This window comes from Primulina eburnea, chromosome 18, assembly GCF_022965805.1.
Source record: "Primulina eburnea isolate SZY01 chromosome 18, ASM2296580v1, whole genome shotgun sequence".
NCBI lineage: Eukaryota > Viridiplantae > Streptophyta > Magnoliopsida > Lamiales > Gesneriaceae > Primulina > Primulina eburnea.
Window position 1 is genome coordinate 22,485,189 of NC_133118.1, and position 72,089 is coordinate 22,557,277.

The following is a 72,089-nucleotide window of genomic DNA, read 5'->3' on the forward strand; positions in this document are numbered from 1 at the left end:
TAAACATCGTAAACCAAAACGTGAAATAAAATTATTTTGAGCATTTCGTGAAAACTTCAAAACATGGGCGGTCCTCGGGTTTAGCCTCCCACTCAGTCCAAGCCATCTCACTAGTCCCCACCTCTCGCCTCCTCAAATTCATCCTCACCTGCATCAATCAATTCTAGTGAGTCTAAAGACTCAACTTGTAAAGACTGAGAGTAACAAGTAATACGTAATAAAATCACAAGCAACTTTAAAATAAAACGTACATATCGAAACTTGAACTTGCATACCAAAAGCTTGAACATACGTGCATACATATGTAGACATGTCATCAACATAAAACTTTTCTTAAACATGCTTGCATACTTGTACATACTTGAACATATATAAACTTCATCATTTTTGCGTAGTCATGTTTCAAAGAAAGTGACCCATACATAAATATGCCTGAACAGACTAAACCACAGTACTTGGCTGACAGGGAAAATCCACCGCCACATACATGAGATCCTCGTTCATGCTTTGACGAGTGGATTGGTCTCTGGTCATGAATTACCGCTTTCCAATCCTGATCTAAACCCGTTCATGATTTAACGGGGTGGATTGGTCCCTGGTCATGCTTTACCGCTTTCCAATATCATACATAAATTTGGTCACAAGACATTTAGCATGCCTCAAAAACTTAAAAGTATTTTCTTGCATACCGAACATACTTACTTGGCGTTGAGGGATTCGTTGGATCTCACTTGGGGCCACTGCTGCACATACTAACACATAGATGTATTTTAGCTTAGAGTTGATAATAAATTATTTAATCAAAGTTTACTTTTGTTCGTTTTTTATAAAAATTGAGATATAGATAATGTATCTTAGGTCTATATCTATAATATTTATCGACTTAATCAATACTTTAATTGGAAATAATAATTTTCATGAGTTGGGTCAGATCAGATATTTTTCAAAACTCATGTGAGAACGTTTTATAGATCGCTTTTGTGAACAGATCTACTATTCGACTCGACCTATGAAATATTATTCTAAAATCAAAATAGACTTTTAATTGCTATATCAAAAGTTCGACCATCCTCATAAATTTTTATATGTGACACTGTCTCTATCGAAATCTAATAGATGATATTACAAATTTAAACTCAAACAACAATTTTAGTTTTCACCTAATTAGGGAATAACAAACAATGATAATAATAATAATAAATTAAAAATGTCAATTTGTTAATTAAACAGGTAAAAATATCTTCCAGAGGGTTAATAAATGATCCATTTTAAATTTAATTAAATAAAAAAGATTTTGACTTTTTAAAATCAAGAAAAGGTAGTTGATTGTTGTTACTTAGGTGTTAGTTAAGTGAGGTCAATTATTAGCTCATTACTTAATTAGTTAGATTTTATTTTTTTAAAAATATTTTTTAATTTAAATCATTCCCTCTTCTACGAAAGGTTTCATTTAGTTAATTTTGTATTCTTCACAAGCAAAATAATCAAAAATCATTTGAAAATTTGAAGATCTGTAAGAGAAGTAAATATACTTGAATGCTACCTTGTAGTAACTAGATTTCTTTCAGTTTAGTTATGGTTGTTTTTTTTAGAATTTTTGTGGGTAGAGTTACTGTGTACAGTCGAACAACGTAACATGAGTTGATTGTGTGGGTCGAGCAGATGGATGGAGTGTTGTGATGTGGGTCGAGCATGATGGCGTGTGTTGGGTCTGGGTCATGTGTTGGTCGAGCATGTGTGGGTTGAGCTTTCCCATCTCTCGGCCCACTCTTCCTGCACCTCGACCCAGGTGTGAAGAATGGGTCGAGCTCGACCCACTCTTCACACCTCGTGTGTGGGTCGAGGTGCAAGGCTCGACCCACTCGACCAAGGTGTGAAAAGTGGGTCGAGCTCTTCACACCTCGTGTGTGTGAGTCGAGTGATGTGTTGGTGGAGTGATGTGTGGGTCGAGCATGGTCGAGGTTGCAAATGTGTTGAATGAGCTTGCAATTCATGGGTCGAGTAATGTGTATATGTTGCTGGGTCGAGGGTTGTGATCTTAGTGTTGCAGCGCTAATACATATAGCGCCTAGGCGCTTGATCTTCGCAAATTCAGGCGCTACTGCTCCAGTTTGTAGCGCCTCAACACTCATTTCTTTCACCTAACATATTCTTTTAAATAAATAATGTTGTGTATAATATAATATTCTTATCAATATTTTGTAGGTTATGCCAACCGTTATTTTCTTTGAGTACAACAGCAAATGAGAAATTAAAGTAGATAATATATTTAGATGGCGTTTATGGCCGAGTGATAAGTGGGCAGCGATTCCTTTGTATAATGATATTTGTACTATGGAATATATAGAAAGTGAGATATACATAATTATGAAACTAGTTGGCACAGAAAAATTGAAATTAAGTTATCTTCCTGATGTGAAGCATTTCAATATTCGTCCAATTTATATTGAGGATGACAATGATTTGAAAGCATACTTATATTTTGGATGTGCAAAAGAAAGACATATACTTCATGTTGAATCTGAACTCAGTGTTGTTTCTCTTGATATTGTTGCAAGTGAAAATATCATGTCACCGAATTTAAATGTGACTCATTTGGATGATGAGTGTGTCGACGTTGAAACAAATCTGTATGATCATTATTTTGATAGAACTTATGTCTCAAATGACCATTGTATCAATAATAATGTATTGGAAGATATAAATATTTCAACTGAAAATATGGAAGAGAATGATGTGAGAAGCACAGAAAATGATGTGGAGGATATATATGTAGTTCAGGTGGATGATAATGATGTCAACATCCACCACATCAGTGTAGCTCATGATACTGAGACTCATGTTCAACCTAACAATGATGCATATCATTTACCGATGGTTCCAACTTTTTTATTGGTCAAAGATTTTCAAGAAAGACTGAAGTGAAGAAAGTGTATCAAAAATTGCTATGAACTCGTCTTTTGAGTTTGAAAGTTTCAAATCTTCTCGAAATATCTATTCGATTCGTTGTGTGACTAAACATTGCAGCTGGAGAATTTGGACTTCAAAACATGAGAACTCAACAGATTTTGTAATTCGTACATACTGAAACACACACAATTGTGACTTGACAGAAATGCGTAAAAGGCATCGGCAAGCCAGCTCATCTGTCATTTGTGATATGTTGGTAGAGAGCTTTCGGGGACAACAGAAAACACTTCAACCAAATTCTATTATGACAATGATGCGGAATAAGCGGGTTGATATTACCTATTACAAAGCCTTGAAAGGGAAACAACTTGCTCATGATATCTTCAGATGTGATCTTGAAAGAAGTTTTGCTCTTCTATCTTCATATTTGAAAATGATCGAGAGAATGAACCCTGGTAGTATAATAAATTTATTAGTAGATGAACATAATAGATTCAAGTATTTGTTTTTTTTAGCATATGGCGCATGTGCAAGAGGATATAGATGCATGAGAAAAGTCGTATCTATTGATGGTACATGGTTGAATGGAAAATACGACAGTACTTTACTTGTGGCCTCATCACAAGATGGAGATTTTCATCAATAACCTTTGGCTTGGGCTGTTGTTGATGTAGAATCCATTGCTTCATGGATTTGGTTTTTGACGAAACTCTTGGAAGTAGTGGTTGATGAAGAAGAGTTGGTGATTATCTCAAACAGACATTCAGACATCATTGATGCAGTTGTCGACATTTACAAAAATGCTTATCATGGTCATTGTATATGATAATTGTCACAAAATATGAAAATTCGTTGCAAAAAGAAGGGTTGTACCGAAATGTTTATGTGGTTAGCAAAAATTTATAATCAAACCGACTTTGACTTGGAGTACGAAAAGTTTAAGAAAATATATCCCCATGCTGCAAAGTTTTTGGATGAAAGTGATTCCTTGGATCAATGGACTCGAGCATACAACCCAAGATTTCGGTATAAATTTATGACAACGAATGGTGTTGAATCAATAAATGAAAGATTGCGTGAAGAAAGACAATTTCCAATCACTGCACTACTGAATTCTTTGGAGACATTGACTACATCTTGATTTTCAAGGTATCGAAATGCATTTGTTGCATCAACAAAAAATTCCACTCCAACTGTTGAGTCGATTCTGCGTGAAATGTTTAATATTGGTCGGGGATATCAAGTTTATGACCTGGGCCGTCTTGAGTTCGATGTTCGAAGTGCTACAAACAGTGACATTGTGGATTTGGAATCAAAGAGATGTACCTGTAGAGAATTTGATATTGACAAGATTCCATGTTCTCATTCAATTGTAGCGAGTTACTTTTGTGATGTTAATTTTTATTTCTTGTGCTTAGAATAATATTCTGTTATGATATGGTCCTTAGCCTATTCTGAGCCAATTTATCCTGTTTTGAATCAGAACAAGTGGCCACTTAATGATGTGTTAGTATTGCCACATATGATCAAGAGAAGACATGGAAGAAAAAAACAAAACAGATTTATATCTGTTGGAGAATTTAGTAGAAGATAGGGTTGAATGATATGTAATTTGTTGAATTTATAGAGAATCGATTTGATTTTAATAATATGTAATGTGTTTGTGGTGAATTTTTAACTTTGGGTCGAGTGGGTGGTGAGTGGGTCGAGTGGACAAGATTGTAACGTGTGTGCGGTCCATTTTTAAGTTTGAGTCGAGTGGGTGATAAGTGGTTTGTTTTTGGGGTCGAGTGGGTCGAGCGGGCCAAGTGTTGGTGTTTGGGGTTTGGTTTATGGTTTTGTTTAGGGTTTGGGTAATTTCAGGTCGAGTGGTGGTGTTTGGGGTTTGGTTTAGGATTTGGGTCACTTTGGGTCCAATAGGTAGAAGAATTTTGAGTTTTGATCATATTATAATACATAATTCACTTTTTATATAATTAGAATGTAAATATATATATAAAATTTATTTTTGTAAACATTATAATATGAGTTATATATTATAATTTAAGTATACTAGTTAAAAAATGCATAACAATAGTAGAAGAATTATCTCTCATTCTTCTAAAATGTGAGTTGAATTTCTACTCGACTAAAATTCTTAACAAATTTTATAAGTTCACTAAAATTCTTAACAAATTTCATAACAATAGAACCTAAAAAATTCATACCAAATTTCATTTTATGTTCACGTGATAAATGTATCTCGAAGCATATGAACTGAATGTTTATTACTCATACACCGAACATGAGTCGAGCCTTCATGACGGTCTCCACCCACAAAGGCTCGACCCACTCGACCCTTGGCTCGACCCAATGAATTGGTTTCATTGTTTAAATTACATGACCTCGTACTCGACCCAATGTATTGTTTGAAATAGATGGAGTGTACTGAAACTACAAAACTACAAAACTCTAATCAAATCAAAACTTCTTAAATGGATCACATAAATTAACTAAAACTATTCATAAAGTATCATATAATTGTTTTAATCGAGTGACCATAATTTATCCCCAAATACAACAACAATAATGCATAAATTCCTCAATATTCTCATCGTTCAGTTGATAGGAATTTTCTCTGAAGATGGTATAAGTTGTTGTCACTAAACAATAAACTTCATATTCACCGCTGCAATAAAAAAATAAACATAAAATGTACATTGATATACACTTAACAATAATGAAATAATAATTTTTAACATAAAAAGATTTAACCTGATTTTTTGAGTGAGAAAATTATATGCCTAACTATACTCCATCTTTCGGAAACATCAGTGACACCCAACAAATGTGGAAGCATAAGCGACAAAGGGTTAAGAAGTTTAAGCAATGTCCTGCCTGACCTATCTACGATGCGGTCTGAATCCATGATTGTGAATTTCTTGATGTTAGGAAAAACTTTTAACAAAACCCAATGTCCGAGAAGATGAAAGGGTATCAAAATTATTTGGCTTTGTTCCATGGAATAGGAGGCCACTCACCAATTTCTGCTCTCACATAGGGCATCAAACATTTTATATTATTTTTTCCGCCCTCATTGAAAGCACTCGAAACCTGCTGATGAAAATCGACGTCCATCAATGACACTTCTTGTGACATTAAATGTGAGTACGTCCTTTGTAATTGGAGTAACCCTCGACAACATTTTTGAATATGCTGAAAGTGATAAAGTGAAATATGTTAATTACTAACTCAATGTAATAAACAAAAAAGAAAATTTTAAAAAAACTTACTGTCTCATTCAACCAACAAGCAGGCGTCCCCAAATCAAAAAACCACGTTCTATCGAGGACAAGTACAACCTAGATATCCTCGTATTTTCCATGCAAGAATTAATTTCAGCACTTACTCGAGTCCACGATCTATTAGTGAACATTCTAGCTCTCTTCTCAAAGACATAGACATCAAATCATTCATAAGAAGACGATGCAGTTCCTCATCTGTCAACGACTCTTCCTCCACTGTGAACAATCTTAACTTATGGCCCGAAGTTTTCTCGAAAGCACGAGTCAAAGACGGATCGCTTACAAGTTGTGTATTTGGATCCACCTCATCTGTTCACATAAATGAAGTTTCTTCGTGTGTTCGCATTGATGTCTCGCCATAATATGAGACAATAATACAAAAAATTTTGTCATTTTAAATATTAACAATTAAAAATCATATAAATATCGATAAAACTTACCAACATTGGCACTCACGGGAGGTGTAATGCCTAGAAATTATAAAAGATGATAAGACAATATTATAAGGTGTTACAAGAATTGAAAATTAGAATTTTGAAGATTTGCAAGACCGCACCCGCGGTGCCAGACATGATCGCACCCGCGGTGCATGGACAGAAAGTTGGGCAGTTTTCCAGTAGCCACACCGCACCCGCGGCAGAAAACAGAGCGCACCCGCGGTCCATGCTTTCGAGAAATATAATGTGATAAACATGCATGACCGCACCCGCGGTGCAGCAAGGACCGCACCCGCGGTGCGACGTGCCGTGCAAGAACTATGCCACGTTTTCAATTATGCATGTAGTATATATATAGGTGTCAAACGAATTCTCCTTCATTCTGCAGAGGGAAATCGAGAGTTGGGAGAGAACTTTGGACTCTTGAGCTTAGAATTTAAGTTACAAAGAATCCGTGTATCAGAATTCGAATCTGAACGCAGTATCGTGTTCCTCTCGACACGAGCTACACAAAGACGTAAGTTTTATTACGTTTTGAGATGTTTTGAAATTATGATGTTGTCAGAACTGAATATGATTCAGATATGGTGTTTCTACTACCGTATATATTGTATAATCGAAGTCAGATTAAAGAACAGACTGTTTCTGTAATTGTTATGATTTTCGAAAGATATTGACTGAGATTTTGATACCAGAATTGTATATTATTGATTTTAAATATATCGATATTGAGATTATGAGTTCTGTTATTATATCTGGGATGTTCAGATTGACGGGGTTATTCAGATTGTGTTGTTATGCCGTCGAAACATCAGTATTGATTTAGATTGATCAGATATGATATTGATTGAGATTCATTGTTATATTATATATTTGGATCAGATTGTATACCGAGTTGAGTATTGATCATAACAGATTCTGAACTGAGATATATACTGATATTGTATTTGTGTGATTTGTCATTATCAGATTGATATGGACAGATTTGACTTCGAGACTTCGTCTTCGTCAGACCGGGACGAAAAAGTATAATTCATGTGATATTTGGGAAGATATAACTCAAATCAGATCATATTTGAGTTTCCCAACTAAATCACATACTAGACTTATTGTTTATCTTTTGATATGATTATGATTTGTTTATAGAATTGTATTCGAATCTTTTAAGATAATTATGCATTGTTTACAGATGGTTATGCATTGCATTTGAGATAGGAAAGTTTGACAGATAGTCAGACTTCTAGACGTTCGGTGTATCGTTACATAGGAGCAGACACCCTCCTATTGTAGATTATTCTATACAGATATGACCGAAGTCTAGGAATAAGACGTACGTCACCCCGATTGGGAGGGTAGGTGACAGACAGTGACGTCTTATTCACCCCGGGATCCCTAGAGTTATAGTTGAGTCGAGTCTAGACATGATTTGACTAGAACTGCATGCGTTTATGGATGTGGTTTCATAGACTATGAAACCCATTGTTATTGCTTTCAGTCGTGATAGCATGTTTTTATGATTTGATTTGAGTAGCATGTTTAATTGATTTTGTGTTGCATGCTTATTTTGAGTTGATTTCATAGATTATGAAATCTATTGTTTGTAAGTTTATTCATTATAGAATATTTCATGATTTACTTTATGTATATGCATGTTTACCATGTTTTATACTGGGATTTATTCTCACCGGAGTTATCCGGCTGTTGTATTGTTTTGTATGTGTGCATGACAACAGGTGGGGCTGGATCGGGGTCAAGAAGATGAAGAGAAAAGACGAGTTAGCGTGGTGATTCCGGACTTATTGTAGACTTGGTTTTATTACTTGAATTTAGTAACTGAACCTTAGACCTAGTTTGTTCAATATTGTACTTTTATACTGAAATGTAGTTTTTATACAGAGATGTATATTATTTAGATTCCATTACCTTCCGCAGATACATTTTAAAAAGAAAAATTTTTAGACCATGTTTATCAGAACTGATAATTAAATCCCAAAAGAAGATTAATAAAAAGATCAGCGTCCGGGTCCCCACAACAGGTGGTATCAGAGCGATAGATCCTTTAGGATGAGATAATCAGAGCGATAGATCCTTTAGATTGAGATAGTCAGAACTGATAGATCCTTTAGAATGAGATAGTAGAGAATGAGCGGGGTAGATTGAATTGTCTTCCTTGCATGTGATTGCTAGCATGAGATTTATGTTAATGTTGACTTACATTATGTGTACTAGCATGATTTATTGCTTTCCCTATTACATGTTGTTTGTTATCTGAGTTGATTGCAACATGTAATTGTTAAGCCTGAATCAGAACCGAGTCTGGATCAGAGGTATATGATCAGAGGAGGGCTGAGACAGATTGTATAGATTGTGTACTAATTTGTTTGATATTCAGATATACCGCCTCGAAGATTTTCAGAAAAGGGTAGTATTTCGTCTGAACAGATGGATGCATCAGAAACTCAGCTAGAAGGAAAGATGAAAGAATTTCAGTTATTACAGCCGCCGATTCCGAGTGGTTCCGAGACATCAGAAGATTGTCAGAACTGGTTTGATGATATAGAAATACTGTTCAATTTACTTGATTGTACAGATGAACAGAGAGTTAAAATGGTACCTTATCAGTTACGAGAAGCCGCCAGGAGTTTTTGGATTACCAGTAGAAGAATGTGGGAACAGAGAGGTATAGTGATTTCGTGGGAAATATTCAGAACTGAATTTTATCGAAGGTTTTTCTCAGCCTCGTACCGAGAGGACAAGAAAGCAGAGTTTGAGAATTTGAGCCAAGGTCAATTGAATATTGAAGAATATGTGGCTAAATTCTCTACTCTAGTGCGCTTTGCTCCTCATTTGATTGGGAATGATGAAGCTGTAGCGAATAAGTTCATCAGAGGGTTGAATTCGGAGGTAGTTGCATTTATGAATCTGCAGCGACCTTACCATTTTGCTGATATTTTGAGTAGAGCAAAGAGAGCTGAGGCGAGTCTGATTAGACAGCTAGGGAGGTTGTGTGTGAAGCAACCCCAGACACAGCAATCCCCTCTCCGATATGATCACGGCAGCACGAGTGGAAAGCAAGATTTGCTGAAAGCTCAGAAGAAGCCATTCAAGAAGCTAGGAAGCGGTTCATCTAGCTCCAGCGTTTCTGGTCCAAGCCATACTGGAGTGTATTGCAGGAGTTGCGGAGGGAGACATCCCACCGAGCAATGCCAGGGAGTGACCGGTAGATGCAATATTTGTGGATAGCCGGAACACTTTGCTAAAGTTTGTCCCCAGAAGCGTTCCCGAAGATTGTAGGGAACAGAGTTCAATTGAAAACACAGATCCAGAATTCACAACAGGTACTATTCTTTATGATTCTATTGCATATGTATTGATATATACTAATGCATTTGTTAAGAATATCTTTGACTGAGTTGCATGGAAATATGCTGTATCTGTTGGGTTTGTATGTACTGTAATATTGATGTCCTTGCTTGTTGAGGAAATGTTGATATCAGAGATTTCTGTATATATTGTATACTACAGTAAGATGAGAATGAAATAGAGATAGATTATGATGTACTTGTGCTTTCTGATTTGAGCGCATTATTGATATGTATATGCTGAACAAGTACATACATATTGTAGAATTTTTCCTTTGAGATCTGTATTGTATATGACTCGATTAATACAGAAAGGAGCAGATTGCATCCTTATGTATTCAGTAGATCCACTGAAATCGAGCCTAGCATTGGCAGATTTGCCAGTGATATATGAGTTGGCCGATGTTTGCCCAGATAAGATTTCAGATTTATATGATCTCAAAAAGATAGACTTCAGAAATTGAATGTAGATCAGGTATTTTTTGTATGTTAGATTCAGTACAGAATGATACTGAATATACAGAATAATACATACCGAATTGAAAGAATTGAATATTTGAAGATTGTAGTGAATATTCTGAGAATTAGGATTATTGTATACAGAAACTATTCAGATAAGAATTCCGCTTGAAACAGATTGTATTCAGAGTAAGTGATATCTGAAATTAGTATACAAATTGACCTTGACACAGATGAGATTGTGATCAGTGACTGATGAGATATTGATATCAGAGAGACCAGAAATTTCAGAAATATCAGAAATGTCAGAAATTATTGTGTCTGATTTGACAGATTATCTCATTCAACTGTTTTTTTGTATCTGCTTGTGTATTGTTATTGTTCTAAATCAGTATTTGTGATATCTTATATTGGTTGGGAACATATTTGATTTGCAGATGAGATATAACAGTTGATCAGAATGGCATGAAGATATTCACCAGAAATCATTGTTTTATGAGTTCACTGAACTCACTAGATCTGCATAGGATATCGATATTTTGTCTCTGATTTGATATTACTGTTGTTTTGAATCCGTATATGCTATTGTGAACCGTGGAGATTATATACAGTTCCAACCGAATCAGAGCTGAATTCGAGAATTACAGCAGTTCAAAAATGTGATCAGAATATTCAGAACTTGAATGTGATAATCATAACAGAACGTCGAGCAGAATAGCAGATATGTGATTTGTACCGTATAAGAATGATTATCTTGTGATATCAGAATGTTTCAGTATTGTATAACAGAATTGATATTGATAGTCAGAGCCGAATACCAGGTAGGTATTTCTTCTTTAATTTTTATTATTAACTAATTGTTATGCCGAATAGTTCGAAGTTGAAATCACAGATAGTGTCAGAAATGCGCTGTAGTGACTTCAGTTGTCATGTTTGTGACTGAGAATGTATGATATTCGAACAGACAGTTTTGATATAGACAGATTAAGTCAGTTGTGACAGAATTTATACTGAAATACGAACATAATTGGTACCGATATGTCTAAACTGCCAATAGATGAAGACAGAAATCAGAAGATTATTGCATATGTGTATGTTTCTGAATAGAAATGGGAGTGCATTTCTATGGCTTTCGTAATGAAATTACCGCCATTTTCTCCAGATTGAAATATGATATGATTGTGATTGACAGATTGTTCAATCTATATCTATCAGTTTGTACAAGATGACATACAAACATGAGAAAATGACACAGATTGATGTCAAAGAAATGGTCAGATTGCACAGAATGTTGCAATAAAATGTATCAGATTGTGATTGTGATTTATTTTGCACACATGGCAGATTATACCATACGTTATTTCGCAGATTTTTCACCGATTGACGGATATCCAGAGTGTACTATCCAGATATGGAAGATATCCAGAGAGCGGTAGTGCTGGATGCTAGCACTAGTTGACATGAGGTATTGTTACTTTATGGGTGATTGTGTAGTGATAACTATCAAAAGAGTACTGAGATAGTTACAGACGACACATTGTACAGTGAGTACTACAGAGTCCTTATAAAGAAGATTCAGAACGGAATAAAGATAGCTCAGAAATGACAGATTTGATAAACCAACATCGGATGATTATGCTTGGTATTTGGAGTGGAAGATTGAATATATCCTTGATCGGGATAAACAGAATTTGTAACCGTCGATAGTATTGATTTACTATGAACTGTAGATTGACATATACAGATGTTGTATAGCCAGTACTGCGAGATTAATTCTGTCAAAAGAATTTGGGAAGTATTCTGATGTTATACTTAGTGAATTCTTATTCCAGATTGGAATCGGAGATTTGAGTTTTGATTTAAATTTTATGATACATTCCTTCTAGTATATCTGAACCGATTACTTATGAGTTCGAGGACGAACTCAGATCTAAGAGGGGGAGAAATGTAATGCCCAGAAATTATAAGAGATGATAAAACAAGATTATAAGGTGTTACAAGAATCGAAAATTAGAATTTTGAAGATTTGCAAGACCGCACCCGCGGTGCCAGACATGATCGCACCCGCGGTGCATAGACAGAAAGTTGGGCAGTTTTCCAGTAGCCACACCGCACCCGCGGCAGAAAACAGAGCGCACCCTCGGTCCATGCTTTCGAGAAATATAATGTGATAAACATGCATGACCGCACCCGCGGTGCAGCAAGGACCGCACCCACGGTGCGACGTGCCGTGCAAGAACTATGCCACGTTTTCAATTATGCATGTAGTATATATATAGGTGTCAAACGAATTCTCCTTCATTCTGCAGAGGGAAATCGAGAGTTGGGAGAGAACTTTGGACTCTTGAGCTTAGAATTTAAGTTACAAAGAATCCGTGTATCAGAATTCGAATCTGAACGCAGTATCGTGTTTCTCTCGACACGAGCTACACAAAGACGTAAGTTTTATTACGTTTTGAGATGTTTTGAAATTATGATGTTGTCAGAACTGAATATGATTCAGATATGGTGTTTCTACTACCGTATATATTGTATAATCGAAGTCAGATTAAAGAACAGACTGTTTCTGTAATTGTTATGATTTTCGAAAGATATTGACTGAGATTTTGATACCAGAATTGTATATTATTGATTTTAAATATATCGATATTGAGATTATGAGTTCTGTTATTATATCTGGGATGTTCAGATTGACGGGGTTATTCAGATTGTATTGTTATGCCGTCGAAACATCAGTATTGATTTAGATTGATCAGATATGATATTGATTGAGATTCATTGTTATATTATTGACTTGGATCAGATTGTATACCGAGTTGAGTATTGATCAGAACAGATTCTGAACTGAGATATATACTGATATTGTATTTGTGTGATTTGTCATTATCAGATTGATATGGACAGATTTGACTTCGAGACTTCGTCTTCGTCAGACCGGGACGAAAAAGTATAATTCATGTGATATTTGGGAAGATATAACTCAAATCAGATCTTATTTGAGTTTCCCAACTAAATCACATACTACACTTATTGTTTATCTTTTGATATGATTATGATTTGTTTATAGAATTGTATTCGAATCTTTTGAGATAATTATGCATTGTTTACAGATGGTTATGCATTGCATTTGAGATAGGAAAGTTTGACAGATAGTCAGACTTCTAGACGTTCGGTGTATCGTTACATAGGAGCAGACACCCTCCTATTGTAGATTATTCTATACAGATATGACCGAAGTCTAGGAATAAGACGTACATCACCCCGATTGGGAGGGTAGGTGACAGACAGTGACGTCTTATTCACCCCGGGATCCCTAGAGTTATAGTTGAGTCGAGTCTAGACATGATTTGACTAGAACTGCATGCGTTTATGGATGTGGTTTCATAGACTATGAAACCCATTGTTATTGCTTTCAGTCGTGATAGCATGTTTTTATGATTTGATTTGAGTAGCATGTTTAATTGATTTTGTGTTGCATGCTTATTTTGAGTTGATTTCATAGATTATGAAATCTATTGTTTGTAAGTTTATTCATTATAGAATATTTCATGATTTACTTTATGTATATCCATGTTTACCATGTTTTATACTGGGATTTATTCTCACCGGAGTTATCCGGCTGTTGTATTGTTTTGTATGTGTGCATGACAACAGGTGGGGCTGGATCGGGGTCAAGAAGATGAAGAGAAAAGACGAGTTAGCGTGGTGATTCCGGACTTATTGTAGACTTGGTTTTATTACTTGAATTTAGTAACTGAACCTTAGACCTAGTTTGTTCAATATTGTACTTTTATACTGAAATGTAGTTTTTATACAGAGATGTATATTATTTAGATTTCATTACCTTCCGCAGATACATTTTAAAAAGAAAAATTTTTAGACCATGTTTATCAGAACTGATAATTAAATCCCAAAAGAAGATTAATAAAAAGATCAGCGTCCGGGTCCCCACAACAGGTGGTATCAGAGCGATAGATCCTTTAGGATGAGATAATCAGAGCGATAGATCCTTTAGATTGAGATAGTCAGAACTGATAGATCCTTTAGAATGAGATAGTAGAGAATGAGCGGGGTAGATTGAATTGTCTTCCTTGCATGTGATTGCTAGCATGAGATTTATGTTAATGTTGACTTACATTATGTGTGCTAGCATGATTTATTGCTTTCCCTATTACATGTTGTTTGTTATCTGAGTTGATTGCAACATGTAATTGTTAAGCCTGAATCAGAACCGAGTCTGGATCAGAGGTATATGATCAGAGGAGGGCTGAGACAGATTGTATAGATTGTGTACTAATTTGTTTGATATTCAGATATACCGCCTCGAAGATTTTCAGAAAAGGGTAGTATTTCGTCTGAACAGATGGATGCATCAGAAACTCAGCTAGAAGGAAAGATGAAAGAATTTCAGTTATTACAGCCGCCGATTCCGAGTGGTTCCGAGACATCAGAAGATTGTCAGAACTGGTTTGATGATATAGAAATACTGTTCAATTTACTTGATTGTACAGATGAACAGAGAGTTAAAATGGTACCTTATCAGTTACGAGAAGCCGCCAGGAGTTTTTGGATTACCAGTAGAAGAATGTGGGAACAGAGAGGTATAGTGATTTCGTGGGAAATATTCAGAACTGAATTTTATCGAAGGTTTTTCTCAGCCTCGTACCGAGAGGACAAGAAAGCAGAGTTTGAGAATTTGAGCCAAGGTCAATTGAATATTGAAGAATATGTGGCTAAATTCTCTACTCTACTGCGCTTTGCTCCTCATTTGATTGGGAATGATGAAGCTGTAGCGAATCAGTTCATCAGAGGGTTGAATTCGGAGGTAGTTGCATTTATGAATCTGCAGCGACCTTACCATTTTCCTGATATTTTGAGTAGAGCAAAGAGAGCTGAGGCGAGTCTGATTAGACAGCTAGGGAGGTTGTGTGTGAAGCAACCACAGACACAGCAATCCCCTCTCCGATATGATCACGGCAGCACGAGTGGAAAGCAAGATTTGCTGAAAGCTCAGAAGAAGCCATTCAAGAAGCTAGGAAGCGGTTCATCTAGCTCCAGCGTTTCTGGTCCAAGCCATACTGGAGTGTATTGCAGGAGTTGCGGAGGGAGACATCCCACCGAGCAATGCCAGGGAGTGACTGGTAGATGCAATATTTGTGGATAGCCGGGACACTTTGCTAAAGTTTGTCCCCAGAAGCGTTCCCGAAGATTGTAGGGAACAGAGTTCAATTGAAAACACAGATCCAGAATTCACAACAGGTACTATTCTTTATGATTCTATTGCATATGTATTGATATATACTAATGTATTTGTTAAGAATATCTTTGACTGAGTTGCATGGAAATATGCTGTGTCTGTTGGGTTTGTATGTACTGTAGTATTGATGTCCTTGCTTGTTGAGGAAATGTTGATATCAGAGATTTCTGTATATATTGTATACTACAGTAAGATGAGAATGAAATAGAGATAGATTATGATGTACTTGTGCTTTTCTGATTTGAGCGCATTATTGATATGTATATGCTGAACAAGTACATACATATTGTAGAATTTTTCCAGAAATGATAAAAGTCAGACCAGAGATGACTGATCAGTGGAAATACCACGATAAGGATTCTAGATTTAGAATTCCTTTGAGATCTGTATTGTATATGACTCGATTAATACAGAAAGGAGCAGATTGCATCCTTATGTATTCAGTAGATCCACTGAAATCGAGCCTAGCATTGGCAGATTTGCCAGTGATATATGAGTTGGCCGATGTTTGCCCAGATAAGATTTCAGATTTATATGATCTCAAAAAGATAGACTTCAGAAATTGAATGTAGATCAGGTATTTTTTGTATGTTAGATTCAGTACAGAATGATACTGAATATACAGAATAATACATACCGAATTGAAAGAATTGAATATTTGAAGATTGTAGTGAATATTCTGAGAATTAGGATTATTGTATACAGAAACTATTCAGATAAGAATTCCGCTTGAAACAGATTGTATTCAGAGGAAGTGATATCTGAAATTAGTATACAAATTGACCTTGACACAGATGAGATTGTGATCAGTGACTGATGAGATATTGATATCAGAGAGACCAGAAATTTCAGAAATATCAGAAATGTCAGAAATTATTGTGTCTGATTTGACAGATTATCTCATTCAACTGTTTTTTTGTATCTGCTTGTGTATTGTTATTGTTCTAAATCAGTATTTGTGATATCTTATATTGATTGGGAGCATATTTGATTTGCAGATGAGATATAACAGTTGATCAGAATGGCATGAAGATATTCACCAGAAATCATTGTTTTATGAGTTCACTAAACTCACTAGATCTGCATAGGATATCGATATTTTGTCTCTGATTTGATATTACTGTTGTTTTGAATCCGTATATGCTACAGATTATTGTGAACCGTGGAGAGTATATACAGTTCCAACCGAATCAGAGCTGAATTCGACAATTACAGCAGTTCAAAAATGTGATCAGAATATTCAGAACTTGAATGTGATAATCATAACAGAACGTCGAGCAGAATAGCAGATATGTGATTTGTACCGTATAAGAATGATTATCTTGTGATATGAGAATGTTTCAGTATTGTATAACAGAATTGATATTGATAGTCAGAGCCGAATACCAGGTAGGTATTTCTTCTTTAATTTTTATTATTAACTAATTGTTATGCCGAATAGTTCGAAGTTGAAATCACAGATAGTGTCAGAAATGCGCTGTAGTGACTTCAGTTGTCATGTTTGTGACTGAGAATGTATGATATTCGAACAGACAGTTTTGATATAGACAGATTAAGTCAGTTGTGACAGAATTTATACTGAAATACGAACATAATTGGTACCGATATGTCTAAACTGCCAATAGATGAAGACAGAAATCAGAAGATTATTGCATATGTGTATGTTTCTGAATAGAAATGGGAGTGCATTTCTATGGCTTTCGTAATGAAATTACCGCCATTTTCTCCAGATTGAAATATGATATGATTGTGATTGACAGATTGTTCAATCTATATCTATCAGTTTGTACAAGATGACATACAAACATGAGAAAATGACACAGATTGATGTCAAAGAAATGGTCAGATTGCACAGAATGTTGCAATAAAATGTATCAGATTGTGATTGTGATTTATTTTGCACACATGGCAGAGTATACCATACGTTATTTCGCAGATTTTTCACCGATTGACGGATATCCAGAGTGTACTATCCAGATATGGAAGATATCCAGAGAGCGGTAGTGCTGGATGCTAGCACTAGTTGACATGAGGTATTGTTACTTTATGGGTGATTGTGTAGTGATAACTATCAAAAGAGTACTGAGATAGTTACAGACGACACATTGTACAGTGAGTACTACAGAGTCCTTATAAAGAAGATTCAGAACGGAATAAAGATAGCTCAGAAATGACAGATTTGATAAACCAACATCGGATGATTATGCTTGGTATTTGGAGTGGAAGATTGAATATATCCTTGATCGGGATAAACAGAATTTGTAACCGTCGATAGTATTGATTTACTATGAACTGTAGATTGACATATACAGATGTTGTATAGCCAGTACTGCGAGATTAATTCTGTCAAAAGAATTTGGGAAGTATTATGATGTTATACTTAGTGAATTCTTATTCCAGATTGGAATCAGAGATTTGAGTTTTGATTTAAATTTTATGATACATTCCTTCTAGTATATCTGAACCGATTACTTATGAGTTCGAGGACGAACTCAGATCTAAGAGGGGGAGAAATGTAATGCCCAGAAATTATAAGAGATGATAAAACAAGATTATAAGGTGTTACAAGAATCGAAAATTAGAATTTTGAAGATTTGCAAGACCGCACCCGCGGTGCCAGACATGATCGCACCCGCGGTGCATAGACAGAAAGTTGGGCAGTTTTCCAGTAGCCACACCGCACCCGCGGCAGAAAACAGAGCGCACCCTCGGTCCATGCTTTCGAGAAATATAATGTGATAAACATGCATGACCGCACCCGCGGTGCAGCAAGGACCGCACCCACGGTGCGACGTGCCGTGCAAGAACTATGCCACGTTTTCAATTATGCATGTAGTATATATAGGTGTCAAACGAATTCTCCTTCATTCCGCAGAGGGAAATCGAGAGTTGGGAGAGAACTTTGGACTCTTGAGCTTAGAATTTAAGTTACAAAGAATCCGTGTATCAGAATTCGAATCTGAACGCAGTATCGTGTTCCTCTCGACACGAGCTACACAAAGACGTAAGTTTTATTACGTTTTGAGATGTTTTGAAATTATGATGTTGTCAGAACTGAATATGATTCAGATATGGTGTTTCTACTACCGTATATATTGTATAATCGAAGTCAGATTAAAGAACAGACTGTTTCTGTAATTGTTATGATTTTCGAAAGATATTGACTGAGATTTTGATACCAGAATTGTATATTATTGATTTTAAATATATCGATATTGAGATTATGAGTTCTGATATTATATCTGGGATGTTCAGATTGACGGGGTTATTCAGATTGTGTTGTTATGCCGTCGAAACATCAGTATTGATTTAGATTGATCAGATATGATATTGATTGAGATTCATTGTTATATTATTGACTTGGATCAGATTGTATACCGAGTTGAGTATTGATCAGAACAGATTCTGAACTGAGATATATACTGATATTGTATTTGTGTGATTTGTCATTATCAGATTGATATGGACAGATTTGACTTCGAGACTTCGTCTTCGTCAGACCGGGACGACAAAGGTATAATTCATGTGATATTTGGGAAGATATAACTCAAATCAGATCTTATTTGAGTTTCCCAACTAAATCACATACTAGACTTATTGTTTATCTTTTGATATGATTATGATTTGTTTATAAAATTGTATTCGAATCTTTTGAAATAATTATGCATTGTTTACAGATGGTTATGCATTGCATTTGAGATAGGAAAGTTTGACAGATAGTCAGACTTCTAGACGTTCGGTGTATCGTTACATAGGAGCAGACACCCTCCTATTGTAGATTATTCGATACAGATATGATCGAAGTCTAGGAATAAGACGTATGTCACCCCGATTGGGAGGGTAGGTGACAGACAGTGACGTCTTATTCACCCCGGGATCCCTAGAGTTATAGTTGAGTCGAGTCTAGACATTATTTGACTAGAACTGCATGCGTTTATGAATGTGGTTTCATAGACTATGAAACCCATTATTATTGCTTTCAGTCGTGATAGCATGTTTTTATGATTTGATTTGAGTAGCATGTTTAATTGATTTTGTGTTGCAAGCTTATTTTGAGTTGATTTCATAGATTATGAAATCTATTGTTTGTAAGTTTATTCATGATAGAATATTTCATGATTTACTTTATGTATATGCATGTTTATCATGTTTTATACTAGGATTTATTCTCACCGGAGTTATCCGGCTGTTGTCTTGTTTTGTATGTGTGCATGACAACAGGTGGGGCTGGATCGGGGTCAAGAAGATGAGGAGAAAAGACGAGTTAGCGTGGTGATTCCGGACTTATTGTAGACTTGGTTTTATTACTTGAATTTAGTAACTGAACCTTAGACCTAGTTTGTACAATATTGTACTTTTATACTGAAATGTAGTTTTTATACAGAGATGTATATTATTTAGATTCCATTACCTTCCGTAGATACATTTTAAAAAGAAAAATTTTTAGACCCTGTTTATCAGAACTAATAATTAAATCCCAAAAGAAGATTAAGAAAAAGATCAGCGTCCGGGTCCCCACAGGAGGAAATTTCCCAAACATATCATTCATACTCGAGATATCAGTCTGTATATATTTCAATAGATTCATGATTTCTGCTTGGCCTTCTTGCATCATCGCAACTTTATCCTCCAAACTTGTCAAACGAACGTCATATATATCTGCATCTCTATGATCTCTATGCATAGATGTATGTCTCATGTCAGTCAATGGAGAAGACGGTGGATTCATGTGTGAAGGACCATCAGATGGCCGAGAAGATTTTCAAACTTTATCTCGAGATGATCATGAGTATGAATATGTGAATGGCCGGGGACACTGTTGATCCTCAGTCTGTACACCCACTTCATCCTCTACGTCGCTCAATGGATCTTGACTGCACACTACTTTAAACCCTGGCTAATCAACTCCGTAATGCGATTGATTAGCACATTATTAGAATCAACAAAATCGTCAGTCAAATAATGCACAGACAACACAACAGCTCCTCTGTGATAGGAATGATGATCCCCAAAATGTCCTCTATTAATCATTAACATTAAATATGAAAATTAGTTAACAATTAACAAAAAATGTATTAGATAATACAGAAAGTAAATAAAATGAATTTTTTTTATTTACCTTAACATATACATTTTTAAATGCTTTGTTCACGTCATCCATAGAAGGGGAATGATTCTTACTCCATTTCCTAGTCCCAATGACACATCCGAGGTATCGGTATATATTGGGACCATCCCGACGTCTAGCGAACACTTTAGCAATTGCTGGAAAATATTCATAGGCCAAAATCTAGCACAAAAAAATAAATACATTTATTATTATGATATAAAAGTATAAGGATATTTTATATAATAAACAATATTTAGTTACCTGTAATGGATGAATAAATTCATTTATATGGAAGCTACCGCACCCACTGAAATCTGGATCATACCACAGCGTGCTACAAAACTTTCATAGCTTCTGAATTTACTTTCAAGATCTTTTCTAAATCGATAAAGTATTTTTTCGAAAGCTATTCTACCCTAGGGATAGTTAATAAAACAATCAAAGTTATTAACTAATCTAATTCATTCTAAATCGATTGTATCATTTTTTTTTCTTTGTCTGCCCAAAACACCAGCTACGAACAAAAAATATATCAATTTCAATTTCTCAATGTCTATCTTTTCTATTAAATCATTCTCGTATTTGTCTAACCCAAATCAATAATAAAAAATTAATTTGTAAACAAATTTAAAAAAATAAAAAAAAAAAAGTAAATTACAGTCAATACCCTTTTTTAATAAACACTTCTGTCAATCCCGTTTTCCTCATTTTGCTGCCCTGATAAAACCCTAGTTGTGGGTTAAAAGAATCTACCCCCGGTGGAATCTCTTAAATTCACTCGCTAGGATTGTCAAAGATTTCGTTTTTACGCTCGGTTTTCTGCGATTTTGTTGTTTTCTGTCGAATTATTGACAGAAATTTACTAATTGACAAAAGATGGTGAAGAGAGAAGAGGGTGGAATTGGCGGCGAGGAGGCTTTGGATTTGTTACTGAAGATTGGTTTGGACGAAAGGACAGCTAAAAACACGATAGCGAACAACAAAGTTACCGCTAATCTAACCGCCGTAATACACGAGGTATGGAAAGTGTACATATGTGATTTTTGGTGACTATGCGCTTTGTGTGCGTGGTTTGTTGTGTATGCATGTGGGATTTTGTTTGTTTATTCTCGAAATTGGGTGTTTTTACTGGGATGATCGGAAAATTAGTGAAGAGAGAACTTTGTTGGCACGAAAAGAAGTAATTTCAGTTAATCTCCGGGCATAGGTATGCTAGATGTTGGTTTTTGCTGTCGTTTCTGAAAATTCTATCGTCTTTTGTCTTGTTTTCTGGGAAAATTTATGGTAGAAATTCTACGTGATTGGATTATGTTAGTGTTTTTAGGGTGGAGTTGATGTATGTTGATTCATGTAAATTATTGGTTTTACGGTTGATATTTTGTTGTTTTTGAAAGCGGGACTGTGTTTTTCACTTGGGAGAATTAAATTATTTTGTAGAACGTTATCAGGTAAACATGATAATAAAGGAAATGATATTTGGAACCTCAGGTTAGATTATTTCCTATGCAATCAATCCAAATCATTCTTCATGTATGATTTTTTAAGTCACTTTTCTTTATTGTTTCTTTTGTCATCTCAAAAGGTCACACCTTAGATTATTTCCTATGCAACTAACTTAATTCATGCATGCGTGTTTTCTTTTAGTAAATTTATGTTTATTGATTCATTCTTTGAGTACAATAAAGATACTTCCGAACTTAGAAATCTATGCTTGGTACTTGTCGAGGTTGATAAACTTGATATTGGATATTTTCAATGGAACTTCATGTGAAAGACGAGCTGAAACATGCTTTTGGCTGAGGATTGATTTACTCTGTTGATATGTATGGGTCTGCTTTATCAACTGGGATATTTGTAATGTTTTATAATTACTGAATATTGGTGGATTAAGATGGAAAATTTAAGTGCATCTGATCCTGGAAACTGTATTTCAGGCAGCTGTAACTGATGGTTGCGATCGTACTGTTGGGAATCTACTTTACACGGTATTTGTTAGTGTGCCACTTATAATTTTTTAATCTTTGAATATTTAAGTGCATCTGAATTTATCCACTTACTAAATTAGTATATGGGCTAATCTTGGTTAACCAATTGGAAAAGGTAATTCTTTTTATTGGCAGGTTTCTACAAAATTCCCCTCAAATGCTCTTGTACATCGACCCACATTGCTTAAATATATCGTTTCATCAAAGGTTTGTATTTTTTCGATCTTGAATCCTATCTGTTTGCAGCCACATGTCCAAAATGTCAAATATTTTTAAAAAATATTTGCAGTTGCATGCTGAAAAGAGCAGTTTTATTTCAATGGAATGGTCATACTTTCTCCTTTGCAGGTTAAGTCTCCTGCTCAATTGGAAGCTGCCTTCTCATTTTTTGCTGCTACTGCTTCTGATAGCTTCGAAGTTGATGATTTTGAAGCTGCTTGTGGCGTTGGTATGAATATGATTCACATATTCTATATATCCTTAAGTACTAAAGATTTAAGATAAGATTGGAGCTAATGTTAAATGTTTCATGAGATTAACAATCTTTGATTTAATTTGTTTATAGGAGTTGAGACCTCCACAGAAGACATTGAAGCTGCTATTAATGATATTTTTGAACAGAAAAAGTCTGTCATTGTGGAACAGCGATATCGAACAAATGGTTTGTTTTTTTATTCACAAGTCCGTCAATTTATCTGGTTCTCTTGCTTTCTTTATGAGTAACAGAAATGACTTGTCTGCTTGTTAAAAAACTCTCTTGGCGCAGTTGGTGAACTATTTGGTCATGTAAGAAAGAAGCAGCCATGGGCTGACCCGAAGATTGTCAAGGCAAGTATTGTCACCTGCTTCACCCCTCCTTCCTAGTACCTGTCAATTTTCAAATGCCCTGAACCAGCAAAAATTAAAAGAAAAAATCTCATCATTTGCTTTAGTTCTAGTTTGCTGATTGTACCACTTGTCGACATCAGGAAATCGTCGAAGCAAAATTATATGAACTTCTTGGTGAAAGAACTGCAGCAGATGATGAGAAGCCTATTAAGAAAAAGAAAGATAGGCCTGTCAAAGCTGAGGTAAGCCATTTTTTCATGCTAAAAGGTTTACGGTTTACCCTCAACAAATAAATTGAACCAAGTGAAGTTTCTTCTTTTTTCTGCTAATCTTTGGACACTCAAAATTTTGTATGTAATGAGTGCACTGTTCACGTAATGTAGTTTTACCTTTATTGGTCCAACTTTTGTTGACCAGTTTTATCATATTGGGCTTCTAAAAAATATTGGTGATCTATGATTCATGAGTAAATTGTTTTCTCTTTGATTCAGATGAGTGCGATGTTCATCTTCTCTAATGCTCTCGTGTTTTAAATATGTAGGAAAAAGCTATTCATGTAGAGACACCTCCGCAGAAACCATCTGAAGAAGAAATGAATCCATATACAATATTTCCTTCACCTGAGGAAAACTTGAAGGTGAAAAATTTCGAAATTCTGTGATATTTATTGTATGAGTTGCTTGGCTTATAGCCTTATATTCATGGGGTTTGCCGCTGTTTGAAAAATTTGTCGCTGATTTTTTTGGATACTTCTAGATAGTTTTGAATTTTTAGAATTTTGGGGGTTTTGCATGGCATCACTTGTTTTTTCGGTGATGTATAGTTGATTGAATTAGAAGAATTATAATAAATTGTAGCGTACTCAAATGTCCCCATAAGAGTTACTTTGGGACGTCTAGATTATATTTGGTCAATTAGTCGTTATAAAATAATACTGATCAGAGAACTGTTTTAGTCTATACATGTCTGTAGAAGAGGTCCATACTTGATACTGAAGTATATTCGAATCTCTCATTCTCTTTTCTTCTTGTTTTTTATACCTTTATTGATCAATTGAGGCTTGTAAGATTTTCAAATTCTTGTAGATTGTTTATCTGAAATTTAATATTTTGTAAACCGTACCTCTATGTGATAACTGTTAACGCATTGATGGTTGACCATTTTTGTAATCCATCAACTTAATGTCTCCTAGTATTCTTTGTGTGTTTTTTGGAAACCTCAACTATTCCTGCTGTAATATACTGGAACGCGTTGATATTTGTTATAGTTTATATGTCAAATTAATGTCCCTACATATTCTTTGTGTTTTTGTTTGATAACCCAATAGTTTCCACAGAGAAATTATTGAGCTTTAATTAACTTTGATTTTCAATTAAATAATTTGCATGTACAAGTGCGTCATGTTCGTAATCAGTAAGCAGTGTTGGATCTGTAAGAAATTTGTTGCTAATTCATAAGTTTCTAATCCTAGGATAGGATATATCTTTGTATTGTTTCTCTCTCTTCTTTTTCTTTCCCTTTTTTCCTTTTTTTTTTGGATTTTGAATATATCACTGATTTCAGGTGCACACAGAAATATATTTCAGTGATCGTCCCATTCTTAGAGCTTGCAATTCAAAGGAATTACTTGAAAAGCATTTAAAGGTCACTGGAGGAAAATTTTTTACTCGGTTTCCACCTGAACCAAATGGATATTTGCATATTGGTCATGCCAAGGTGATGAAATTCTCAGGTTAATCTAATCTGTAGGAGGTCATTTTTCTTCGGGTTATTTTAGATTTTTCTGTTAATCGGGTTACTAATTTTGTAGGCTATGTTTGTGGACTTTGGTCTTGCGAAAGAGAGAGGTGGATGCTGCTATCTGAGGTTAGACTGCTTATGTTTTAACCTATGTTTTAGACTTTATACTGTTTATCTTTCTCTTCTTTTTCTTTCCATTTGTGGACTTGTGTGTACTGGTGACTATCTAAGTTTGTATTTGATAAAGATACGATGATACCAACCCAGAAGCTGAGAAAAAAGAGTACATAGATCACATTGAAGAGATTGTTGGATGGATGGGTTGGGAACCTTCTAAGGTATAGTTTTTCATAATGATATGACATTTTTATGTGTAGATACCTTCTAATTTGTTTTGGATTTGGAATGTATATATAGATCACTTACACAAGTGATTACTTCCAAGAACTTTACGAGCTTGCAGTGGAGCTGATACGAAGAGGACATGCTTATGTTGATCACCAGGTTGATTTTGCAGAATATGCAGTTCCTTTCTTGTATTTAATTGTAGTTCTGTGCTGGCTTGCTAAAACTCTGACCATTAACTAAACGATTTCAAAGAATTCATCATTTGTAGTGCATCATGGTGTTGGTAATTATTAAAAGTGCCATAAATTTTCGTTGAAGTTAGTTATGGCCTCATTTGTCTTTAAGGCATTTAGTTTCAAGTTTTGACTTAAAAAACTTTTGGTGTTTTGCGCAGACACCTGATATGATAAAGGAGTATAGGGAAAAGAAGATGAACAGTCCCTGGAGAGACAGACCCATAGAGGAATCTTTAAAATTGTTTGATAACATGAAGCGGGGAATGATCGAAGAAGGCAAAGCAACATTAAGAATGAAACAGGACATGCAGAGTGATAATTTCAATATGTATGATCTGATTGCTTATCGTATCAAGGCAAGTATTTAAACTTGGATTTAAATGATCATTTAAATTCAAATAATTCATGACATCACATCTTTTCTACTTTCCATTTTGCAGTTCACGCCTCATCCACACGCCGGAGACAAATGGTGCATCTACCCGAGTTATGATTATGCTCATTGTATTGTTGATTCTATTGAAAATATTACTCATTCGGTAAGCTAGTTTGTTCTTGGAATTTCTCTGGTTAAAATAATTTGACAACTGGTTTTATGCGTCTTTCTTTTTTTTATTTTTTTAATCAAGATGTATTTTCTAAAGCAGTAATTGTTATCTTAGGATATTAAAAAAAAGTTTTTTTTTTTGGATCAAATATCATTTGGTAAAGTTATTTTCAATATATGCAACCATGTCAAATTGAGGTTTTTACTCCCCAAATTTCATTTTCCTTGAATTATACGTATTTAACGTACGAATTATTCTATGATAATCGGGTAAGTATCTTAGCCAGCGACAAGAGATGGTTTGTTGTTTTACTTTTACTTTTGTTAACATTGGAGTAAATTTCCTCGTGCAATTCTTTGTCTAGCTCTGTACCCTCGAATTCGAAACACGGCGAGCATCATACTACTGGTTATTAGATGCACTAAGCCTTTACCAGCCTTATGTATGGGAATACTCCCGATTGAATATCACTAACACAGTTATGTCAAAGCGGAAGGTAACTAAAAGTTTGCATGCATTTGATTATTACGTGTTTCTGCAATTGCATATGCAGTTCTTTTGAACTGATTTTTGGTTGTAAGTGTTGCAGTTAAATCGTCTAGTAACAGAAAAGTGGGTTGATGGTTGGGATGATCCCCGTCTTATGACTCTTGCTGGATTGCGCCGTAGAGGGGTTACTGCTACTTCCATAAATTCTTTTGTTCGAGGAATCGGAATCACCAGAAGGTTTAATGCTTTTATCACTGAGCTTTCTATTTTCAAGGTGCTTCACAGTTATGTTTCCTAGCTGTTTTCTGATAATCTTTTCATTTCATGTAGTGCAGTGACTGTAGTATGATAAGACTAGACCGCTTAGAGTACCATGTAAGGGAGGAATTGAACAAAACAGTTCCTCGAGCAATGGTTGTCCTAAACCCACTAAAGGTTTGTGGCTTAACACATTAGCTGGTTTATTTTGCAGGGATTTTGGTTCAGCTTCATTATGAACGAAAAACCACAAATTTGTGTAAGAAACAAACACAAACTTTGCATGGCTTTTCTGTGTTTCAGGTCGTCATCACAAACATGGAGGCCTCTGTTTTTGAACTTGATGCAAAGAAATGGCCTGATGCTCCAGAAGATGATTTATCTTCATTTTATAAGGTATACATGGATTGTTTTGTGTAACTTGTTTTGTTGTTCTTTTAATTATCTAGTTTTCTTTTGTGATTAGTGAGTTTGATGAGGTTTATCAGGGTTTTAAACTGTATTTGTTGTCAATACAAATGACTATGGCATTTCTACTGCTAGTATTGCTATTGCATCATTCAAGTGGCTTCTATCTGCTAGAGTTGTGATAAATGGCATTAGTGATTATGGATGTTTGACGTTTCTCCTCTTTTTCCCCTGCAACAGATACCCTTCTCAAGTGTCGTTTATATTGAACATTCAGATTTTCGGATGACAGATTCAAAAGACTACTATGGACTTGCTCCTGGAAAATCGGTCCTTTTAAGGTGACATATTATTTAAACATACCTAAGTTCATCGAATTACTAGTAGTTGCATAAATGATAAAATCTTATTCCCTCGTGTAGATATGCGTTTCCAATTAAGTGCACTGAAGTAATTATTGGAGATGATAACACGACTGTTCTTGAAGTACATGCAGAGTATGACCCTGCTAAGAAATCCAAACCAAAGGTATTCTGGTTGAAATTATTTGGTGATAAATGTGCAGGAATTTCTGAGATTTCACTTTTTCCTTCTGCTACTTTGATATTCTGTTCTTTAGGGGGTTTTGCACTGGGTTTCAGAATCTTCTCCAGGTGTTGATCCACTCACGGTTGAAGTTAGACTGTTTGAAAAACTCTTTAGTTCCGAGGTTGCAACTCTTTGCATTTACACACCATTCTTTTTCCTGTTTGATATTTTGCATCTTGTGTTGTTTATTGAACATGTTATCATAAATTTTCAATGATGCGTGTTATGGCAAAACAGAATCCTGCTGAGCTTGAGAACTGGCTTGATGATTTGAACCCTCGATCAAAAGTTGTGATATCAGATGCATATGCAGTTTCTTCATTGAAAGATGCTGTAATTGGCGACAGATATCAGTTTGAAAGACTAGGTAAACTTCTCAACTTTGCAGGTTTCTGCTTTTCGTTGTCAATTTTCTGGTATTCTCTTTTTCAATATTTTCACCTCTTTCCTGGTACGTATATTCGGTTTTGATCTCCTTGTGTGGTATACATTAACTGTTTTCCGGCAAACATAACTCTGGAGTGACTGGTCCTCTCCGACCCTTCTCTCCACAACTCTTTCTTAGCAGATGAGGAAATGGGGCAGCTTATTCTCTGTTTAACGTACCCCCTTTCCCTTCACATGATTTTTTCGTCTCAACTACTGCCAGTTAAACCAAACTCCACAAAAGAACTAAGATGAATGATATGAGTACTTCAAATGAGATCTGTTCCAAAATGTTATTTGGTTTTATGTTTCATTAATGCCAGATTAAGGACAAATATTTCTTGCACATTCAAAAATAATTTAAATGCATGCCTGCATTGTGTACACGTATGAAAAAGAAAAACAATCAATAACATAAGTTTTGAACCTATGAATTTGTGATCTTTCTGCATAATGTAACTGTAGATCAAAATTATTATTATTTCATGAACTATGTATTCTGATTTTGATTTATTTTCCAGGCTACTTCGCGGTTGATAAGGATTCTTCGCCTGAAAAGCTTGTATTTAATCGGATTGTTACTTTGCGAGATAATTATGGGAAGATAGGTAAATGACGGTTAGCCAAATTATATGGATGCATGAAACATGTACTACTAATTTTCTGTACGAATTCTTTGTCCACAGATTTTTTTCCCATTTAAAAAAGAAAAGCTCCGGGATTCGCACGTTTTCCAATAAACTCAGATAAAATTGGTATACAGTTTTGGTTAATATCGATTGCTAGTTTTATTCGAAGATGCTATTAATGTGAGTTCAAGTCTCGTGTGGAAAAATTATTGTTTGTGCCCATTTGACATGTTTTAGTTTGTGGTTTCAAGTGCATAATAGTGTATGTATATTTATATAGATACTTGATTGGCTAAACACGAGACATTCATCCTACGCATCGGCTAAAGCTACAAGTTTAGGTCGGATTCTACATACATACATGGTAGATAAACATATTGAGACAGATCTAATATATATGAATGTGATTGTATGTACGAGTGTTTGCAAACGTGTACATAAGTTACAAAAACTAGTTTTTCACCCGTGCGATGTACGGACAATTATTTCATCTAATTTATTATTAAAATTAGTATGTATGATAATTTGTTTATTTTATCTATAACGTGACTTTTTATCAAAGTGAAATATTTATTGTTTTCATATACATATAGATTTTAACAATGAAACACTAAATAAAAGAGCCATTTTTATATTTCGGCTGAAAATTAATATCACGCTTGTATTAGACAATGAATGAAATAATGTGTTTATCAATTATATTGTATTCACATATAAATTTATGTACTATGTAGAAAACAATAGCTGTAACAAATAAAATGAGAAACATTATACAAACTTTTAATGTGGTTTTAATTTCAATAAATAGTTTATATTAAAATACAAATAAACTAAATGGATTATAGATCATACAATTAGAAAAAAAGAAACAAATTACAAATTTTGAAAAACATCCTTAAATACAGCATTTTTTGTCGTTGAATTTTTCGGATTGCTATCACTATCACATATCAAAATTTTTAGACTCTAAGGATTCGTAACTCTGGATACAGCAACGTACAACTGACCATGACTAAAAACAGGGTTTAAAAAAAAGTCCTACATAAGACAATGATTGCCCCTGACTTTTGTTGATTATCATTGCATATGATACAATCAAAGAATACTGAACTGTCTTCATTGAAATTTAAAAGTAATCTTTAGATTAGAAGGCGTCAATGATATTCTTGGAATAAGCACTCTATGACATGCATTACTTCCAGTAAGAATTTTTCCTTCCAAAACATGGTTTCTAAACCTTTTCACGATCAATCTAGTGTCATTGCATAATCTAAGAGAATGATCTAGGTTGGAGATAAAATAATTTATTAATTAAAAGAAATCATATCATTTGTAATATCACTTAATGTATATATTGATGTTGGAATCAACATCTTGACTGAACCATGAAAACTGAATTATTGAGAGTAGGCTTTCAAATTCATATTTTTTGTTTAAATATTTACAACAAAAAATAATTAAAATAAATGGAACTAATTCTAAAAGAAACATTTATAATGATAACTCAAAATATAAATGTATTCAAGTATTAAAAAATAGTAATTGGTATTTAATATAAATTTATTTAACATGGATTATTAACAATAGCCTACTATACAACTTCATAATCAATTTTGGCCTTGAAGTAATTTAATTAACAAAATTTGTCTGTTGAGTATGTCAAATTTCATACATATATTTAATTTTAAATATGTCAATTAACAATTTTTCCTTGTTTATATTATTTTGCATTAACAAAAAAATAATAAAAATGATAGTTTATATTAAATTGACATACAATTATTTTTTAATCATTGTAATAATTCGAGAATTGTTGATCTAAGAATTAAGTTAATATATTGAAGAGAAAAATGATTTACACTATCATTGAAATAAATATATTAGATTTCAAAAATCAAATCAAATTAAAAATTAGTTCATCTAAAATATAGAATGAAATTTTTTAATTATAATAACCTTACATCTATATATTTGTGTCATTAATTTTAAACTAATAAAATGATTTCAACGGAGCACAATTTTTGAAACATGTTTCAAATTTGCAGAATTCATATTTAAATTTTGAATAAAAATTTGAATTTTTTTATCATTCCCATAATGGAATTTAATTTCTGGATTTGAAATTTGAAATATAATTTAATTTAGTTTGTAATTCCTAGGAGAGATTCAAATTTCAAGCAGACATTAATATACAGTTTTAATAATGAATTAAATATATTCAGACATTTATTATAATATATATTACTACATTTTTCGTGTATTTCTTTTTTTAGAAAGCCATTTAGACGGGAACTTACTAAATTTAGTAACAACTCAGCTTTTATACATATAGATATAGATTCTTATAAGATTGTATAATGCGACAATTTTGTAATATTAAACTCCAACCCGACATATAGATGACAAATTATTAATTTTTATGTCAAAAAATTACTTTTTACTCCAAGTATGAACCGAGTCTACTTATTTTACATGAAACCTACTCATTTTTTATTATTCTATCTATATCTTTCAATCATCTCATATCGCGTCATGTATAACTAAGATACTTGCCAACTATTCATGCCCAAGAGAACAATACATGCATTTCTCATTCGAATTAGTGTTGGAAGATTTTAGATCGAATGCATTCATTTATTAATACCTATTGATAGGCCTTGGATTGTAAACGTTGAATTTGAAAAGAGAATTCATAATTTGGATTTCAAATAGTTGTCATATACAAAAATTTGGAATCATAATGATGACCTGAACAAAGGCATAATATATCAAGACGTATGAAGAAATTAGAAATATATTGATGAGACCAAAATTTTACTTAGGGTTTGGTCTAGAGAGTGAATCTTCAAATCTTCACAGCTTGATGGGTCGGGTTGGAACTCTGAGTTCTGCACAGACAAAAATAGGGTTAGGGAGCGCCAGAGAGTTTCCCAGCATGACACATTCGATGTTTAAGTCAGTTCATAGAGCAAACTTAAGAGTAAAATATAATAGTGCTATGTGAGCATAAGAGTGTAAATGAATAAAATCCTGGTCAATACCTTGTATTTATAGATGCAGGAGAAGCTAGTTATCTTGTGAGAGTAGAACTCTTATCATAGTAGGACTCTACTGAAAATAATATACCTCAGATGATAGGATTTCGTAAAATATCGGAGACCAACACAACTAGGACTTCTCCATGGCAGTTAAAACCCGCATTATTTAGATAAGATTTGATTAAAACCCGGATTTGTCGGAGCTTCTCTCATTCTCTATCTGCACAGGAGCGCGGGCTTCCCAACCATGTTGATGGGTTCGGGCTTCTAAGGTGCGGTATTGAGGAGATCGTCATGGCCATAGAGTCTGGGGTCTGACCTACAGGCTCGGCCCTCAGAGCATGCATCTATAATTAGGCTAGGGATTGTGGGCTTGGACTCCTGATAGTACTAGGCATCGTGGGATTGGACTCCTGATAGTGTTAGGTCCACATCTTGAGCTCGGATCCGTCTAGGTGTACCAATTTTAGAGAGCATCAATAGTACCCCCCCCTCCTTTAGTCTAAACGAAGTATGAAATTTAGATTAAGGAAATCTGGTCGGACTCCGAGCCCTTCTTCCCATTCTCCTCATTCTTGAATTGTGTTTCTTCGATTTTGTGTGGCATATCGGATGGTCTAGGAGTCAATCGGAGTGAAGCATAGATAGACGGTTAAGATTCTCTGTCAGCTCGATTCTCGATACGATGGTACGTCTACCCGAGAAGATCCAGGACCTTGGCTCTATGTTGATCGAATGGCTGTCATGAATCTTTCCTTGGTATAAATAGAAGGACGCTCCCTCATTTTTACATTTATTCTCCCCCAGCTGTTACTTTGCCAAAATTTCGAGAGCTTTCCCAACCAGCATGATTCACTCCTGACCAGTAAACATCCGACCACTAAACTTAGTAAGCTCCTTCGTTTTTAGTGAGTCTAATTCATAAAATGTCCTCCCTTGATGAGTCAGCCATGCAAGAATTGGTAGATTATTTGGATGAGACCCTTCTGGGGCGGACTTGAAAGGGGATCGGTTACGGTGACCGGAAGCGCAACGGAAGTTCAAAAATCGAATTTTTATCAAGGAATTTTCGGCCACCTCATTTTTGTGCAACAAATACAATAAAAACACATAATGACATTCATAGGGTTTTTGAGAGATAAACTTATCAATCTTTAAAAGATTGATTGTGGCTCCAACTTTGTTGTTGAACAACAAAGCTCTTGAATGGATGACAAGTCTACAAGCTCTCCTTCCTTCAAAAAATTAGGCCCACCACTTGCTAGGTAAATCCCCTCTTAATTTGCACTAGAAAATTAAGAGGATTTTTCAAGGAGAAGAATATTTCTTCCTCAACACTTGAAGAAGAAAAGAAGAGAAAAACTTGGAGGAGAGAACAACCAATTTCGGCCAAGGCTTGTGGGAGGGAAGAGTGAATGAGTTGTCTTGGTTTGTGAAAAAGTAGAGACCAACTTTTGCATGCGAAGCCTTGGAGACACTAAAAGTTGTCTCCAACCGTTCACCTCCCATGCATGCATATATTATATGGTTTTTAACAAATTAAAAACCATGGACTAAATTTAATTATCTCAAACACATTTGAGACTAATTAAACATTACTTGAATTTACCCAAGTCCCACTAGTGTCATGTTCATCTCGGATCAAGCATCGCTCTGTTTCCACTTCGGTATCGCTGTATCGTGAGTTTTTCACATCAAAAGCATGTATATTCTTTCGTTTCTGCATCGATCTTGTCATAGTAAATATTTTGATGTTTATTGTATGAAAACTATGTGAATGTTATGCAAAAATTTGAGCAAAAATGATTGGATCGATTTTGAAACGTTTTTGGATCTCAAAACTCGAATTTTGCTGTCATTTTAAATATTGAGACTTTTCGATCGATCTTTTGGAAAAACTTTCAACATATAAAACGTATAATTTTTTGATACCTTCGATTTGACAATAATTTATAAATATTTGGATAAGAAATGAGTGAGTTATGATCGTTTTTTTGGGACTGCTCAAACTGCGATTTTTTGAAAAATGCGTTTTTGACGTGTTCTTGAAGTTTTATTGTTGCTGACTTCTTTAGTGGTCGATGGGTGATCGCTGCTGTGTTTAGGTGTATCAAGAATGTTGTTGGGATTATTGTTGGTGTTTCGTTTTGTATCATTGGGTTGAATTAGAAGTCGTAGGAATGCTTTTGGTGTCAAACGTCGGGCTTACGGATTTGTTGCTTGTATAGTGTGCTTCGTCGTTTGGGACGTTTTGTGGAGTCGAGTTAGTGCCATAGCGTCCTAGGACGAGTCTCGATGTATTGGGTCACTAATTCGTATGATATAGTTAGGAGTATTAAGCTTCAAGTCGCGGAGTCTAGTGCACTCAGCGCCCGAGCGGTAACATTTTACCGCCCGAGCGCCACCTTCACTGTCGGGAGTATATTTTTATAGTCTCGGCGCCCGAGCGGTAACTTCTTACCGCCCGAACGCCAGTCTTTCTGTCCGAGGTAGGCATCCAGTAGACCTGGCGCTCGAGCGGTAACATATTACCGCCCGAGCGTGGCCCATTATGTGAGGGTGTTTGGTTTTCCACTTCTTCTCAAGTTCTAATAGTGAGTTCATGTCTTTTATTGTTGGGAAATGTTCACACAGGTATTGTTTGGGGTTCGATGTCATGGTTAGTATGATTAAACGAGGTCAAGCCCCGAGTTATCTAGAATGTCATAAGCTATTTATGCACTTCGGTGGTGAGCTCGAGTACTTACGTCTAAGTTATGCAAGTTAAGTATTGAAATTCATGTTAGTATGCGCAGCAGTGGCCCCAAGCGAAATCCAACGAATCCATCAACGCCAAGTAAGTATGTTCGACGTGCAAAAAAAAAAAGAAAATATTTCAAGTTTTTGAGGTATGCTAATTGTCTTGTGACCAATTATGTATGGAATTGGAAAGCGGTAAAGCATGACCGGTGACCAATCCACCTCGTTAAATCATGAACGGGTTTAGATCAGGATTGGAAAGCGTTAAAGCATAAACGGGGACAATCCACCAGTTAAAGCATGAACGGGGATCTCATGTATGTGGCAGTGGATTTTTCTCTGTCAGCCCAGTACTGTGATTTAGTCTGATCAGGCGATTTCTGTTATGTGTCACTTGCTTTGAAACATGCCTCTATACAAAATGATGAAGTTTTTGTATGTTCGAGTATGTACAAGTATGCAAGCATGTTTAAGAAAAGTTTCACGTTATGGCACGTCTATGTTATGTATGTATGTTCAAGTAAATGGAAAGTTCAAGTTTCAAGTATGTACTCTCTATTTTGAGGTTGCATATGATTTTATTACGTACTACTCGTTACTTCCAGTTTATATGTGTTGAGTCTTTAGACTCACTAGACTTGATCGATGCAGGTGAGGATGATTTGGAGGAGACTAGGGGTGGGGACCAAGGAGCAGGCTTGGAATGAGCAAGAGGCTAGACCCAAGGACCGCCCAAGCTTTAAATTTTATGAAATATTTAAAAATACTTTGATTTCATGTATCTATTATGATTTTTAACAAGTGCTTTTAGTAACTTCATTTAAGACCTTTTGTTGCAACAATATTTGGAGAAGGACAGTTTATTTTATCCGATTTGAAGGTTCGCCTTTTATTTAAGAAAATTTTTAATTTTTTCGCAAATTTGAAGTAGTAAAAAGTACGGTACGTTACACATATGAGCACAAAGGAGACCCAAGGATGATAAGAAGTCTTCCAGGAAGAAGCATGGGGTGCTCTTAGCTGAAGAAAGTAAATCTAAATGGGCAGAAACTGACAGCGAAGAGTCAGAGCCAGAAACCTCATGCAGTTCCAGTGATGGTGAAGAGGAAGTGAAGTGTCTAATGGCTGGTGATACAGAAGTTGTAATGTCCGAGGATTTGATTATCGTAATTTGCTATGATATTAGTAAATTAAATAGATATAACTGTAAACGGGCCACTACGAGACCAGATTGGATAAAGAATATAAATTTCACCAATTTCGGGCAGAACTAGTGGCGCCCGAGCGGTAGAAAGTGACCGCCCGAGAGCCAATGTTCCATGGCATCACGTTCGGGCAGAAGCTGTGGCGCCCGGGCGGTAATTTATGACCGCCCGAGCGCCAGAATCTCGCATGGCGGGCAGAACCTTCCGCGCCCGGGCGGTAGATCTTTACCGCCCGAGCGCCGAGCTCGCGCTCGGGCGGTAAGTTTCGACCGCCCGAGCGCCAGCGAGCTTTAACAAACGCGAGCCACGTTTCGAATACATGCAAGTGGCGAGATATATATAAACAAAATTCCTCATAAATGATAAGATGAAAAACAAGAAAAGCTCCGAGAGGCTTTTGAAGTTCTTGCGCCGGTATTTCGCAATCCGTCTGTCTGATTTAAAATCCGACTTCGGTACCGTGTTCCTATCGTTGTAGGCTACACGTGGACGTAAGTTTTACTATGTTTTGGCATGTCTTGAAATTATGATGTTGTAGGAATCAGATATGATTCATATATGTTGTTTCGGACATATTAGACATCGTATAATTACAACCGGATTTAAGAACGGACACCGGATAGAATTGTTATGAATTTTAGAGTTGAATTGATTGGGTTTTGATACCAGATTTATACCATTATCAGTTATGAATTGGGGAAATTGATGTAATTGTTTATTATAGAGATTGTGCAGTTGAAATGATACTAAGATCAAGTAGTGACTTGGATAGGTGTTGATTAGATAAGAGATTGATAGATTTTGTGTCAACATTTCCATTTCAGATTCGTATTGTCAACCGTGACAGCAACTGTGCGACGAAACGTATAGTACATGTTTTGTTTGGGGAATCACGACTCAAATGAGATCACATTTGAGTTTCCCAACCAAAATCACATACTTGTTTTATTGTTCATACCTTGATATGATTATGATTGTTATAGATTTGTTTATAGAACCTGTATTCAAATCTTGCGATGCTTTGTTTACAGATCGTGTAGCATTGCATTATGCTTGTTTACAGATTGTGTATTCATGCATTAAGATAGGGCAGTCTGGAGATCAGGCAGACTACTAGATGTTCGGCGATATCTCAGCTTAGGGGAAGATCACCGCCCCTATTGTAGACGCGGATACAGAGCAGGCCGAAGTCTAGGAATAAGACGTACAGCACCTCGATTGGTAGGGTAGGTGACAGCCAGTGACGTCTTATTCACAACGGGATCCCTAGAGTTCTAGTCGAGTCGAGTCTAGACATGATTAGATTCGCATTGCATGATTTTATATGAATGACATTCATATCAGCATGTTTCATGTTTAGATTGTTTATATGCATGTTACATGTTTATACTGGGATTTGTTCTCACCGGTTTTCCGGCTGTTGTTATGTCTGTATGTGTGCATAACAACAGGTGGGGCAGGATCTGGGTCGAGACAGAGATGATCAGGATAGCGTGGTGATCTCGGGCGCAGCAGAGGACTAGTGGTTCTTTTGTTAGACTTGTACTACCGTTTGTTTATAGATGGTATTGAACAGTAGTTGTAAGAACAAGGCTTGTACTTCATGTTTATATTGTATGTTAAGCTAAGAATTATGTTTGTTTAGTTACATTTGATTTAATGTAAAAAGCAAAAAATTTGACCCACGTTTTTAATAACGATCCATTTAATCCCAAGAAAAAGAATTAGAGCCCGGGTCCCCACAACAGGTGGTATCAGAGCAGAGAGTTCCTTTAGACTGAGATAGGATAGAATGAGCGGGGTAGATCGAGTCTTCTTCCTTGCTTATGATGTGCTAGCATGATTATTGCTTTCCTATTACATGTTGTTTGTGTTTGATTTCTTTTAGCATGTGATAAATTGAATCAGAACTGATTCTAGATCAGAGGTAACTGACTAGAGGATGGCTGAGACAGTTGTATATATTGTATACTAATCCTTTGGATTATTAGATATGCCACCTAGAAGAGCAGCAGTGCCTCTACGACCATTAGCGCCAGAACAGGGGAGCACATCCGGAGATCCTATGGATGTTACGGCGACCCCTATGGAGACGTTGCTGAAGCGATTCCAGTCATTCCGACCCCCGACCTTAAAGGGTACCGAAAATGCAATTGAATGCGAAAGCTGGTTGGAGGATATCGAGATGTTATTCGAGTCTCTAGGGTACAGTGATGAGAAGAGAGTGAAGCTCATTGGCCATCAACTGCAAGACATTGCTAAACATTGGTGGTTGAATATCAAAAGAGCTTTAGAGCAGCGGGGTACCGAGATTACGTGGAAGGTATTCAAGACGGAATTCTATCAGCGTTTCTTTCCCATCTCTTATCGCAAGGATAAAGGTGCAGAATTTGCCAATCTGAGGCAAGGGCAATTGAACATTGAGGAGTACGTTGCCAAATTCTCTTCTTTGCTTCGTTTTGCACCCCATGTTTCAGGAAATGACGAGGCCATGGCGGATCAGTTTATAAATGGCCTGAATCCAGATATCTTTACGTTGGTCAATACTGGGAGACCCGATAATTTCTCGGATGCATTGAATCGTGCCAAAGGAGCTGAAGCAGGATTGCTTAGGCAACGGAGTGCTCCGTATGTTGCACCGAGTCCGAGACCGCCACTACCTCCATCCCAAGTTCCTCCTCTTCGATTCGAAAGTGGTGGCAGTAGTAGTGGACGCAAAGAACAGCTGAAGGCGAAGGGGAAACAGTTTAAGCGACCTGGGAGCAGTTCGTCCAGCTCCAGCGGATCAAGACAGACTGGTTTTGATCAAAGTTCAAGGACTTCAGGTGTCTACTGCAATTCTTGTGGAGGTAGGCATGCAACTGAACAGTGCCAGGGAGTTACAGGCCGATGCAACATTTGTAGGCAACCGGGGCATTTTGCCAAATTCTGTCCCCCAAAGGAGTGTACAGCCAGCCCAGAGTGGACGAGCATCCGGTTTAGTACCTCAGTTTGAGCGGCAGGCATCATCGGTTCACTCTTTTCAGCCTCCACCGGCACAGACTCAATCCAGAGGCCGAGGTAGTCAGACAGTGACTCAACCCCCGAGGCAACAGGCTCAAGTGTTTGCATTGACAGAAGAGCAAGCACAAGATGCACCAGATGATGTTATAGCAGGTAACTGCTCTCTTTATGGTTATCCTGCTTATATCTTGATAGCTACAGGTGCATCGCATACATTCATTTCAGAGCGATTTGCATTGTTGCATTCATTGCCTGTTGAGTCTTTGTTAGAGGTGGTATCTATTAATTCCCCGTTGGGAAGTGGATTGATATCTGTAACTACGGTTAGACATTGCATTCTACAGTTTGAGGGGCATGAGATTGACCTAGATTGTATAGTGTTGGGTCTAGCTGATTTTGACTGTATAGTGGGTATTGACATGCTAACAAAGTATAGAGCTACCGTGGATTGTTTCCACAAGATTGTCAGATTCAGACCCGAGATGACAGACGAGTGGAAATTCTACGGGAAGGGTTCCAGATCTCGGATTCCCTTGATTTCGGCTCTTACTATGAACAGATTGTTACAAAAAGGAGCAGATGGTTTCTTTATTTATGCTGTAGATATGCAGAAGTCGAGCCCGACATTGGCAGATATACCAATAGTGCGGGAATTTGCTGATATTTTTCCAGACGAAATCCCAGGATTACCTCCGGTTCGAGAGGTAGATTTTAGCATTGAACTTACACCAGGTACCGTCCCTATTTCGAGAGCTCCGTATAGGATGGCACCCATCGAACTAAAAGAATTGAAAGCACAATTAGAAGATCTTCTAGCCAAGGGATATATCAGACCTAGTGTATCTCCTTGGGGCGCTCCGGTGCTGTTTGTGCGGAAGAAAGATGGTTCGATGCGTTTATGTATTGATTACAGGCAACTGAACAAGGCAACGATCAAGAATAAATATCCTTTGCCTAGGATTGATGATTTATTTGATCAGTTGTAGGGATCCTCTGTGTATTCGAAGATTGATTTGCGTTCTGGGTATCATCAGCTCAGAGTTCGAGATATAGACATACCAAAGACAGCATTTCGAACCAGGTATGGACATTACGAATTTATTGTCATGCCTTTTGGTTTAACCAATGCTCCTGCGGTATTTATGGGCTTGATGAACCAAGTGTTTCAGAAATATTTGGATGAATTTGTGATTGGTTTCATCGATGATATTTTGGTGTATTCGAAGAACAGAAATGAGCATGCAGAGCATCTTAGAATTGTTTTGCAGACGTTGAGAAACGAGCGACTGTATGCTAAATTGTCAAAGTGTGAGTTTTGGCTGAATCGAGTTGTATTCTTGGGGCATATCATTTCTGGAGATGGTATTTCTGTAGATCCGAGTAAAGTTGAAGCTGTGATCAGTTGGTCGAGGCCGACTTCTGTACCAGAAATACGCAGTTTCATGGGCCTAGCCGGATACTATAGAAGATTTATCAAGGATTTCTCCAGTATTGCAAAGCCAATAACTCAATTGACGCAAAAGAATGCACCATTTGTTTGGTCAGAGGAGTGCGAGTTTAGCTTTCTAGAGTTGAAGAAAAGGCTGACCAGTGCTCCAGTACTGACGATACCTTCAGGTACGAGTGATTTCGTTGTATATTGTGATGCTTCTCATAGAGGTTTGGGATGTGTTCTTATGCAGCGAGGCCATGTGATCGCATACGCCTCGAGACAATTGAAGCCACATGAGGTACGATACCCCATTCATGATCTGGAATTGGCGGCTATCGTATTTGCATTAAAGATTTGGCGTCATTATCTCTACGGCGAAAAATTTGAGATATTTTCCGATCACAAGAGCCTAAAGTACCTATTCTCTCAATCAGAACTGAATATGAGGCAGCGTAGATGGCTTGATCTTCTGAAAGACTTTGACTGTGAAATCAAATATTATCCAGGGAAGTCAAATGCAGCAGCAGATGCCTTGAGTCGTAAGGTATGTTCTTTGTCCTTATCGACGATAGGTGTTAACAAGTTAGTTGAAAATTGCTGTACATCTGGATTAGAATTTGATACAGTTAGTAAGCCACTACGACTTTTTACGATCCAAGTTGAGCCCAATTTGATTATGAGGATCAAGGAAGCACAAAGAACCGATCAGAATGTGCAGAAATCAATCCAAATGGTCAGATCAGGGCATGTATCAGAATATCAGGTACGAGATCATGTGTTGTACGTGAATAACCGTCTAGTTGTGCCAGATGTTGCAGACTTGAGACAGCAGATTCTGACAGAGGCACATTGTAGTCGGTTCAGCATTCATCCTGGTGGCAGAAAGATGTATAATGACTTGAAGACACAATTCTGGTGGAAACAGATGAAGTCAGACATTGCAGAATATGTGTCTAAGTGTCTGAACTGCCAACAGGTAAAAGCGGAAAGAAAGAAGCCGGGAGGGTTACTTCAGAGTTTATCTATTCCAGAATGGAAATGGGATCACATTTCCATGGATTTCGTGACGAAGTTACCTAGATCATCCAAAGGCTGTGATGCGATTTGGGCCATTATTGATAGACTGACCAAATCTGCATGTTTCATCCCATACAGAATGACGTATAGACAGGATCAGATGGCGGAGATTTATATTCGAGAGGTAGTCAGATTGCATGGAGTGCCGAAGTCTATCGTATCAGATCGTGATCCACGATTCACTTCTGGCACAGTCTACAGCAGGCCTTAGGTACGACATTACACCTGAGTACTGCTTACCATCCTCAGACAGACGGACAGTCAGAACGGACTATCCAGACATTAGAGGATATGTTGAGAGCCGTCGTGCTAGATTTTGGCATTGGTTGGCAAGATTCCCTACCTCTTTGCGAATTCTCTTACAATAATAGCTATCAGACGAGTATCGAAATGGCACCGTTTGAGGCTTTATATGGCAAGAAGTGCAGATCTCCGCTATACTGGGATGACGTTTCAGAAGTACCAGAACTTGGGCCAGATATGATTCGTGACATGACCGAGAAGGTGAAACTCATTCAGAAGAGGATGAAGACAGCACAAGATCGACAAGCAAAGTACGCCAATATCAGACGTAGACCGTTAGTATTTGAGGCGGGAGATAGAGTATTTTTGAAGATTTCTCCATTCAGAGGCGTTGTTCGATTTGGCAAACGCGGGAAACTATCTCCTCGATATATTGGTCCTTACGAGATTCTTGAGAAAATTGGCGATCGAGCTTATCGACTTGCACTTCCTCCTTCTCTATCTGGGATACATGATGTCTTCCATGTATCAATGTTGCGTAAGTATATGCCAGATGTTTCTCATGTCATTCAACCTGACGAAGCGGAACTTGATCAAACTTTGAGCTACGTGGAACAACCGATACAGATCCTTGGTCGGAAAGAAAAGATGCTCAGAACGAAGAATATTCCACTTGTGAAAGTTCAGTGGAGTCGTCATGGCATCGAAGAAGCGACATGGGAGACAGAAGCAAATATGCGACAAAAATACCCCGAGATATTCTAAGGATGTAAGTATTAATCTAGATTTGATGTCATTACTTTGATGCTTACAATGATAGAATGATGTATGAGTTCGAGGACGAACTCTTATCTAAGAGGGGGAGAAATGTAATGTCCGAGGATTTGATTATCGTAATTTGCTATGAGATTAGTAAATTAAATAGATATAACTGTAAACGGGCCACTACGAGACCAGATTGGATAAAGAATATAAATTTCACCAATTTCGGGCAGAACTAGTGGCGCCCGAGCGGTAGAAAGTGACCGCCCGAGCGCCAATGTTCCATGGCATCACGTTCGGGCAGAAAGTGTGGCACCCGGGCGGTAATTTATGACCGCCCGAGCGCCAGAATCTCGCATGGCGGGCAGAACCTTCCGCGCCCGGGCGGTAGATCTTTACCGCCCGAGCGCCGAGCTCGCGCCCGGGCGGTAAGTTTCGACCGCCCGAGCGCCAGCGAGCTTTAACAAACGCGAGCCACGTTTCGAATACATGCAAGTGGCGAGATATATATAAACAAAATTCCTCATAAATGATAAGATGAAAAACAAGAAAAGCTCCGAGAGGCTTTTGAAGTTCTTGCGCCGGTATTTCGCAATCCGTCCGTCTGATTTAAAATCCGACTTCGGTACCGTGTTCCTATCGTTGTAGGCTACGCGTGGACGTAAGTTTTACTATGTTTTGGCATGTCTTGAAATTATGATGTTGTAGGAATCAGATATGATTCATATATGTTGTTTCGGACATATTAGACATCGTATAATTACAACCGGATTTAAGAACGGACACCGGATAGAATTGTTATGAATTTTAGAGTTGAATTGATTGGGTTTTGATACCAGATTTATACCATTATCAGTTATGAATTGGGGAAATTGATGTAATTGTTTATTATAGAGATTGTGCAGTTGAAATGATACTAAGATCAAGTAGTGACTTGGATAGGTGTTGATTAGATAAGAGATTGATAGATTTTGTGTCAACATTTCCATTTCAAATTCGTATTGTCAACCGTGACAGCAACTATGCGACGAAAGGTATAGTACATGTTTTGTTTGGGGAATCACGACTCAAATGAGATCACATTTGAGTTTCCCAACCAAAATCACATACTTGTTTTATTGTTCATACCTTGATATGATTATGATTGTTATAGATTTGTTTATAGAACTTGTATTCAAATCTTGCGATGCTTTGTTTACAGATCGTGTAGCATTGCATTATGCTTGTTTACAGATTGTGTATTCATGCATTAAGATAGGGCAGTCTGGAGATCAGGCAGACTACTAGATGTTCGGCGATATCTCAGCTTAGGGGAAGATCACCGCCCCTATTGTAGACGCGGATACAGAGCAGGCCGAAGTCTAGGAATAAGACGTACAGCACCTCGATTGGTAGGGTAGGTGACAGCCAGTGACGTCTTATTCACAACGGGATCCCTAGAGTTCTAGTCGAGTCGAGTCTAGACATGATTAGATTCGCATTGCATGATTTTATATGAATGACATTCATATCAGCATGTTTCATGTTTAGATTGTTTATATGCATGTTACATGTTTATACTGGGATTTGTTCTCACCGGTTTTCCGGCTGTTGTTATGTCTATATGTGTGCATAACAACAGGTGGGGCAGGATCTGGGTCGAGACAGAGATGATCAGGATAGCGTGGTGATCTCGGGCGCAGCAGAGGACTAGTGGTTCTTTTGTTAGACTTGTACTACCGTTTGTTTATAGATGGTATTGAACACTAGTTGTAAAAACAAGGCTTGTACTTCATGTTTATATTGTATGTTAAGCTAAGAATTATGTTTGTTTAGTTACATTTGATTTAATGTAAAAAGCAAAAAATTTGACCCACGTTTTTAATAACGATCCATAATCCCAAGAAAAAGAATTAGAGCCCGGGTCCCCACAGAAGTAGAGTCAAGAAGTCAACAGGTATTTGACTTCAGCTCAACTGATTTCACTAGAGAAGAACTCATTTCAACTCTTCATGACATGGTTAATGAGTACCACAAGCTTGCCTTATCTTTTGAAAAATCCAGAGCAAAGCAAACTTATCTCATAGACAACAAAACAAAAACTGATGAATCAGTTGATGTGTTGAGTCTAAAAGGGGAGAATGCTGAGCTCAATACTTAAAGAAGCAGGAATCAATCAATGATTCAGAAGTTGATGCTTGAAAATTCAAAGCAAACTTTGCTTATTCAGGCTTGGAACAAAGCATCTGTTGCATTAATTGAAATACAAAACTCACAGAAATCAGTTACTGATAAAACTAGTTTAGGGTTCAGTAAACAAGATCAAATGTCTTCCAATGTTACTCGACCAAAATTGAATATGGATAAAGAGAAATACATTCACTTTGTCCAATCAGTTGTGGTACAAGAACAAACTGAGCCAAGTAAACTGGTTGAACAACCTACTGAAAGTAATAACAAGGCTAGAAGATATGGTATTGGTTATAGACCAAAAGTTTTAACTGACTCACGCAGTCAGTCGTCAAAAAGATTCAGCAGAAATTATTCAAATGGCTACTCCAATTTCTATAACAACAAGCCAGTTCAAAAAAGATATCGGCTGAACAATCAGTTGAACAAAGCTAAATCACATGTTGTCTCATCTGCACACTACACACCAAGCACACACAAATCGAGAAAGACCATCTGGAATACAATAACTGGACAGTCAGTCAGACTCATCAAAGTACGGGTTCCTAAAGGACTAATCAGTTTTGGACCCAAATAGAAATGGGTACCAAAATTATATATTGTGTGTGATTGCAGGTAACAGGTACAAGAAAGGAATCAATCTGGTACTTGGATAGTGGATACTCACGACACATGACGGGAGATGCAAACTTGTTATCTCAACTGATCAAGTACACCGGATCAAACATCAGTTTTGGAGATAATTTGTTAGGATCGGTTATTGACTAAGGAGTGTTTAGAAAGGGGGGTTGAATAAACACTTCTAGAAATTTAAATGTTTTTCGAAAAAAGGTAGTTCAGTTTTGTTACAAACTGAATTGAGTATCCCGTCTGTCAATTATCAATCAGTTAAACTGAATAAGCAGTTGCGGAAAATAAACTGATTGAAAGATAGAATATCTAACTGGAAGTAAAAAGCTGAAGTAAAGACAACACAATATGTTTCTGGATGTTCGGAGAATTGAATAACTCCTACGTCACCCCTTCTATCACAAGGATAGGATATTCACTAAAAGACTTTGATCGAGTACAACGCTTGTACAGACCCACTTCAGTTAGGACTTATCTATTGCCTGAACTGAAACTCTTAGTATAATACAATGATCTCTGTAAGTAACTGAACTTAGCACTTATCGAGTTATCAATATTTCACAGTGCTAGATTGCTCAATATGTAGCCTTGATTGCTACGAATAGATCTGATAGGTGTGAGCAGAGATTTTTAACAGAGTAATGGCAAGTTTGAGATTGGTCAATCGTCTCATCTGTCAACTGCTCTTTAGTCATATTTATAGACTTATCTTTCAACGGTAATTTTGAATTCTCGTATCCGTTGATTGCCTCCTTATCATTTCTTGGACAGAGTTCTTGATTGCCGCTTCATCATTTATTGTAAGACGGCGTATTAATCTCAATAGCCGAAATACGTTTTTCTATTCAGTGCGGCTTTCCATATTCAGTTGCTGTCTGATATGTCTTTTTGTCTGTTGAATGATCTTTCCCGAGGTATCATCAGTTGAGAAGCTTTAATGTTTTCGGCTGAATGTTTTAACTGATCAGTTTGTGTCAACTGATTTTAGTTGAATGTTCAGCTGCCGAATATGCTTTCATGTATTAGTTGATTTTATGTTTTGTCAAACTCCAGAATTTAGTTTCCAACAATTTCCCCCTTTATGGTGTTTGACAAAACCAAGAGATTTAACTCAGCTCTTTGTTGATAATAGATTACGCAACTGAATCATAGAATATTTGGATTTCTTGTAGAAGTCTGAGAAACTGGTATCAGTTGAAAATAATAGCTTGATTAATTCTTCTTCTAATTCTTTATCATAACTGAATCATAAAATAACTGGTCAAATGATATCAGTTTCTTCAGCTGCTTTCCCCCTTTTTGTCAAATACATCCATCTTGTCAGATAGCTTGCGAATGTGAGAAGAGAGGACCACGACAGATGATGACATATTTTCAATAGCAGTAGTCATTGTGACTTGCAGTAGTTCAATTTTCCGAGACACAAGCGATTCCACATTGTTGACGCGTTGGTTAATCAATTCTTGAGTGGCAGTCAGACTGGACATGATACCTCTATTTTTCTGAATATCACCAACTGCAAAAGAGAGAGCAGTAACAGTAGATTGAATATCCTTCAGTCTTTTCAAGGATTCCTGATTTTCTTCCAATTTCAGACTGTGCGAAAGTTGTGTATTTTGAATTTTGGAAATGGCAGTAATGATTTGATTCATGTTGTCCTGCATATGTTGGACTTCTTCAAAAATGAGATCAAAATCTGCTGAAGATGGAGGATTGGATTGGAGAGAAGTTCTTGCATTACCCTTATCAAGTTCAGAAACGATCAAGGCTTGATCAGTTGAAACTATTTCAGTAGCATTTCGAACTGAAATATCATTAGCAGGGATTTCTGCTTGATCCTGAGATTGTGAGGAAGGATTTTGTTCAGTTGATGATGGCACAACCTGAACTGATGTCTCTTGGGAATGATCGATTGAGTCATCTGGCATTTCTGTTGGTATAACCTGATCAACAGATTGATCAGGTGGAACAATTTCCTCTGAAGGAATAGTGACCTCTGGATGGGTTTGATCAACAGAATGATCTACTTTATCATTAACTGGTTCACTAAGGTTGGATTCTTCTACCACGGCTTGAATTACTTCATCAATATGAGCGAAAGTCAACTCAGCTTCAGTATATAGTTGTTGTTCAATAGGAGGTGAAGAAAGCTTATCAGAAATTGGCTCTTCAGTTGGAACAAGAACTAAAGCTGATGATGGTTCTGTAGTGTTAGAGGGTGCTTCTTCAACTAGTTCCACATCATCATCTGAATCTTCTTGGTAGACTACTAGCTCTTGATCCAATTCCCAAAATTTGATCCGAGAAAGTAGACCTATAAGGTCAGTGTCAAGCTGAGTAATTACAGCTTGATCAGCATATGCAGTAGGACCAGTTGGCAAGTAATTGTTTTTAAGCTTAGCGACAAATTGAGCCAACTTCTTCGCTCTCATCTGATCAAAGAAATAACTTTTCCTCTCTAAGGCTTGAGCAATAGAGGCAGCTTTGACAGTTCGAAGAACAAAGGCCTCCAGCTTGATGAATTTTCGGAGCTCGGACTTTTCCTTCAGTTGCTTGGCAAAAACCTCAGTACGATAGCCTACCCAATCATCATAGGACTTAGTTTTTGCAGCAGCAAAACTATTCACCTTTCCCCATACAAGATCAATATGAGTCTGAATTGGGTTGGAGGGTCTGGGTTCTTCAATCAATTTCCCTTTCCCTTTATCAGTACTCATGATATGAGGAATTTCCAGTCCAGTTCGAGTTGATTCAATTTGTTCTACAAATTTTATTCCTTTGGGTCTGGCAGGTGCTACACCAATTGGTCGAGGTATTTGAGTAACAGGAACCTGGGTCCTAACTGATTTCTTTATGGTACTTACTGAATCAGCTTGTGGGATAATCTGTAGAGGAACTGCTTCTATAGGCTGCTGATCAGTAAAGGAAATCATTTTGTCAGTAGAAATGGATACCTCAGAAGTAGTTTTAACCCTTTGAGTTCTTGGCTTTTTCGCAATTTGAGGTGATGATGTCTTTTCTGACTCTGATGGACTCAAAATCAACTTCCTTTTGGCAGCCTTCAGTTGAGCTAACGTTTTGGTTTTCTTGACTGATTTGGTAGTCGCCTGATCAATTACAATCTCCTTCTTAATGTTGACGAATTTGGCAGGAGAAATGTCCAGGTTGATTTTTGGTGGCATAGTGTTCTTTGCATTGAACACCTTGAATTTCGATAATCTTTCAGAATCAGCATCCACTAAACCTTTTACTTTCAAAAGATAACTGATTTGTACGGCAAAACCCTTGGATTGTTTTGACGACAAAAACATATTCTTCAGTATGTTGAAGATGAGTCGTTTCCAGTTGAATTTTTGATCAGTCATAATAGTAGTAATCGCTTGAAACTTTTCCAATGTAAGTGCAGCAAATGATCCTGCTTTTGCTAAGAGTCCTTTAGCAATTATATCAGCAAGCAACTGAATTTCATGTTTCAGTTCCTTCTTAGGATCGGAAACTTTAATTTTCCGTCCATCAGCAGATAAAAGGATTTGCATTTCATCAATATCAGATGCTTTGACATCCGAAAGTTGTGCTAATCCGTCACAAGGTAAAGAAAATAATTCCCCAAAAGAATCTTCGGATATAGTCAGCAACTGATCATTAACAGTAGAATTTATGATACCTTCTGAGTCAACTTTGCCAGAGGAATAGAACTCTTGAAGTTCTTTTAGATATATATCCTGCGATGATTGTCCCAGAAATGTTCTCAGACCAGCATTTTCGAGTTTTTGAAACACCTTTTTGACCTCATCATCTCCGAAAGATAAAACGGATCCAAAATTGATTGTCATAGCATTAAGCATGTAAGCGGGAATCTGAGTCGTCATTTCGTACTGGGTGATTTGCTGAAAGAGAAATTTAGAGAAGATATTTGTTCTTACTTTCGGCAGTTTGTGAAAAAGTAGAACTGAAATGAAGCGGGCAATTGTACATATGTTCGTGACTATTCAAATTTTTGGACACGTGCCAGTCCGTAAATAATTTGTGTTTTTCAAAAAATAATGTACGCGTGCCATGTGTGAGCAATTTTGAGCGGTTAAAAACGTGTACACGTTGTAAACTTAAATTCATCATGATTTAGCAGATAGTCACGTCATTTGATTTGGAATATAATAGGTTTACTTTATTAACTTTGATGAGAAGATTACTAGAATTTTCAACTGAACGATCAGTTAGGAAAAACTGAGTCCTTTCAGTTAGGAATTCACTAATAACTGTCTTCTCAGTTAATCTCTTAGACCATCATTCCCCCTAAATAAATGCATTAAAGAAAAATGACGGCAATAGACAGTAATGATTAAAGACGAGTATAGTGCTTGGCATATCAATCGTCACAGAGAGAAGCGTCCTTTCGTTTTCCTTGTCCTTGCCTATAAATAAGACTGAAAAGTTAGTCACAAGTATCAGCAGAAAAGTTTTAAGAAGAAATGGCAGGAGCAAGTAGTTCAAGCGTCGTTCCAGTTTCACTTGAGGCACAAAAAGCTGCGATAGAAGACAAGGTCTTCTATGCTAGTCTTCCCTACTGGGAAGAATTACAGGAGCTGGAGCTCCTGTACAACTCAGGAAGGGTCACCACCTTTAGGCGGATGGCCCAGTTGAGAGAAGTGCGTGAGCACTTAAAAATTTCTGCAGAGGTGGATGCCTTCAAGGAGGGCCACCTTTATGAATTGATGTTGCGTAAGGAGTTGGAGACTCTTAACAGCATCGCATCTTCACATAGTTTCTGCAAAACTTCTTCCCCAGCACTAGCTGCTTGGATGAACATGTGGATAGCTAGTGTGAAGGAAACTTATGATCATGTAATCCTATCAAATATTTATGGATGAATGAAATATTTATTTTGATTAATGTGTCATTTTATTTTGTTTTTGTGCACAATGATCTGCGATGAGATATAAACACTTAAACGCTAACTGATATCAGTTGTGATAAACAAATAAACTGATAAAGGATTAATTTTAATAAGTTGGTTATAATATTCAAACTAATATGAGTTATTAATAATTAACTCATAATTAAAAATCCTTGGTAAATAGGAAAGACATATTTAATGACTTAAAACTCTTCGGCTTCTTCATTTTCCTATAAATAGTGATCACAATGGGATATATTATCAGTAAAACTTTCAATATGTCTGATTCTGATACAGGCAGTAGCACTCATGTTCATGTGACTGATCAGTCAGCCCCTCGTTTAGCTGAAATTAAAAGAAAAATGGAGAAATATGTCTTTCAAAAGGTACTGACAACCTGGGAAAAAATTCAAGAGTTGAAGAATGTGAGTGACAGTGGTGTCATTCCTACTCGTGCTCAGGAAAGGAGAGCACTGAAATATCTTGCTCGTTTTGAGGTTAGCCATGTTAGAGAGTTGGTGGAGGATAAATGTCTTTTAGAGGCACTGCTGTGGAAGGAATGGCATGTTGTTGATAAAATTTCGAAGTCTAGAGCATTTGCCAGAGTTCGGATCTATGAGTTGAATGATTGGGTTAGAGCATGGCTAGATACAGTTGGATCTATGATTTCTTCTGTAAATTGGGAACGTTGGTATTCTTAATGAAATATTATTCTTAATTTATTGTGTTCTTATTTTCTGTTTTTAATTCTGTTGAAGAAGTTATATTTCTAATAATATTTAAGATAAATCAATTAAACCAAGAATGTTTCGAAAATAAGAAAACTTAGCCTCTGGTAGTGGTTTTGTGAAGATTTCTGCTGCTTGTTGTTCCGTTGAGACATACTCCAATCTGATGTTCTTCTTCAGTGCATGATCCCTGATGAAGTGATGTCTGACATCTATGTGTTTGGTTATGGAGTGAAGAACTGGGTTATATGTTATAACGATTGTACTTGTGTTGTCACAGAATATCGGTGACTCCTTTGCATCGACACCATAATCTTTCAGTTGTTGCTGAATCCAAAGCAGTTGTGCACAGCAGCTTCCAGCAGCAAGATATTCTGCTTCAGTTGTGGAAGTTGCTATGGATGTTTGCTTTTTACTGAACCAAGAGATCAGTCTGTCTCCTAGAAACTGACATGATTCACTTGTGCTTTTTCGATCAAGCTTGCATCCTGCATAATCTGCATCTGAATAGCCAACTAAATTGAAAGATGAGTCTTTAGAGTACCATAAACCAACATTTTCCGTGCCCTTAAGATATCTCAAGATACGTTTGGCCGCAGAAAAATGTGATTGCTTAGGGTTAGCTTGAAATCTTGCACATATACAAACAGCAAACATAATATCAGGACGACTAGCAGTTAGGTACAATAAAGAACCTATTAAACCTCTGTAAAGTGTCGTCTCAACTGATATTCTCCCTTGATCAGTATCTAATTTAACTGATGAGCTCATTGGAGTACTTGCTGTTGAACAAGATTCCATGCCAAATTTCTTCAGCAATTCCTTGGTATATTTTGTTTGACTAATAAATGTTCCTGAATCCAGTTGCTTCACTTGTAAACCAAGAAAGAATGTCAGCTCACCCATCATGCTCATCTCGAACTTTTCCTGCATCAACTTAGCAAATTTCTTGCATAGTTTGGGGTTAGTTGACCCAAATATAATATCATCAACGTAGATTTGAACAAGTAAGATATGATCATTTTTCGAGAATTTAAACAAAGTCTTATCAACTGATCCAACAGTAAAATCATGATCAGTTAGGAATTTTGATAGGGTTTCATACCAAGCTCGTGGAGCTTGTTTGAGACCATACAATGCCTTGTTCAAATAATAAACATGATCAGGGAAATTATGATTGATAAAACCTGGAGGTTGTTCAACGTAGACTTCTTCCTGCAATTTGCCATTTAGGAATGCACTTTTCACATCCATTTGATAGACTTTAAAGTTCTTGAAAGATGCATAAGCAAGAAATATTCTGATTGCCTCCCTGTCTTGCAACTGGTACAAATGTCTCATCATAATCTATCCCTTCTTCTTGTCTATAGCCTTGTGCTACGAGCCTTGCTTTTTTGCGCACAACTGAACCGTCTTCGTTCAGTTTGTTCCTGTATACCCACTTTGTACCTATAACAGTTTTAGAAACTGGTCTTGGAACTAAGTTGCAGACATTGTTATGAACAAACTGATTTAGCTCTTCTTGCATTGCATTAATCCAATTAGGGTCAGCAAGAGCTTCGTCAGTTTTATTTGGTTCTAATTGAGATACAAAAGCTGAATGAATAAATAGATTGAGCACCTGATTTCTGGTTCTTACTGGATCAGATGGGTTACCTATTACCAGTTCTGGAGGGTGTGATTTCTTCCATCTAAATTCAGCATTTGTTGCTTCACAGCCAGCAAATTCTTCGTTGGGTAACTGAATGTTTTCAGTTTCAGTTGGAACTGATTCAGTTGATAATTGATTTCCATTAGTTTGCTCCATCAACTGATTGTCAATATTTGCTTCCAATTCAGCTGGTTGATCCAATATCTCAGGTTCAGGTGTATGAAAGATATTCTGATTATTACGATCTTCGTCTGAGTCATCATCTTCCAGACTGATATCTGTAAAACGATCAGCTAGCTCAACTTGATCAGTTGGCTTATCGATTAGTGCAGTTTCATCAAAATCAACGTGTGCAGATTCTTCAACATTCAAAGTTTTCTTATTAAATACTCTGTAAGCTATGCTAACTGATGAATATCCAAGGAATATTCCTTCTGCAGATTTGACATCGAATGCTTTTAGATAATTTTTACCATTGTTATGAATAAAGCATCTACAGCCAAATATTTTGAAGTAAGTGATTATGCTTTTTCTTCCATGCCAGATCTCATATGGTGTTTTCTTGTGATTTTTATTAATCATTGATCTGTTCTGAGTGTAGCATGCAGTGTTTACTGCTTCTGCCCAAAATCTTTGAGAAATACCTGAATCAGCAAGCATCGTTCTAGCAGCTTCCTTAAGAGTCCGATTCCTTCTCTCAGCTACACCGTTTTGCTGAGGTGTCCTTGCTACTGAGAACTCATGCTTGATTTCAGTATTTTCTAAAAAGTTTGAAAGTGTTTGATTGATGAATTCAGTTCCTCGATCAGATCTGATTCGATCAATCCCAACTGATTTTTCATTTAAAAGTCTTTTGAAAAGTTTAATCAGTTGTGCAGCAGTATGGTCTTTGGATTTGAGAAATATAACCCAAGTAAATCTTGAAAAGTCATCTACGACCACTAAGGTGTATTTCATTCCCCCTAAGCTCATGATTGGTATTGGACCAAAGAGATCCATGTGCAATAATTCTAAGCATCGGGATGAAGATTTACAGCCTTTGTTTTTGAAAGAGGATCGAACTTGTTTTCCATACTGACATGCTGAACAAAGTTTTTCTTTTGAAAAATTTATTTTGGGCAAACCAGTTACAAGTTCATGCTTACTCAGATAAGCAATAGATTTAAAATTTAAATGATTTAACCGTTTATGCCACAACCAGTTTTGAGATGATTTAGACGCAATAAAGCATACTGGTGTATAAGGTTGATCATTCCAACTGACTTTGTAAGTGTTTCCACACCTTTTGCCAGTTAGAATAATCTCTTCAGTTGAGTTTTTGACCGAACAAGAGTGTTTGTCAAACTGAACTGAGAATCCATTATCGCATAACTGACTAATGCTTATCAGATTATACTTAAGATTCTCGACTAATAAAATATCATTGATGGTGAAGTTACCATGGATAAGCTTACCCTTACCCACAGTTTTACCTTTGGAATTATCCCCAAAACTGATGTTTGGACCATTGTATTTGACCAGTTGTGACAATAAGTTTGAATCTCCTGTCATGTGTCGTGAACATCCACTGTCCAGATACCATATTGATCCAATACTTGTTCCTGTTGCCTGCTCGCAGCTTGATTGATCTTCTAGGTTATCTGCCATTAGACATGTTACTTCTTCCTCATCCTCACTTGAACTGCAAGAGCTTTCTGGATCTGACTCTTCGCTGTCAGTTTCTGCCCATTTGGCTTTGCTGTCTTCAGCTAGAAGTACTTCATGTCTCTTCTTGTAAGGCTTCTTTTCGTCTTTAGACCTTCTTTTGTGCTCATACATCTTTTTCTTTCTTTCAGTTGAGATTTGATTATCCGTTTTAGGCTTTGGACAGTTGGCAATAAAGTGACCGGATTTCCACAGTTGAAACATACATTAGTCTCTTCTCTGGAGTTGTTTCTTTGGTAGTTTTTCTGAAAATTTCCTTGATTTTTCCTCATGAATCTTCCAAATTTCTTAATGAATAGAGACATGGCATCATTGCTCAGCTGATCAGCAGTTTTCTCAACTGGACCAGTTGATTCATTTCTAACAGCAGTCAAGGCAGTAGTTGCTGCTGGAGTAGATGGTTCTCCTTCTCGAGTTTGAAGTTCAAACTCATATGCTTTTAGATCTGCAAATAAATCATGAAGTTCAACTTTGTTAAGATCTTTGGATTCCCTCATTGCCATAGTTTTGACATCCCATTCTTTGGGAAGTCCTCTGATTACTTTCAACGCTACTTCTTTATTTGTATACACTTTTCCAAGTGTATTTAGTTCGTTGATGATACAGCTTGTTCTTTCATCATACTCATCCATTGTTTCTCCCATCTTCATTCTGATGTTGTCGAACTTCTGCATAGCAACTGAAAGTTTGTTTTATTTTGTTTGATCATTTCCTTAACAAAGTTGAATTAACTTCTCCCAAATTTCTTTGGCGGTTTTGCACATTTTGATCTTACTGAACGTTACTTTGTCCAGTGTCTTATACAATATGTCTTTTGCAACGTTGTCTAGATTTGCCTTTCTTTTGTCCTCTGTAGTCCACTCATCTCGAGGCTTTTCAATTCGGTGAGGTGCCCCTTCAATAATAGCAACAGCTGTGTTTGCTTTCAAAATTTTCATGGGTCCGTCAGTTATGACGTACCACATGTCATCGTCTTGTGCAGCTAGATGAGCCTGCATTCTGATTTTCCAATCATCAAAATCTTCCTTGGAGAACATTGGAATCTTATTGATTGAAGACATAGTGATTAGATTGAAGATAGATAATCTTTGACAGGATATGCCGAGCTCTGATACCACTTGTTAGGATCGGTTATTGACTAAGGAGTGTTTAGAAGGGGGGGTTGAATAAACACTTCTAGAAATTTAAATGTTTTTCGAAAAAAGGTAGTTCAGTTTTGTTACAAACTGAACTGAGTATCCCGTCTGTCAATTATCAATCAGTTAAACTGAATAAGCAGTTGCGGAAAATAAACTGATTGAAAGATAGAATATCTAACTGGAAGTAAAAAGCTAAAGTAAAGACAACACAATATGTTTCTGGATGTTCGGAGAATTGAATAACTCCTACGTCACCCCTTCTATCACAAGGATAGGATATTCACTAAAAGACTTTGATCGAGTACAACGCTTGTACAGACCAACTTCAGTTAGGACTTATCTATTGCCTGAACTGAAACTCTTAGTATAATACAATGATCTCTGTAAGTAACTGAACTTAGCACTTATCGAGTTATCAATATTTCATAGTGCTAGATTGCTCAATATGTAGCCTTGATTGCTACGAATAGATCTGATAGGTGTGAGCAGAGATTTTTAACAGAGTAATGGCAAGTTTGAGATTGGTCAATCGTCTCATCTGTCAACTGCTCTTTAGTCATATTTATAGACTTATCTTTCAACGGTAATTTTGAATTCTCGTATCCATTGATTGCCTCCTTATCATTTCTTGGACAGAGTTCTTGATTGCCGCTTCATCATTTATTGTAAGATGGCGTATTAATCTCAATAGCCGAAATACGTTTTTCTATGCAGTGCAGCTTTCCATATTCAGTTGTTGTCTGATATGTCTTTTTGTCTGTTGAATGATCTTTCCCGAGGTATCATCAGTTGAGAAGCTTTAATGTTTTCGGCTGAATGTTTTAACTGATCAGTTCTCAACTGATCAGTTTGTGTCAACTGATTTTAGTTGAATGTTCAGCTGCCGAATATGCTTTCATGTATTAGTTGATTTTATGTTTTGTCAAACTCCAGAATTTAGTTTCCAACATAATTCAAAAGGTAAAACTGTGGGTAAGGGTAAGCTTTTCCATGGTAACTTTATCATTAATGATATTTTATTAGTTGAGAATCTCAGGTATAATCTGATTAGCATCAGTCAGTTATGCGATAATGGATTCTCAGTTCAGTTTGACAAACATTCTTTTTCAGTCAGAGACGCAACTGATGAGGTCATCCTAACTGGCAAACGGTGTGGAAACACTTACAAAGTCAGTTGGAATGATCAACCTTATGCACCAGTATGTTTTATTGCTTCAAAATCTGCTATAAACTGGTTGTGGCATAAGAGATTTAACCACCTGAAATTTAAATCTATTGCATATCTGAGTAATCACGATCTTGTCACTGGTTTGCCCAAAATGGATTTTACCAAAGATAAAATTTGTTCAGCATGTCAGTTTGGTAAACAATTAAAATCTTCTTTTAAAAACAAGGGCCGCAAATCTTCTTCTCGATGCTTAGAGTTGTTACATATGGATCTATTTGGCCCAATACCAGTCATGAGCTTAGGGGGGATGAAATAAACCTTGGTGGTTGTGGATGATTTTTCAAGATTTACTTGGGTTATTTTTCTCAAATCCAAAGACCAAACTGCTGAACAACTGATCAAGCTTTTCAAAAGACTATTAAAGGAGAAATCAGTTGGAATTGATAGAATCAGATCCGATTGAGGAACTGAATTCATCAATCAAATTCTTCAATTTTTTTAAAAAATGTTGGAATTAAGCATGAGCTCTCAGCAGCTAGAACTCCTCAGCAAAATGGTGTAGCTGAGAGGAGAAATCGGACCCTTAAAGAAGCTGCTAGAACAATGCTTGCTGATTCTGGTATTTCTCAAAGGTTTTGGGCAGAGACAGTAAACACTGTGTGTTATACTCAGAACAGATCGATGATTAATAAAAATCATTTGAAAACTCCATATGAGATCTGGCATGAACAAAAAAGTGTGGTTTCTTACTTCAAAATATTCGACTGCAGATGTTTTATTCTTAACAATGGAAAAAATTATTTAAAAGCCTTTGATGTTAAATCTGTAAAGGGAATATTTCTGAGATATTCTTCAGTCAGCAAAGCTTATAGAGTTTTTAACAAGATCACACTAAATGTTGAAGAGTCTATACATGTTGTTTTTTTATGAAACTGTACTAACTGATAAGCCAACTGATCCAGTTGAACTAGTTGATCGATTTACAGATATCAGTTTGGAGGATAATCATGAAGAAGAAAATCATATCAATCGAAACATCCTTCACTCACCTGAACCTGAAATTCTGGATCAATCAGTTGAATAGAAAGTAGTTCCTGAAAGTCAGTTGGCAGAGCAAAGAAATGATATTCAGTTACCAAATGAAATAGCTCCAACTGAAACTGAAAACATTCAATCGCCTGCAGAAGTAGTTGCTGATACAGAAGCAACAGACGCCCAACTCAAATGGAAAAATAACATCCTCCAGAATTGGTGATAGGTAATCCATCTGAATCGGTAAGAACGAGAAATCAAATGCTCAATTTATTTATTCATTCAGCTTTTGTATTGCTATTGGAACCGAAGAAAACTGATCAAGCTCTTGAAGATCCAAACTGGACAAATGTAATGCAAGAGGAGCTGAATCAGTTTACCGATAACAATGTCTGGAACCTAGTTCCAAGACCAGTTTCAAAAACTGTTATAGGTACAAAATGGGTGTACATGAATAAACTGAACAAAAATAGTTCAGTTGTGCGCAACAAAGCGAGACTGGTAGCACAAGGATACAGGCAAGAAGAAGAAATTGACTAGGATGAAACATATGCACCAGTTGCAAGACTGGAAGCTATCAAAATATTCCTTGCCTATGCATCGTTCAATAATTTCAAAGTCTACCAGATGGACGTAAAGAGTGCATTCCTGAATGGTCAGTTACAAGAAGAAGTCTATGTTGAACAACCTTCAGGTTTCATCAATCATCATTTTCCTGATCATGTCTACCATTTGAACAACGCCTTATATGGTCTTAAATAAGCTCCAAGAGCTTGGTATGAAACTCTTTCAAAATTTATAACTGATCACGATTTTCTGTTGGATCGGTTGATAGGAAATTGTTCAAATTTTCAAAGAATGATCACATTTTACTTGTTCAGATTTATGTTGATGACATTATATATGGGCCAACTAACCCCATATTATGCGAGAAATTTTCTAAGTTGATGCAGGATAAATTTGATATGAGCATGATGGGTGCACTGACATTTTTTCTTGGACTACAAGTGAAGCAACTGGAGACAGGCATTTTTATCAGTCAGACTAAATACACAAATGAGTTGCTGAAGAAATTTTGCTGGAATCGTGTTCAGTTGCAAGTACTCCCATGAGTTCATCAGTTAAACTGGACACTGATCAAGGGGGAATATCGTTGAGGCGACACTTTACAGAGGTTTAATAGGTTCATTATTGTACCTAACTGCTAGTCATCCTGATATTGTATTTTATGTCTGTATGTGTTCTATATTTCAAGCAAACCTTAAGAAATCACATTTTTCAGCTGCCAAACGTATATTAAAATATCTGAAAGGCACTCAAAATGTTGGGTTATGGTATTCTAAAGACTCCTCTGTCAATCTAGTTGGATATTCAAATGCAGATTATGCAGGATGTAAGCTTGATCGTAAAAGTACAAGTGGATCATGTTAGTTTCTAGGAGACAGACTAATCTCTTGGTTCAGCAAGAAGCAGACATCCATTGCTACTTCCAGAACTGAAGCAGAATATCTTGCTGCTGGGATTTGCTGTGCTCAACTGCTCTGGATTCAGCAACAACTGAAAGACTATGGAGTTATTGCCAAAGAATCGCCCATATTTGTGACAATACAAGCACGATTGCTATTACCTACAACCCAGTTCTTCACTCAAGGACCAAGCACATAGATGTCAGGCATCACTTTATCAGAGATCATGCCTTGAAGAAGGACAGAATACTGGAATATGTCTCAACTGAACAACAAGCAGCTGACATTTCACCAAACCATTTCCCGAGACTAAGTTTTCTCACTTTCGCAATATACTTGGATTAATTGATTAATCCTAATCAGTTTTACTGCTAATATATCATTTGTTAATTAATTTGTGTCATCTATCAGTTCTTAATTTCTAACTGATGTCAGCTTTGTCAGTTTGTTATTTGTCAGCTTTTATGTTCAGTTCCTGATTTACTTATCAACTGTTGAGATTAATTCTTGCAGGAAGATAAAAGATAAAGATAAACTAGATAAATATTTTATTCATTTAAAGAAATAAGCACGAAGTACAGTGAAATGTTCTTCCTCAACAGCAGACCTCCACTTGGCCAACCAACTGGTTAAAACTCCGATGGAAGTCTTAAGGAAGCTATCTGATTAAGCAATTTGTTCTAGGATCTTCCTTTCCTTCTGGAACATTAGTGGGTAGACACCTTCATCTGTGAAGATGTCCATCTCACCAGCAACGTGCAAGCGCTGCCAATATTTTTTCATTTTTGCCACCACTTTGGGGGTGGTAGCCGCTCCACACTCATGGAGGAACTGGAGTTCTTGAAGCTCTTCCCAGTATCGGAGAATTTTGTGGAAGACTTCATCTTGAAAGGATCGGTTAAACGGATAAAAAGAGTTTAGAAGGGGGGTTGAATAAACACTTCACGAATTTTATATTCTCTTTGAAGATTTGGATTCAGTTCTGTTACAAACTGACTCTAGGTATCGCGTCAGTCAATTACAATCAGTTAAACTGAAGAAAACAGTTGCGGAATACGAACTGACTGAAAGATAGAATATCTAACTGAAATATAATAAATGAATTAAAAGAACACAATTGTTTCTGGATGTTCGGAGACTTGAATAACTCCTACATCACCCCTTCTATCACGAAAATAGGATATCCACTAAAAGACTTTGATAAATACAAGATTTGTACTGACCCACTTCAGTTTGGACTTATCACTGCCAAACCTGAAACTCTTAGTTACAAAACGCTTTTACAGTCCTTGACTGATTTTAGCACAACTTAACGAATTAGCAGATATTACAAAGTGCTAGCAAGCTCAAATGTATAGCCTGAATGCTACTGATATAACAAGTAAGCGAGAGCTTTCGATAGTTGAATGCAAGTAAAGAATTTTGCAGCGTAACAGCAAGCTTCAAAGAGATTCGAATTATGTTTTTGGTTGCATTGCTTCCCAGCTGCTCTCTTCAACTATTTATAAGCATTCATTTCAACGGTAACATTAACTGATGTTTGAATATTATATCCGTTGATATGCCTCGTCGTTATTCTTCTGACAACCGTACTCTGTGACCTCTGAAATGCGGCGTCCCACTAATAGTTGCAGACTATAGTGGTACTATCTATCGGTTGATAATGACGTGTTCAGATGAATTAATCAGCTGCTGGGTAATTAGCTGGTGAGGAGAATAACTGAGGTGCGTTTCAGTTGCGTAGATCAGTTTGCTATATTCAGTTTTTGAGTTCAGTTTACTAGATACAGTTGGTTCGCATAATCAGTTGGCAATTTGTCAAACGCCATAATTTTGTTTCCAACAATTTCCCCCTTTAAGGTGTTTGACAAAACTAAGCACAAAATAACTGAACAACTGAACTCATCGTAGATAACATAAAAGTTTTGATATAGAATTGAGTAACAAACAATGACTCAGAGATTGCTCTTCTTTTGTTGATCTAGCAGCTCTTTAATCTCTTCCCCCTTTTTGTCAAATAAACCCATCTTAATAGATAATTGCCGAACATCGGTTGATAAGATATCGACCGAAGTGGATATGCTAGAAACGGCAGAGAGCATAGTGGTTTGCAACGAGTCTATTTTTATTGTTACAAGCGTCTCCATATTTTCAACTCGTTTGCTGATGACGTCTTGAGTGATGGAGAGACTCTGAGCCAAGCCTTTGTTCTTTTGAATTGCGTCCACTGACTGAGAAAGAGAGGTCAAGGCTTCTTGAATAGCTGTCAGTTTCGCTGAGTTCAATGCTTCAGAATGTTCTAGCTTCAGAGAATGTTCTAGTTGAGTATGCTGAATTCTGTACAAATCATTAATCACTCTGTGTATATGATGTTTAATGTCCTGAATCTCTTCAAGAACAAAATCAAGATCTTTGGCAGAAGGAGGATTGGGCTGATCCGACGCTCCAGTTCCCTGAGAGAGTTGATCAAAAAGCACCATGGTTCTTCCAGATATGATTGTTTCAGCAATAGTCGATGCTGGAACATTTGTTTCAGTGACTTCCGCTTGGACCAGATGAGGTGAAGACTGAGGTTGATCAGCAATTGAGCTTTCCTGTTGAATGTGAGAGATCGTAGGGTCTTCAACTAGAAGGTCATGAACTGATGCTTCTGCCTGATGATCAACTGAGATTCGTGCTGTCACAACAGTTGGAGAATTTTCAGAAGTAGTTAATAAAGCCTCTAGATTCTCAGTAGTTTGGTGATCTGGTGATTGAACTGACATCAAAGCTTGATCATTTGGTTCAGTAATGACTGCTTTAACTGGCTCTTCCGTTAAGATAGGATTCTCTTCAACTGCTTGATCAGTGGAGTGATCAACTGACAGAGGTTCATCGTTGGAAGCTTCTTGAACTACTGATTGAATAATTTCTTCAATATTAGCTAGTGTCAATTTAGCTTCTGAATGCATCTTGGGATCATCAATAGGAGGTGATGACAAGGATGAAGGTGGAGCAATTGAAGATGAGGAGACATCTGCTTTCTGAGAAAGGGTAGCAATCAAGTCCTTATCAGGCTTTCCAGCTGATGGTTCAGCTAGTTCTTCAGTCACACTTTCTTGAGAAAATGTTGGGATGATCAATTCTTGATCCATTTCCCACTGTTTAATATTTGCTTGAAGTCCAATCAAATCTGTTTCCAGTTGTGCATACACTGCTTTATCATTGAATGCAGTTGGACTTGTGGGATTGAAATTTTGCCGAAGCTCAGTAACAATCTGCTGCAGCTTCTTTTCTCTTGAAAGGTCAAAGAAATACCTCTTCCTCTGCAAAGCTTGACAAATTGAAGAAGCTTTGACCATCTTCAGCACTATTCTTTCCAGAGCAATAAATATTTTCAGCTTAGATTTTTTGTGTAGGTCCTTGGCAAAAACATTAACTCTGAAATGTACCCATTCTTCAAAAACTTGGAGTTTCTCTTCAGCAAATTTATTGACCTCTTGCCAAATTAGATCAATGTGGGTTTGAATGGCATTCGAAGGTCTGGGTTCGTCTTGTATTATACCTTTGCCCTTGGAGTCAGTCAAGATATGAGGAATGGTTAATCCAGACGTAGTTACATCAATCTTCTCTCTGAGCACAACTCATGTTGGTCTGGAAAATGGTAAAGGAGAGTAAGGAGAGATACTAATAAGTGGAGCTTTCACTCCAGCAAGTCTGGTTTTATCACTAGATTTAGTGACTATACTCTTCGGTGGAATGGTGAACAAGGGTAACTAATCCTCAGTTGAGGACTCAGTGGGAATTGCCTTCAATGGAATAGCCTGAATTGGCTGTCGAGCTCCTGATTTTATCACTCTATCAGTTGGTATGACTTCAACTGCAGCAATAGGTTTGGTTTTCAGTGTCCGTGGTTTCTTGACAATTGGAGGAGATGGGGTCTTCTCTACATCAGAATCACTGATAAGCAGTTTGCGCTTTGAAGTCTTCTTCTGTGCTAGAGTCTTGGCAATCTTAACTGATTTAGGAGCAGCCTGCTGCATCCCAATATCTGTTTTGATCTTAATAAATTTTTCAGGAGAGATGTCCAACTTCGTTTTTGGTGGCAAAATATTCTTGGCATTGAACACTTTGAATTTAGATAATCTCTCTGAATCATCAGACACTCACCCTTTGAATTTCATCAAATAGCTCAACTGTATTGCAAAACCTTTAGACTGATTGGTGGAAGAGAACATATTCTTCAAGATGTTGAAAAGAAGGTGCTTCCAGTTGAGTCTTCGTCCAGCCATGATGACAGTAATGGCTTGAAATTTCTCCAAATTCAAAGCAGCAAAGGATCCTGCCTTTGCCAATAGCCCCTTGGCTACAATGTCGGCCATTAACTGAACCTCATGCTTCAGCTCCTTCTTTGGATCGGAAACATTGATTTTCCTTCCATCAGCAGAAAGTAAGGTTTGCATCTCTTCGACATCAGATGTTTTGACATCAGCAAGTTGTGCTAACCCATTAGAAGGCAACAAAAATAATTCTCCAAGAGAATCTTCAAAGATGGTTAACATGTGATTGTTGACAGTAGAGATGATGCTTCCATCGGAGTTGATAAATCCAGTTGAGTAGAAATCCTGAAGTTCCTTCGGATAGATCTCTTGTGAGAATTGCCCTAAGAAAGTTTTCAATCCTGCTGATTCAAGCTTCAGAAAGACATTTTCACATCGGCTTCTCCGATTGATAAGGCCGACTCAAAATTGATGGCCATAGCGTTCAATAAGTGTGCTGGAATTTGATTTGTCATTTCTGAGATTAAGAAAACCTGTAGTTTCACAAGACACAAGCTCGGAGTGTATGAATTTTCTCTTGAAAATTGATGCACGCGTAAGAAGAAACTGAAATTAAGCGGGGAATGGTACTTATGTACGTGACTCTTCAAATTCTGGACACTTGTTAGTCCATTTGAAAATTTTGAATGAAAACATGTGTACGTGTGCTGTAAGCGTGTGTACAATTTAAACGGGTCATATGCGTCTACATTTTAAGATAAGATTCATCATGAGATAGCAGTCAGTCACGTCACTTGATTTGGAATATAATATGGTTAATTAGTTAACTTATATGAGAAGATTAGTGAATTTCCCAACTGAACGATCAGTTGTAAGACTGTGTCCTTTCAGTTGAGAGTTGACTAACATTTGTCTTCTCAGTTAATCTCTTAAAACCAATATTCCCCCTTAATAGATGCATATGAAAATTACGAGAATTAAAATTATCCTGATGCTTAGTAGTGTTATCGTCTGCTGTAATGACATTGTCCTTTCATCTTCCTTGTCCTGGTCTATAAATAAGAGTAGAACAGTTAGTTGCAAATATATCAGCAAAAAGAAATTCAACAGCTAAAATGGCAGATGCAAGCAGTTCAAAGGCTCCGGATATGGATGAAGAATTTATGCGAACTGCACTTGATAAAAGGAAAGAGACAATAGAAGATGAAGTCTTTCATCAAATCCTTTGCTACTGGGAGGATTTACAAGAACTCCAGTTACTTTGGGAGAATGAGATGGCTACCACTCCCGTCCGGGTGGAGAAACTGGAGAAATACCGGGAGCGCCTGCACGTGGCACACACGAAGAATATATTTGAGTATGACAGAGATTATCAGCTGATGCTCTATAAAGCGAAGAGAATCCTAGAGCTTATGGTTGAGTCTGACAACTTCCATAAGACTTCCACCGGAGATTTAACTCAATTGATGAGAAAGTGGAGAGTTTTTGTTCAAGAATAATTGTATACTGTAATCCATGATAATTTCTTCAGATGAATAAAATGTCATTTCAATTTATCTCTGTCTTTTATTTTCCTGTATGTGTTTTTAATTTCATCAATTGACAAATAATTCATAAGCAAGATTACTGATAAGGATTAATCGATAAAAATTAACTGATAAAAATTATGATAAATCAATTAATCCAAGTATATTTCGAAAATGAGAAAACATAGTCTCAGCCAATGGTTTGGTGAAGATATCAGCTGCTTGCTGATCAGTTGAAACATATTCCAGTCTGATGTCCTTCTTCAAAGAATGATCTCTGATGAAGTGATGCCTGACATCTATGTGCTTGGTCCTGGAGTGAAGAACTGGATTGTAGGTAATAGCAATCGTGCTTGTATTGTCACAAAATATGGGTGATTCTTTTGCGTCAATTCCAAAATCTCTCAGTTGTTGCTGAACCTAGAGCAGTTGAGCAAAGTAGCTTCCAGCTGCAAGGTATTCTGCCTCAGTTGTGGAAGTTGTTATGGATGTTTGCTTCTTGCTGAACCAAGATATCAGTCCGTCTCCTAGAAACTGACATGATCCACTTGTACTTTTACGAACAAGCTTATATCCTGCATAATCTGCATCTGGATATCCAACTAAATTGAAAGATGAATCTTTAGAATACCATGACCCAACATTTTGTGTCCTTTTAAATATTTTAGAATACGCTTGGCAGCTGTAAATGTGAATGCATAGGATTTGCCTGAAATCTATCACACATGCAAACAGAAAATACAATATCTGGACGACTAGCAGTTAGGTACAATAATGAACCTATTAAACCTCTGTAAAGCGTCGTCTCAACTGATATTTCCCCTTGATCTATGTCCAGTTTTATTGATGAACTCATGGGAGTATTTGCAGCTGAACATGATTCCATGCCGAACTTCTTCAGTAATTCCTTTGTGTATTTAGTTTGACTAATGAAAGTACCCGACTCCAGTTGCTTCACTTGTAATCCAAGAAAGAATGTCAGTTCACCCATCATGCTCATTTCAAATTTCTCCTGCATCAACTTAGCAAATTTCTCGCATAATTTGGGGTTAGTTGACCCAAAAATGATGTCATCAACATAAATTTGAACGAGTAGGATATGATCATTCTTGGAGAATTTGAACAAAGTCTTGTCAATTGATCCAACAGAAAAATCGTGATCAGTTAGAAATTTTGAAAGAGTGTCATACCAAGCTCTTGGAGCTTGTTTAACACCATATAAGGCTTTGTTCAAATGATAGACATGATCAGGAAGGTGATGATTGATAAAACCTGGAGGTTGTTCAACATAGACTTCTTCCTGCAACTGTCCATTCAGAAATGCACTTTTTACATCCATCTGGTAGACTTTGAAGTTTTTGAATGAAGCATAGGCAAGAAATATTCTGATTGCCTCGAGTCTTGCAACTGGTGCATATGTCTCATCGTAGTCAATTCCTTCTTCTTGCCTATAACCCTGTACTACTAGCCTTGCTTTGTTGCGCACAACTATACCATCTTCGTTCAATTTGTTCCTGAAAACCAATTTTGTACCTATAACATTTTTTGAAACTGGTCTTGGAACTACGTTCCCGACTTTGTTATGGATAAACTGATTTAGCTCTTTTTGCATTGCATTTATCAAGTTTGGATCAGCAAGAGCTTCATCAGCTTTCTTTGGTTCCAGTTGAGATACAAAAGCTGAGTGAATAAATAGATTAAGCATCTGATTTGTTGTTCTCACCGGATCATATGGATTACCTATCACTAATTCTGGAGGATGTGATTTCTTCCATCTGAGTTCAGCGTTAATTGCTTCTAAGTCAGCAACTGCTTCTGTGGGCAACTGAATGTTTTCAATGTTAGTTGAAGCAGTTTCAGTTGGTGACTAAATATCATTTGATTGCTCTATCAACTGGTCATTAGAAACAGCTTCTGGTTCAGCTGGTTGATCTAATACTTCTGGTTCAGGTGTTTGGAGGTTGTTTTGATTGATATGATTGTCTTCTTCATCATCATCCTCCAAACTGATATCTGTAAATCTATCCACTAGCTCAACTGGATCAGTTGGCTTATCAGTTAGTACAGTTTCTTCAAAAACAACATGAATAGATTCTTCAACATTCAAAGAGTTTTTAAACTCTATAAGCTTTGCTCACCGAGGGATATCCAAGAAATATTCCCTCTGCAGATTTTGCATCAAAATTTTTTAAATAATTTTTGCCATTGTTAAGAATGAAACATCTGCAGCCGAATATTTTGAAGTATGAAACCACACTTTTTCTTCCATACCAGATCTCATAAGGTGTTTTCATATGATTCTTATTAATCATTGATATGTTCTAAGTATAACACGCAGTGTTTACTGCCTCTGCCCAAAATCTTTGAGAGATACCAGAATCATCAAGCATTGTTCTAGCAGCTTCTTTAAGAGTTCGATTTCTCCTCTCCGCTACACCATTTTGCTGAGGAGTTCTAGCTGCTGAGAGCTCATGCTTAATTCCAGTATTTTCTAAAAAATTTGAAAGAATTTGATTGATGAATTCAGTTCCTCGAATGGATCTGATTCTATCAATACCAACTGATTTTTCATTTAATAATCTTTTGAAAAGATTGATCAGTTGTGCAGCAGTTTGGTCTTTTGTTTTGAGAAAAATAACCCGTAAATCTTGAAAAATCGTCTACAACAACCAAGGTGTATTTCATTCCCCCTAAGCTCATGACCGGTATTGGACCAAATAGATCCATGTGCAACAGCTCTAAGCATCGGGAAGAGGATTTACGGCATTTGTTTTTAAAAGAAGATTTTACTTGTTTACCAAACTGACATGCTGGACAAATTTTGTCTTTGATAAAATCCAATTTGGGCAAACCAGTGACAAGATCGTGGTTACTCGGATATGCAATAGATTTAAAATTCAGGTGGTTTAATCTCTTATGCCACAACCAGTTTTGAGAAAATTTTGAAGCAACTATACATAATGGTGCATAAGATTGATCATTCCAACTGACTTTGTAAGTATTTCCACACCGTTTTCCAGTTAGGATGACCTCATTCGTTGAGCATTTGACTGAACAAGAATGTTTGTCAAACTGAACTGAGAATCCATTATCGCATAATTGGCTGATGCTAATCAGATTATACTTGAGATTCTCAACTAATAAAACATCATTAATGATAAAGTTACCATGGATAAGCTTACCCTTACCCACAGTTTTACCTTTGGAATTATCTTCAAAACTGATGTTTGGTCCAGTGTACTTAACCAGTTGAGATAACAAGTTTAACTCTCATGTCATGTGTCGTGAGCATCCACTATCCAAGTACCATATTGATTCAATGATTGTACCTGTTACCTGCAATCACACACAAGATAATATTCTGGTACCCTTTTCTATTTGGGTCCAAAATTGATTAGTCCTTTAGGAATCCAGACTTGGATCAGTTTAACTGACCGTCCAGTTGCTCTATTCCAGATGGTCTTTCCCGATCTGTGTGTGCTTGGTTTATAGTGTACAGAAGATACAACATGTGATTTGCCCTTTTTCAACTGATTGTTCAGCCAGTATCTTTTCTGAACTGGCTTCCTGTTATAGTAATTGGAGTAGTCATTTGAATAATTTTTGCTAAAGCTTTTTGGTGGCTGACTACGTGAATCAGTTACCACTTTTGGGCTATAACCAATACCACATCTTTTGCCCTTGTTCATACTTTCAGTTGGTTGTTCAACCAGTTTACTTGGTTTCGGTTGTTCTTGTACCATAACTGATTTGACAAAGTGAATGTATTTCCCTTTATCCATATTCAGTTTTGGTCGAGTATCTTTGGGAGACATTTCATCTTGGTTACTGAACCCTGAACCAGTTTTATCAGTAACTGATTTTTGTGAGTTCTGTATATCAGTCAATGCAACAGATGATTTGTTCCAAGCCTGAATAAGCTCAGTTTGCTTTGAATTCTCAAGCATTAACTTTTGAATCATTAATTGATCCTTGCTTCTTTCAGTAATGAGTTCAGCAATCTCATTTTTCAGACTCAACATATCAACTGATTCATTAGTTTTAGTCTTATTGTCTATCGGATCAGTTTTCTTTGCTCTGGCCTTTTCAAATGATAAGGCAAGCTTGTGATACTCACTAACCATATCATGCAGAGTTGAAATAAGTTCTTCTCTGGTAAAATCAGTTGAGTTAAAATCAAATACCTGTTGACTGCTGGACTCCAGTTCTGTGTCACCAGCCATCAAACATTTCACTTCCTCTTCACTGTCACTGGAACTGCATGAAGTTTCTGGTTCTGACCCCTCGCTGTCAGTTTCTGCCTATTTTGATTCGCTCTCTTCAGCCAAGAGCACTTCATGCTTCTTCCTAGAGAACTTCTTATCATCCTTGGATCTTTTTTTGTGCTCATATGGTTTCTTTCTTCTTTCAGTTGAGCCTTGACTGTCTTTCTTTGGTTTGGTACAGTCAGCAATGAAGTGACCTGGTTTGCCACAGCTGTGCAAGCATTTGATTCTTCCTTGGAATTGCTTCTTTGATATTTATTCTGAAAATTTCCCTGATTTTTCCTCATAAATCTTCCGAACTTTTTGATGAACAATGACATGGCATCATTGCTTAGTTGATCAGCAGCTTTTTCAACTGAACCAGTTGGTTCTGTTCTAACAGCAGCTAAGGTAGTCGTGGTTGTTGGAGTAGAAGATTCTCTTTCTCGAGTTTGCAGCAGCTCAAACTCGTAAGCTTTCAAATCAGCAAATAGATCATGAAGCTCAACTTTGTTCAGATCCTTGGATTCCCTCATTGCCATAGTCTTCACGTCCCACTCCTTGGGAAGACTTCTGATTACCTTCAATGCAACTTCTTTGTTTGTATACACTTTCCAAGTGCATTTAATTCATTGATGATGCAGCTGGTTCTTTCATCATATTCATGCATCGTTTCTCCAACTCTCATTTTGATATTGTCAAACTTCTGAACAGCAACAGAAATTTTTTTTCTTTGGTTTGTTCGTTCCCTTCGCAAAGCTGGAACAGCTTCTCCCAAATCTCTTTGGTTGTTTTGCACATTTTGATTTTGCTGAAGTTTACTTTATCCAGCGTCTTGTATAGTATGTCCTTTGCCACATTATCCAAATTGACTTTTCTTTTATCCTCTGTCGTGTATTCTTTTCTGGGCTTTTCTATACGATGAGTTGCCCCATCAGTAATGGCAACAGCTGTGTTGGCTTTCAAAATCTTCATGGGTCCGTCAGTTATGACGTACCACATATCATCATCTTGTGCAGATAAGTGAGCCTGCATTCTTATTTTCCAGTCATCAAAGTCCTCTCTAGAAAACATCGGGATCTTGTTAAAAGAAGACATACTGAACAGTTTGAGTAAGATATTCTTAGAAGAGATATAACTGCTCTGATACCACTTGAAAGGACCGGTTAAACGGATAAAAAGTGTTTAGAAGGAGGGGTTGAATAAACATTTCACGAATTTTATATTCTCTTCGAAGATTTGGATTCAGTTCTGTTACAAACTGACTCTAGGTATCGCATCAGTCAATGACAATCAGTTAAACTGAAGAAAACATTTGCGGAATATGAACTGACTGAAAGATAGAATATCTAACTGAAATATAATAACTGAAGTAAAAGAACACAATTGTTTCTGGATGTTCGGAGACTTGAATAACTCCTACGTCACCCCTTCTATCACGAAGATAGGATATCCACTAAAAGACTTTGATCAAATACAAGACTTGTACTGACCCACTTCAGTTTGGACTTATCACTGCCAAAGCTGAAACTCTTAGTTACAAAATGCTTTTACGGTCCTTGACTGATTTTAGCACAACTTAACGAATTAGCAGATATTACAAAGTGCTAGCAAGCTCAAATGTATAGCCTGAATGCTACTGATATAACAAGTAAGCGAGAGCTTTCGATATTTGAATGCAAGTAAAGAATTTTGCAGCGTAACAGCAAGCTTCAAAGAGATTCGAATTATGTTTTTGTTTGCATTGCTTCTCAGCTGCTCTCTTCAACTATTTATAAGCATTCGTTTCAACGGTAACATTAACTGTTGTTTGAATATTATATCTGTTGATATGCCGCGTCGTTATTCTTCTGACAACCGTACTCTGTGACCTCTGAAATGCTGCGTCCCACTAATAGTTGCAGACTGTAGTGGTACTATCTGTCGGTTGATAATGATGTGTTCGGCTGAATTAATCAGCTGCTGGGTAATTAGATGGTGAGGAGAATAACTGAGGTGCGTTTCAGTTGCGTAGATCAGTTTGCTATATTCAGTTGCTGAGTTCAGTTTACTAGATACAGTTGGTTCGCATAATCAGTTGGCAATTTGTCAAACGCCGTAATTTTGTTTCCAACACATCTTCCATAGCAGTCTTTCTTTTCTCCAAAGCTGAGTCCAAATGCTTCGGCCATATCAGGAGTCTTCGAGCTACTTGCACCTACCATTATAGTTTTTGGATAATTATTTGCTAATATGATTGAGACTAACCGAGCTATTCTTATTTATAGCCCAGGGTCAAAGAAGTTGAAGGGACAAAATCATTACGGCAGACGATTAACCTACTAAGCATCATATTTACTTTAATTAGTCATTTTATATCTTGCTTAAATTCTCGTAATTTATATATGCATTTATTAAGGGGGAATATTTGTTTTAAAAGGTTAACTGAGAAGACGGCAGTTAGTAAATCCTCAACTGAAAAGACACAGTTTCACAACTGATTGTTCAGCTGATTATTTTACTAATCTTCTCACATAAATTAACTAATTAACCACATTATATTCCAAATCAAGTGATGTGACTGTTTTTTTAATTGCTAAATAGCATCTTTAAAACGTGGCCTCCTTTGAACCATTTGAAATTGTACACGCTTGCAGCACACGTTCACACGTTTTTAATTCAAATTTCTCGTGGACTGA

General features: G+C 36.7%; 1 protein-coding gene across 2 annotated transcripts; it reads left to right on the top strand.

The window, feature by feature from the left end:
- The first annotated feature begins 21,518 nt into the window (after positions 1–21,518).
- Positions 21,519–29,481, top strand: LOC140819560 (glutamine--tRNA ligase, cytoplasmic-like). 2 transcript variants are annotated; one of them, XR_012115237.1, is made up of 23 exons: positions 21,519–21,836; positions 22,754–22,804; positions 22,940–23,011; positions 23,153–23,252; positions 23,370–23,465; positions 23,571–23,632; positions 23,773–23,874; positions 24,174–24,269; positions 25,196–25,348; positions 25,443–25,498; positions 25,620–25,710; positions 25,790–25,876; positions 26,115–26,312; positions 26,397–26,495; positions 26,869–27,000; positions 27,094–27,230; positions 27,329–27,428; positions 27,555–27,647; positions 27,900–28,000; positions 28,082–28,187; positions 28,301–28,368; positions 28,485–28,614; positions 29,195–29,481. XR_012115237.1 is itself a non-coding variant. In XM_073179698.1 (23 exons), the coding sequence occupies exons 1-23, from the start codon at positions 21,696–21,698 to the stop codon at positions 29,287–29,289; spliced, it is 2,388 nt and encodes a 795-aa protein (XP_073035799.1). In that variant the 5' UTR covers positions 21,519–21,695; the 3' UTR covers positions 29,290–29,481. The 2 variants fall into 2 exon arrangements, 1 of the variants encoding a protein (XP_073035799.1); XM_073179698.1 differs by having other exon boundaries at positions 28,279–28,368.
- The last annotated feature ends 42,608 nt before the right edge of the window (positions 29,482–72,089 follow it).

What these genes read in the sequence shown, in the direction of transcription:
- LOC140819560 (XM_073179698.1), top strand. Translation starts at nt 21,696, where the DNA reads ATGGTGAAGAGAGAAGAGGGTGGAATTGGCGGCGAGGAGGCTTTGGAT. An exon ending in TTGAAAATATTACTCATTCG is followed by an intron (nt 26,496 to 26,868) that starts GTAAGCTAGTTT and finishes TTCTTTGTCTAG; the next exon opens with CTCTGTACCCTCGAATTCGA. An exon ending in ATTTATCTTCATTTTATAAG is followed by an intron (nt 27,648 to 27,899) that starts GTATACATGGAT and finishes CCCCTGCAACAG; the next exon opens with ATACCCTTCTCAAGTGTCGT.